The 72,089-nt window shown below is 44.6% G+C and overlaps 2 protein-coding genes and 2 non-coding genes across 4 annotated transcripts; 2 read left to right on the plus strand and 2 right to left on the minus strand.

Annotated features, from left to right (window-relative positions):
• Positions 1 to 24,242: 24,242 nt before the first annotated feature.
• LOC127304969 (U6 spliceosomal RNA) lies at positions 24,243 to 24,345 on the plus strand. Its single transcript, XR_007853632.1, has one exon. It is a non-coding gene; the product is annotated as a U6 spliceosomal RNA (small nuclear RNA).
• A 1,674-nt stretch (positions 24,346 to 26,019) lies between these two features.
• LOC127304968 (U6 spliceosomal RNA) lies at positions 26,020 to 26,122 on the plus strand. Its single transcript, XR_007853631.1, has one exon. It is a non-coding gene; the product is annotated as a U6 spliceosomal RNA (small nuclear RNA).
• Positions 26,123 to 26,737: 615 nt separating this feature from the next.
• On the minus strand, positions 26,738 to 31,298 carry LOC127300101 (uncharacterized). Its single transcript, XM_051330177.2, has 3 exons — positions 30,427 to 31,298; positions 27,541 to 27,619; positions 26,738 to 27,047 (listed from the first exon to the last, which is right to left on the minus strand). Exons 1-2 carry the CDS (start codon positions 31,237 to 31,239, stop codon positions 27,572 to 27,574), a joined length of 861 nt encoding a protein of 286 aa, XP_051186137.1. The 5' UTR covers positions 31,240 to 31,298; the 3' UTR covers positions 26,738 to 27,047; positions 27,541 to 27,571.
• Positions 31,299 to 32,766: 1,468 nt separating this feature from the next.
• Positions 32,767 to 39,937, minus strand: LOC127300102 (uncharacterized). Its single transcript, XM_051330178.2, has 11 exons — positions 39,773 to 39,937; positions 38,052 to 38,217; positions 37,696 to 37,877; positions 36,699 to 37,601; positions 36,541 to 36,597; positions 35,966 to 36,323; positions 35,679 to 35,878; positions 34,417 to 34,493; positions 33,766 to 33,867; positions 33,371 to 33,566; positions 32,767 to 33,145 (listed from the first exon to the last, which is right to left on the minus strand). The coding sequence occupies exons 2-11, from the start codon at positions 38,206 to 38,208 to the stop codon at positions 33,056 to 33,058; spliced, it is 2,322 nt and encodes a 773-aa protein (XP_051186138.1). The 5' UTR covers positions 38,209 to 38,217; positions 39,773 to 39,937; the 3' UTR covers positions 32,767 to 33,055.
• Positions 39,938 to 72,089: the final 32,152 nt, after the last annotated feature.

Here is a 72,089-nt window from a genome sequence, read left to right on the forward strand (position 1 = left end):
CCATTCCAACAGCCGGAAAAGCACTCGACAATATATTCTCAGAACGCCGAAGTTGCGATCAATTTCTGAATGCCGCAAATTTGCGAAGGTAAGACCCCAGATCCGTTCTGCTGGGCGTGGCATCGCCAAAGACTGCGCTCTGCTACCTTTATCCGTATCAACAGATACGAAGAAAAATCCTAACGGACGCGTTAGGTACCCGATAAATTTGACTGGGACTCGACAGAATGGTAAGACCTTAAGCGGCACCTGTCGAAGTTTACACCAGTATCCCGAGATCATGTCCAGGGACGTGATCTTGAAGTAGGTTTTTGCGGATTGCCACTAGAGCAGTTAACTAGTACCTGATCCGTCAGATGAACTAGCCCCAACTACCATTATCCCTGTACAATATAGAATTTTATGTGAAGAAATATAAAAAAGTTGAAGCTTTCGAATAAAAATAAACAGTGGAGATTTTCCCTGATTCTACGATTCAAGCAAAATCTCGGGGGCTACTGATATAGGCATCCCAAATGGGCCTGCCGAAGATAGTACCCGGGGTTTACTGAAGGCCTACTACCCGAAGAATAAGAAGATTCGGGAGCCCAAGATATATCAAGGAAAGTCAAGAGTTGTAATAGGAAGTGTTATTTGTAATCTGGCGGGATGAGTTAGAAACCGTCCCGGACTCTGTAACTTGTATAGCACGAATCCCTCGGCTCCACTTCCTATATAAAGGGGGAGTCGAGGGACGAAGAAAGGATCGAATCATTGTCTACAAACCCTAGTTTTCATAATCGTCGAGTACTTTCCGGCTGAAACCTTCGAGATCTACTTACCCTCTACTTCCAACTAAACCCTAGCCTACAATCCATAGGCATTGACAAGTCGATACCTTGTCAACACCCAATTAAGCATAGCATAAGATCACGTCATTAAGTTATTTGCTATAAGCTTTCGATATATAGTTACCTAGTCCTTATGACCATGAGATCATGTAAATCACTTATACCGGAAAGGTACTTTGATTACATCAAACGCCACTGCATAAATGGGTGGTTATAAAGGTGGGATTAAGTATCCGGAAAGTATGAGTTGAGGCATATGGATCAACAGTGGGATTTGTCCATCCCGATGACGGATAGATATACTCTGGGCCCTCTCGGTGGAATGTCGTCTAATGTCTTGCAAGCATATGAATAAGTTCATAAGAGACCACATACCACGGTACGAGTAAAGAGTACTTGTCAGAAGACGAGGTTGAACAAGGTATAGAGTGATACCGATGATCAAACCTCGGACAAGTAAAATATCGCGTGACAAAGGGAATTGGTATCGTATGTGAATGGTTCATTCGATCACTAAAGTCATCGTTGAATATGTGGGAGCCATTATGGATCTCCAGATCCCGCTATTGGTTATTGGTCGGAGTGAGTACTCAACCATGTCCGCATAGTTCGCGAACCGTAGGGTGACACACTTAAGGTTGGATGTTGAAATGGTAGAACTTGAATATGGAATGGAGTTCGAATATTTGTTCGGAGTCCCGTATGAGATCCCGGACATCACGAGGAGTTCCGGAATGGTCCGGAGAATAAGATTCATATATAGGAAGTCATTTTATGAGATTTAAAATGATCCGGAAGGTTCTATGGAAGGTTCTAGAAGGTTCTAGAAAAGTCCGGAAGAAACCACTATGGAAGGCGGAGTCCGGGAGGGACTCCACCTCCATGGCCGGCCAACCCTAGAGGGGGAGGAGTCCCAAGTGGACTCCCCCTATGGGGGCCGGCCACCCCCCACATGGAAGGGGGGAATCCCACCCCAAGTGGGATTCCCACCTTGGGTAGGTTTCCCTATCACATGGAAGGTTTTTGGTTCGGGTCTTATTCGGAGACTTGTAGTCCAACACTTGGGGCTTCCACCTATATAATGAGGGGCCAAGGGGAGGGGGCCGGCCACCCCAAGAACCACCAAGGTGGCCGCACCCCTAGTGGCCGGCGCCCCCCTCTCCCAAACCCTAGCGGCCCTCTCTCCTCCACCACATCCCGCACGCTTAGCGAAGCTTCGCCGGATTTCTCCACCACCACCGACACCACGCCGTCGTGCTGTCGGATTCAAGAGGAGCTACTACTTCCGCTGCCCGCTGGAACGGGAGGTGGACGTCGTCTTCATCAACAACCGAACGTGTGACCGAGTACGGAGGTGCTGCCCGTTCGTGGCGCCGTGATCAAGATCTTCTACGCGCTTTTGCAAGCGGCAAGTGAACGTCTACCGCAGCAACAAGAGCCTCATCTTGTAGGCTTTGGAATCTCTTCAAGGGTGAGACTCGATAATCCCCTCGTTGCTACCGTCTTCTAGATTGCATCTTGGCTTGGATTGCGTGTTCGCGGTAGGAAATTTTTTGTTTTCTATGCAACGTTATCCCTACAGTAATGTCATAATTTGAACAACTCATTGTTTTTATTTGACAAGAGCAAAATAACAATTATTAAGTTCTTTATTATAAATTCTAAGGGCTAGATAGAATGCCAATGATGAACATAATAACACTTTATTTTTGTTTCAGACGTGCATTCCTATCATATTCCTTATCAATCACTTAGGCCATTGTATTCTTGTATTGCGTTGTTTTGTATGACACTTCATACCAACCAATATGGTACAAATACCCAAGAATTTCATTCTGTGACCAAACGAGGAATACATCCATGACATGTATATCTTTTATATACACCTGAGCTAGACTTTCTAGTCTTTTCTTTCTTTCTGCCAATAATCTTTTGTAGTTTCTCTTTTAGCTTTCCTCATTATTCAGAAAGACACTTCAACATCAATAACTTCTAGGTTTGTTGGTCAAATACCAATAAATTTGAGGTTCTTACTTCGAAGTTGATCATCATATGACAAGTGTTCCGGATTTCACTATTAGTAACAATTTCACTCATAATTTTATCCATTGTATCATGATGACTTTCCGAGACCATGTCTGTACATGCTAGACTCGTAAAGTTTTAACCTCAGTATTCGCATGTGCAAATCTGGCTTGCACCCGTTGTATGCACACGTAGAATCTATAACACCCGATCATCACGTGATGCTTCGATACGACGAGTCTTAGCAACGGTGCATACTAAGGACGATTACTTCATGGATATGCGAATATTGTTAGTGCCCCAATAGTTGGAGGATTGGTACGCCTTGCGTCTTCAACCTTCGTACATTCCCATAAAACTTATGAGTTTATGTAGTCTCACCAAATTATATTCTATCATCTTGCAATAAGGTCTTAGATATCACATATATCTCATACCTTGATTATTTCTGAAAACTAAATTTTCAGCTCCTTACTTTTCAAACATATTTGAACTTCAAGTTTCACGGAGACAAGATAACTTTAGGTACTAATTGAAACCATAGCTCTTTGAATCAACAATGTGAGGTTTACTAAAAGTTTGCAAAAGGACTTAATCAATTCTTGATTCTTTAACAATACGGTACCAATCCGTAAAGTTTCTTATCAGATTTTAACAGTATTTCTATCTCAATTACAAGACTAACGCATAGTAGTAAACGGATGCCAATACTACAAAATTAATTCAAAATACTACTCATACTATGTTTATGATAATTAGTTCATGTTTTAATCTAATTACTAATGAACTCCCACTTAATACAACATCCCTCATAGTTGTTAAGTGGTACACGATCCAAATCCACTACACCAAAACCGATCATCACGTGAGATGATGTAGCTTCAATAGTGAACATCAACATGTTGATCATATCATCCATATGACTCGTGTTCAACCTTTCGGTTTCCGTTGTCCCGAGGCCATGTCTGTACATGCTAGGCTCGTCAAGCAAACCCAAGTATTCCGCGTGTGCAACATGGCTTACACCCGTTGTATATGAACGTTGAATCTATCACATCCGATCATCACGAGATGCTTTGAAACGACGAACTTTGGCAACGGCGCATACGAGGGGAGAACACTTTATTATCTTGATATTAATGTGAGGGATCATCTTATAATGCTACCGTCGCGATCTAAGCAAAATAAGATGCATAAAGGATTAACATCACATGCAATTCATATGTGATATGATATGGCCCTTTAGTCTTTGCGCCTTCGATCTTCATCTCCAAAGCACGGACATGATCTCCATCATCAACGGGCACGATCTCCATCATCGTTGGCGTAGCGTCAAAGTCCATGGCGCCGTCTTCATGGTTGTTCACCTCATGTAGTGACAAGGTATTAACTTGTCAATGCCTACAAGTTGTAGACTAGGGTTTAGTTGGAAGTAGAGGGCAAGTAGATCTCGAAGGTTTCAGCTGAAAAGTACTCGACGATTATGAAAACTAGGGTTTGAGAGACAATGATTCGATGCTTTCTTTGTCCCTCGACTCCCCCTTATATAGGAGGCGGAGCCGAGGGATTCGTATTGTACAAGTTACAGAGTCCGGGAAGGTTTCTAACTCATCCCGCAAGATTACAAATAATGCTTCCTATTACAACTCTAGCTTTCTTTAATAATATCTTGGGCTTCCGAATCTTCTTATTCTTCAGGTAGTGGGCCTTCAGTAAACCCCGGGTACTATCTTCGGCAGGCACATTGGGGATGCCTATGTCAGTAGCCCCCGAGATTTTGCTTGAATCGTAGAGTCGGGGAAAATCTCCACTGTTTATTTTTACTCGACAACTTAAAACTTTTCTATATTTCTTCACATAAATTTCTATATTGTACAGGGATAATGGTAGTTCGGGCTAGTTCATCTGACGGATCAGGTACTAGTTAACTGCTCTAGTGGCAATCCGCAACAACCTACTTCAAGATCACGTCCCTGGACATGATCTCGGGATACTGGTGTAAACTTCGACATGTGCCGCTTAAGGTCTTACCATTCTGTCGAGTCCCAGTCAAATTTATCGGGTACCTAACGCGTCCGTTAGGATTTTTCTTCGTATCTGTTGATACGGATAAAAGTAGCAAACGGACGTCAGAGACGGCGCCACGCCACACAGAACGGATCTGGGGTCTTACCTTCGCAAATTTGCGGCATTCAGAAATTGATCGCAACTTTGGCGTTCTGAGAATATATTATCGAGTGCTTATTCGGCTGTTGGAATGGCACATTTTATTGAGTCAACGGATGACTTATATTGCTCTCCCGATGGGAGTACATGCAGAGTTATTTATAACTCGAAATATACTCTTTTGCTCTTCTATCTTTCTTCTTCCCGTTCTTTCTTTCTTTTTTATAATTTCATCGGGCACGCGAACAGCGTTCCCGATGGGAGTAGCCCCCGAGGGTACAGCCAAGGACTTGTGCTTGGGTGTAGGCTCCACACCTTATGCTGCTATATTTTCTTTCTCTCCCGAAGTTTTATAATTTCTCGGGTGCGCGAACAGCGCTCGCGATGGGAGTAGCCCCCGAGGCTATGAGCAAATATTTGTATTTGATCATAGGCTCACGCCATTTCTATTTTGTCTTTCTTGATCTTTTCATTTTTTCAAAGTAGCCCCCGTGCATTTGATTATAAACTTGTATTTGATCAAAGGCTCTCCAATTTTTTTGCATGTCGCCTTTTTATGCAGCTGTTGAGTCGAATTTTTCTCCTGCCAAAGTGACGTTATTGCTGACGATAGCCACGATTGCAAGTCCGAAAATCGCGAGAAGTCTTCTCCCGCTGCCTTGCGGGCCCAATTTATCCATTATCTTGACACGTCGTGCAGGTGGGGGACACACGTCCTCCCTTTTCCTGGCGCACGTACCGTAACTTTTCCAATGTTAAAATACTTTTTTACCCCTGTTTCCACGTGGTTATCATCTGCCGCACACTTTTTCCATCCAACGGTCCGCCGCTTCGCCGCACCTCTATATAAGATCCCCTTCTTCTTCCTCGAGCACTTCCGCTCGCGCCGTTCTCCTGCTCTACTCTGCAAAACTTCCTCCTGCGCCCCACAACTCCCTGAGCTCATCTTCTCCAACCTGCATTCCTGCGCCATTGTTGATGCCACCGCGTCGGTTGATCAAACACAGCACGCCGGAATCATCAATGGCTGCCGTAGATCTGGGAAGCGCGGAGTGGGAAAGGTCTAAAATTTCCACCCAGGACATCAATCTCTTGAAGAAGCTGGGGATCAGCAAGAAGCCCAAGGCGTTGTGCTTCCCTAGTGAAGAAAGCTACCCAACCCCTCCAATGGGGTATCGGGTAAGTTTCATCGACCATCTCATCCGCGGTCTTTCCGCCCCCATTCATCCTTTCCTCCGCGGATTGCTTTTTGTTTATGGTCTGCAACTTCACCACCTCACGCCCAATTCTATCCTCCATATTTCCATTTTCATCACCCTCTGCGAGGCCTTCCTTGGCGTCCAGCCTAACTGGGCGCTATGGAAGCGCATTTTCTTTTGTCGCCGCAATGGCTCTCCCAATGTCGCCTATAATATAGGCGGCGTTGTTATCTCCGTTCGCCCCGCAGTCGATTACTTCGACGTCAAACTCCCTGACTCAGTTCAAGGGTGGCGCAAGAAGTGGCTGTACATTCAGGAGGAAAACCATGGATGTGCTGAAGACAACATCCCTCCTTTCGATGGTGCCGAGAAAATCCTTCGCCGCCGCTCCTGGGATGCAGAGGCTACTGAGGAAGAAAAAATATCGACAGAAGCCCTGATGACTCGCATCCATGAGTTGCAGAATACTCGTGGCAAAGAGTTGTCAGGTATCCAAATCACGGCGTATTTTCTTAGAACCAGAGTGCAGCCTCTTCAGGCTCGCAAATACCCTCTCTGGAAGTACGCTGGCGACAAGGACGTAGATCGGTTGTCGGCGGATTTAGAGATCAAGGACTTAGAGAAGCTTGTCCGAAAAATCTCCTCTCTTAGCAAAAAAGATCCTGTCCCTTCTTCTTGCCGTGTAAAACCATATAGCGCCACCAATGCGCTTCCCAAGGTAACCTTTATCGATTGATTTGTTATTGCCTTGCTATCTTTTTTGTAACTCCTTTTTTGACATCTTCCCCTGTTTTTTGTATAGAACCATCCAAATCTTGTCTCGCTTCCTCCCCTTCCTGAAGGTGGAGAAGTCGATGAAAGGGCCGTTGTCACCGACGACAACCAAGATGCCCCCTCTTTTGTGAATGAACCCGCAGATTCTCAAAAATCTGCGGGATCTTCTGAAAAGGAGGCTGCCTCTGAAGGTACTGCATCGGCACAATCTCCTCCTCCTGCTGTTTCTCCAAGGAACAAAAGGAAAAGGGATGATGTCGAAGATTCCGGCACCTCCAAAGCCGAAGAAGCTGTTCCTTCACGTCAGAAGGCAGCTTATGATCCATACCTTGAGGCCCTCATCAGCTCGTAAGTCACCTTTTATTTCCCTTTATTTTTGTACTCGAAGATTTTTGTCTATCTTGCTTTTTATGCTGCCGATATTTAATCGCAGTGATGATGAGGAAGAAGTACCAGCTTTTGATGTGGCTGCTCGAACGAGTACGTCACATACTCTAGTTGTTTCGGAGACGCCAATCGAAGGAGAGGAATCCTCGCCTCCTCAACAAAACGTTGGCGCTCCCACTCCTCCTGCAAGTCCTCTTGTCCCTTCACCAAAAAGGACAAGGGTTGAAACGATCATGGAGCCTACCCTGCAGTTGGGTAGCTCCTCGAGTCCTCTTTTGGACGATGTAAGTCCGTAATTTCTTTTTTGTTATTGTCTATCTTTTCTGTATTTGCTCCTTTGTGCCATCGTGTTTTTTTTTCTCATACCTATGCTTTTTTCCCTTCTTCTTTGATAGCCCATGATCAAAGAACTTATTCGCATTGGTGCCCAATTCATTGGGTATCGCGAATACGCCAGCAAAACCGAAGGTGATGATTCCCTGCTTGCTTTTGTTCATGGCTTCTTGCTCCTGTATTATCGATATGTTGACTATTTTTGACTATTTTGACAGAAAAACTTGCAGAGGCCAACAAACTTGCCGAAGCGCTTGCTCAGAAATTAGAGCAAAGTGAGACGGCTCGCAAGAAGGCCGAACTTGATGCTGGCAAAGCGAAAGCAGAAGCTGAAAAGGCTAAGGCAGAAGCTGCTGGTGTCGAAGATCTGCAGAAAAGGCTTCATGATGCCGAAACTTCGTTGAACGAGCATAAAGCCGCACAGGCTACTCGTGAAAAGGCAATCATCAAGCGCTTGAACTCGCAGAATCGACGCTTTGTCGGTAAGTTTATCGATCCATTCTATCTTTTTTAGACTTGCTTTTCTTTACTTGTTTGTCGACCAACATATATTTTTTGTGACAGGTAAAACCAACCAAGAATTTGAGCTTGAAGATCCCGACAACGATCCTCTTCTCGACGCACTCTCTGTCCTCGAGTTTCATGGAACCGAAGCTCGTGAAGGCATTGAACAGGCTGACGCAGGATTGTCACGGCTGTTCCCCTACTTCTTCCCGAAGAAAATGGAACCCAAGACTTTCCTTGCCCTTGCCAAGGACTTCAATCCACCAGAAGATCTTGGTCTGAAGATGCGCCAAGAAAACATGAAGATTGCTATCGAAAGTACTGTCGCCTTGGTTGCTGACATCCAGCAAACTATCGACTGGGCGAAAGTAGGCGACACAGAACAGATGGAGACCACAAAATGGTGATCGCTGATCAGGGCGGCAAAGCCCAACACGAAGAAAATCCTGGCCTATCTCGGAATCAAGCCATCTTCGACTCCTAGCTCATCAAAGCCGGAGGTCTAGTTGAATGCCTCTTCTTTTTTTTTCCCTGTTTCTTTTGCCGTTGTCGCCATAGTAGCTTTGACGACAATATTCGCAATAGCCCTTCTGAAGAACTTCTCCTGTAATATCTATGTAAATTTTCTGAAGATCAATGAAATTTTATCTTGCACTATCATTGATCCTGAGACTTTCTTTTCCAGTTGATATTTGATAACTACTCCACCAATCCTTGTTCTGCCGATACTTCGCCTGCTTCTTCATTTTCGAAGAAAACCCTTATCGAAGATTTTTCAAGTAAACATTTGTCGCAAGATTTGCACGAACTTCGCCTACAACTTCAATCCATGAAGAAACAAACTCTTGCGATGATGGAACAATCTCGAAAAGCATCTGAGAGAGAGAAAATTGCTCTTGAACACGCGAAAGAAGCCATTGCTGCAAAGGATGCTGCTGTTGCTGAGGCTATCGAAGCTTCTTCTCGAGAAAATTATATGCTTCAGCTAATGACTGATGCCAGCCTGGACATGACAGGTATGTTTCCTGTTCATAACTATGCTGGATATTGTTCTTGCTATTTTTCCTTCCTTGACAATTTATTTGCTGTACCAGGCTCATTTTTGGATACTGCTGCCGAAAATCAACGTGTTGAAGCTCGAGCCAATGTTCTGCTCAGACTGGCTGCACAACATGGTTCTAACTTTTGGGTTACTCCTGAGCGTACCCGTCAAATTGTCAGATTCCAAGATCGCGCGGCTCAGGTCCGTGACTTCCTTGACTTCTGTACGAAGACTTTGTTTTTAGTTTATGGAACCATGTTCCCTCACAACAAGATGCCAGAAACTCTTCCAGCTTTAATGGAAAAATTTCGAGATGCTCCTCGAATCCATGGCTTTGTGCGGGCTCAACTCTCTGCTGGCGCAAGATTTGCTATGATGATGATAAAGATTTGCTATCCAAAATTGCCCATGAATCAAATTGTTTCCAAGTGTCTGGCTAAGATGTCGAAGAAGAACAGAAACATGGGCAAGATTGATGATCTTGTGACTCCTGTAGCCGAAGATATGATGGATGAGCTTCTTGGGATGGATGCTGAGTTCTTTGTGAAGGGTAGCTATGCCGAGCATAGTACTCGTCCTTCCAATGAGCGAATAACCATAGACCATGTGCTAGGTATCCGCTGAGGGTTTTTTCCTTTTTCTTGCTGTAGTTTCATCATTGATACATCTTTGTGTATTTGTAAACATGATCTATATTGTAAAGCTGTTAACTCTGTAAATATATATTGTTTCTATTTTTGATCGTCAAGCCCCCGAGCCTTTAGCTGGAGTTTATACTGTTTTGCTATCTCGAAGATTTTTCTCTTGTTGCAAGAAGATATATTTATTTTTCTGTCGATGGGTTACGAGCCCCCGAGTGTCTTGGTGGCGAAGTTCTATATTTTTGTTGCGAGGTTTTCCGACCAAAGCAATAGGATTTTGATAAGTACACTATATGTATAGTTGTTAGCTCCCGATGTTCTATTTAGCGAGGTATTCTTGTACCAAGGCGAAATATTTCGGTGAGTCTAGTTTATATATATTGTGTATATTTTGCAACTTGAAGGCATTGAGCCCCCGAGCGTGTCGAAGAATAAGAAGTATATCTCCACTATCTTTATTATATTGCAGCACCGCGAGCCCGCCTCATTAAAAACCTTTCCGGCCCCACTCGGTGCCCCGAAAAGGAAAAGAGTGCGTCTAAAAACTCGCGGGTGTTTTAGTACATTGTATTTTTACAGAGGAGGACTATATTTCGACTCTAAGCGTAGAACCGCCTGAGCTGCGCCACGTTCCAGGGGTTTTTCTCGGGAACCCCTGTCTTCTTGTCCTTGATCCTGTATGCTCCTCCGTCGATGACTTCCGTGACGATGTAAGGTCCCAACCATGGTGACTCGAGCTTTTCAGTACTTTGCTGGTTAAACCGTAAGACCAAATCGCCGACCTGGAAAGATCTGGGCTGCAATCGTCGACTGTGGTAGTTTTTCAGGTCCTGCTGGTACTTGGTAACTCGTGATAGTACTTCATCTCGAGCTTCATCCAGTGCATCCATATCGTCCTCCCGAGCTTTTCGTGATGTTTCCTCGTCATACTCTGTTACTCTTGGAGAATCATGCTCTATTTCGATTGGTAGTACTGCTTCGGCTCCGTGGACGAGAAAAAACGGAGTTTCTTGTGTCGCCGTATTTGGTGTTGTTCGGATGCTCCACAAAACACTTGGCAATTCTTCTGGCCAAGTATGTCGAGCCTTTTCGAGCGGTCCTAGGAGGCGCTTTTTAATGCCGTTGCAGATGATACCATTGGCTTTTTCGACTTGGCCATTGGTTTGCGGGTGTCCAACTGACGCAAAGTGCAATTTGATGCCTACTTCTGCGCAGTATGCCTTGAACTCCTTAGCTGTAAAATCAGTGCCGTTGTCCGTGACAATGCTATGCGGCACTCCAAACCGAAAAACGAGGCCTTTCACGAACTTTATTGCCGACGCTGCATCTGGTGAGTTTATTGGCTTCGCTTCTACCCACTTGGTGAATTTATCGACAGCAACCAACAGGTACTCATATCCTCCTGGCAAAGCTTTGTGCAACTTGCCCACCATATCAAGTCCCCATTGGGCAAAGGGCCATGATAATGGTATTGGCATCAGCTCTGCCGCCGGAGAGTGAGGTTTTGCGGCAAATCTTTGGCACGCGTCGCAGGTTCGTACTATCTCTTTTGCATCCTCGATTGCTGTCAACCAGTAAAATCCTGCCCGAAAAACCTTGGCTGCAATAGCTCGACTGCTCGCGTGGTGACCACATATTCCTTCGTGCACATCCTTTAGGATTATCCTTCCTTCTTCGGGTGTGACGCACCTTTGTAGGACGCCTGAAATACTTCGCTTGTATAACTCCCCTTTGACCACTGTGAAAGCTTTGGATCGTCGAATAATTCGCCTTGCCACAACTGGATCGTCGGGTATTTCTTTTCTAAGGATATACGATATGTACGCTTGCATCCAAGGAACTTCTACCATCATCACAAGTTCTTGGTCTTCTTCGGCATCCACGGCTTCTCTGAGGGGCGCCGAAGTTTTTTCCTCTTTTGCTTTTTTTTGCGCCTTCTTCGGCTTTGTGGATCTCTCCGCTATTTCTTCCCAAAATACACCTGGCGGGATTGGAAGGCACTGCGACCCAATGTTTGCGAGAACGTCGGCTTCATCATTGCTCAACCTACTGATGTGATTTACCTCGAATCCATCAAACAGCTTCTCAAGCTCATTGTACACCTCCTTATATGCTATCATGCTATCATTGACTGCATCACATTGGTTCATAACTTGTTGAGCCACCAATTGTGAGTTGCCAAAGATTTTTAGTCGAGTTGCGCCGCAAGCTTTCGCCATCTTCATCCCGTGTATGAGGGCTTCGTATTCTGCTTCATTGTTGGATGCGTTTGGGAACGTCATCCGTAGGACATACTTTAACTTGTCGCCTTCGGGTGATATAAGTATCACTCCTGCGCTAGCTCCTTCTACTCTCTTGGATCCATCAAAGTTCATAGTCCAAGTTCTCGACAAATCTGGGGGTCCCGTGTTTTGCAGCTCCATCCACTCTGCAATGAAATCTGGCAAAACTTGCGACTTGATTGCCTTTCTTTTTTCATACGTGATGTCCCGAGGGGAAAGTTCTATTCCCCAAAGGGAGACACGCCCTGTAGCTTCTAGATTGTTCAGTATATTTGAAAGAGGTGCTTCATTGACTACTATTATCGGGTGTGCCGAAAAATAGTGGCGCAACTTTCTTTCCGTTGTAATCACTCCATACGCTAGTTTCTGGTACTGCGGGTACCGTTGTTCGGAAGGCGATAAAACTTCACTGATGAAATATACCGGCCTTTGCACTCCATGGAGTTTTCCTTCTTCTTCTCTTTCGACGACTAGCACCGTGCTAACCACCTGGGGTGTGGCTGCAATGTACAGCAGGAGAGGTTCCTTTTCCTTCGGCGCCACTAAGATTGGTGGTGTCGAGATTGTGCGTTTTAGATCCTCGAAAGCTCTATCGGCTTCTTCGTTCCACTGGAATTTCTCCCCTTGCTTTATTAAAGCGTAGAACGGTAACGCTTTTTCTCCCAGCCTGGCGACGAATCTGCTTAAAGCTGTAACTCGCCCAGTTAATTGATGTATTTCTTTCAATTTTGTTGGCTTCCTCATTGTTACGATGGCTTGTATTTTGTCGGGATTTGCTTCAATCCCTCTTGCTGAAACTAGAAACCCAAGAAGTTCTCCTGCTGGGACGCCGAAGGAGCACTTCGTCGGGTTCAGCTTGAGGCAGAATTTGTCGAGGTTGTCAAAGGTTTCCTTGAGATCCTCGATCAGCATCGCCCCCTTTTTTGACGTTATGACGACGTCGTCGATGTACACTTGCACATTTTTTCCAATCTGTGTCGCCAAACACTTCTGCATCATCCTCTGATATGTTGCTCCCGCGTTTTTCAGGCCAAAGGGCATTATTCTGTAGCAAAACACGCCGTAAGGTGTGATGAACGCTGTTTTGACTTCATCTTCTTCCTTCAATCTAATCTGGTTATAACCAGAATATGCGTCTAGGAAGGAAAGACTTTCACATCCTGCCGTGGAGTCGATAATTTGGTCGATCCTCGGGAGGGGAAAGTGATCCTTTGGACAATGTTTATTGAGACACGTAAAGTCGACGCACATGCGAAGGACTTTAGTGTTTTTCTTTGGCACCAACACTGGATTTTCTACCCATGTGGCCTCTGTATGCAGCTCCTTGATAAAACCAGCTTCTCTTAGTCGATCAATTTCTGACAACATAGCCTTGCGGTTTGGTTCCGAAAAACGCCGCAAAGGTTGTTTGATTGGTCTCGCTAATGGATCCAAGTTTAGGTGGTGCTCGGCAAGTTCCCTGGGTACTCCTGGCATGTCAGCTGGACACCATGCGAAGATTTTCCAGTTCTCACGGAGGAACTCGACGAGCGCGCTTTCCTATGCGAGGTCCATGTCGTTTGCGATGGATGTCGTCTTTTTTGGATCCGTTGGGTGAATCTGCACCTCCTTAGAATTTTTCTCAGTGTTGAAAGTTGATTCTTTATTTGGCCTTCCGACGTCTGGTAGCACGTCGTAGTCAGTCGTAAGCCTTGACGCCAAATACTCAGCTTGCATCCCGAAAGTTTCTGATATTCGATGAAAATCCTTATCACATTTATCGGCTAGGGCGAAGCTTCCTTTGACTGTGATTGGTTCCTTAGGTCCAGGCATCCTTCACAACAGGTACGTGTAATATGGTACCGCCATAAATCTAGCATATGCTGGTCGTCCCAACAGAGCGTGGTACTGTGACGGAAAATCTACGACTTCAAACTCCAAGTTCTCGATTCTATAATTTTCTCGGGTCCCAAACTGAACGTCGAGATTAATCTTCCCCAGCGGATAACTTGGCTTCTCCGGTGTGATACCGTGGAATCTCGTGTCTGTTGGCTTCAGGTTTGCTAGGGATATGTTCATCTTCCTCAATGTATCTGCGTACATAAGGTTTAAGCTGCTGCCGCCATCTATAAACACGCAAGATACGTCGAATCCTGCGATGACTGCTGGTAATATGAGTGCTGACTGCCCTGGTCGAGGAACTTGCTGTGGATGATCCGCTATGGTGAAGCCAATGTCTTGCCCTGACCAGTTAAGGTACTCGACTGTTGGTGGAGGCATTTTTTCTGCCATGAACACCTGCCGCGAGATTACTTTCTGAGCTCTATTGGATGGCCTTCCCTTCTGAATCATCGAGACCGCTCCGTTAGAGTTAGGATCAATGTAAGGCGGTGGTGCAGGTGCTGCCGCTATTCTGAGTTGATGTCGATTGTCGTCTGTAATCGCGGGAGGAGGTGGCAAGTGAATCTCACTCCTGGGTTCCCGAGGATTTCTCTGTGCTGCCTGAGCATTAGCATGCCCTGCCCACCTTAGCATTGCCTGGAAATTTCTACAATCCTTCTGCAGATGTCCTGACTGTCTTTTTCCGTTGCTGTCGAGAAAAAAATGCATCTGACACGGTCCATTCATCATCTCTTCGGGAGACACGAAAGGTCTCTGAAACCTTGGCCCGCTATTTTGCCTATTGTTTCGAGGGTCATCTCTATTGTCGCCTCGTTGCTCATTGCTTCTCTGGTAATCATCTCTGTTGTTTCCTCCGGTGCTTGCTCGGAAGCCAGCCGAGATTTGACCTGGAGCGTCATAGCTCGAGTAGTGCCGAGGAAATCGTCGCCTTGGTTGATAATTTCGACCGCGGTCTTCCTCTGGCGACCTATGCCGTTTGTTGTGAACAACATCTTCTCCATCTGCCCATCTGTTTGCTATTTCCATTAGTGCAGATACTGTCTTTGGATTGGTCCTCCCCAAGTCCTCGACAAAATCTCCACGCCTGATTCCTGCGACAAACGCATCTATTGCTCTCTCGTCAGATATATTTTCTGCCGAGTTTTTGATGATATTCCACCTTTGGATATACTTTCTCATTGGTTCGTCTGGCTTTTGTCGGCACGCTCTCAATTCCTCTAATGATGCAGGTTTTTTACATGTGGACCAGAAGTTCTTGACGAACACGTCCTCGAAGCTATCCCAGCTGTCGATAGATCCTGGAGGAAGTTTCTTTATCCAAGATCGTGCGGCTCCACTCAAATGCACCTGGATGCTTTGCATAGCTGTTGCTCTGGTTCCTCCTGTGAGCTTCACCGTCTCGAGATAATCAACTAGCCAATCCTCTGGATCTTGAAGGCCGTCGAATTTCTTGAAGTTATCGGGTAACTTGAATCCTGAAGGGACTCGAGTTTTTCGAACTCTCCTTGTGAAGCATGGCAAACCACACATATCCTCGTCGTTTAGCTCTGGGGATTGCCGATGTTCCCTTCTGCTTTGTCGCGCTCTGTCGACCCTTGCTTGTGCTGCCGTGTCCCTTGCTCCGCTTGGTCCTTCGGGAACTGCTGCTGTTGCTGCCACCGGTCGTGGGCTATTTTGCCTTGCTGCTCCTTCGGGAGGTGTTGACGCAAATGCCGTTCCCATGGCTCCAACTCCTGCCATCGCCATGTTGTACAGTGCCTCCCTTGGATCTCCTGGGGGTGGCCTGGATGCAAGGATGAAAGCTTGTGTCGCCATATACCCAGCTTCTGGTGTCTTGGGGATGATATTCCCTCTCGTGTCTATCGACATAAAAGACATGTCGAGGTTTTGAACCAAGTGCTCTCTTTCCCCTTCAGGTACGTTTTGTAACCTTGATCTTGCTCTGTTCCGAGCCTCCCTGTGGCTATCACCCGAAGTTCTAGATTGTCGACTCAGCTCTGCCCTTCGCCTACTTGATGCAGAGGCTGCCTCCTTTCTTCTGTTTAACTCAGCTCTCTGTTTTTCCAATTCCCTTGCAGCTCGTGCGAGCCTATATTGATATGCTTGTAACTCTTCTGGCGTAGCTGTGGTGGCCATTGGTTCTGAGCCATCCATAGCTCTTGCGGCTCTATCCCATGCTGCTTGCGGAAGTTGGACTCTATCTCGCGGCTGTGGTCCGATATATTTATTGCCTAGGCCTCGTCGCAAATCAGAGGGATCGACGTATGGATTTCCCAAATCGTCGAAAGCCTCAGATGTGTCCTCCTGGTCACGGCTTGGCTCTCCGATGACATAAATCTGATGATACTTTGTATTCAGATCTATGCTGGGTTTGGTGACGCCATCATGAAGATTGGCGAAGACCTTACCCACTGTAGTGGATTTGTCGATGAAGTTGAAACTGTCGACACTGCTTGAGTCATCGCTTATATAGGAGTCCGCAGATGACTCAAACGACATGTCGCTGAAGATCTTGGCAAGTTTTTCTCTTGCCCTGGTGCTGCTGAAGCGTGACGTCGAAGTTTCTTCTTCTCCTGATTCGGTTGACGATGTATAGCTTGAAAAATCGGAATCGACCGCCGACGATCCCGACGAAATCGGAATTTCGACACGATACGATCCCTCTTTCTCGACGCGAAAGTGAAATCTTCCAAACGTCATCTCCATAGGCTCCTCCAGATACGCATATGCATCCAAACGGGAGGGCGGGTGAGGAACAAAATCGACAAGACCAGTTGCGATCTGTTTACCTCGATCCATCGCGTTGCTTGCGGTTGATGAAGTCGATGATTTTGAACGTGCCATCGAGATTGGATCCTTGACGCCTCTAGTTCCCACAGACGGCGCCAATTGACAAGGTATTAACTTGTCAATGCCTACGAGTTGTAGACTAGGGTTTAGTTGGAAGTAGAGAGCAAGTAGATCTCGAAGGTTTCAGCCGAAAAGTACTCGACGATTATGAAAACTAGGGTTTGAGAGACAATGATTCGATGCTTTCTTTGTCCCTCGACTCCCCCTTATATAGGAGGCGGAGCCGAGGGATTCGTATTGTACAAGTTACAGAGTCCGGGAAGGTTTCTAACTCATCCCGCAAGATTACAAATAATGCTTCCTATTACAACTCTAGATTTCCTTAATAATATCTTGGGCTTCCGAATCTTCTTATTCTTCAGGTAATGGGCCTTCAGTAAACCCCGTGTACTATCTTCGGCAGGCCCATTGGGGATGCCTATGTCATGTAGCAACTATTACAACTATTTTGAAATACTACTCAACATGAAATTTAAAGACAACCATAAGGCTCCTGCCGGTTGCCACAATACAATAATGATCATCTCATACATATTCATTATCACATCATGGCCATATCACATCACCAAACCCTTCAAAAACAAGTTAGACGTCTCTAATTTGGTTTGCATATTTTACGTGGTTTAGGGTTTTCGAGAGAGATCTAATCTACCTACGAACATGAACCACAACGGTGATACTAGTGTTGTCAATAGAAGAGTAAATTGAATCTTCACTATAGTAGGAGAGATAGACACCCGCAAAGCCTCTTATGCAATACAAGTTGCATGTCGAACGAGGAACAAGTCTCATGAACGCGGTCATGTAAAGTTAGTCCGAGCCGCTTCATCCCACTATGCCACAAAGATGCAAAGTACTCAAACTAAAGACAACAAGAGCATCAACGCCCACAAAACCATTGTGTTCTACTCGTGCAACCATCTATGCATAGACACGGCTCTGATACCACTGTAGGGATCCGTTGCATAGAAAACAAAAAAATTCCTACCGCGAGAACGCAATCCAAGCCAAGATGCAATCTAGAAGATGGGAGCAACGAGGGGATGATCAAGACTCACCCTTGAAGATTTCCAAAGCCTATAAGAGTAGGCTCTTATTGCTGCGGTAGACGATCACTTGCCGCTTGCAAAAGCGCGTAGAAGATCTTGATCACGGTGCCACGATCGGGCAGCACCTCCGTACTCGGTCACACGTTCGGTGTTGATGAAGACGATGTCCTTCTCCCCGTTCCAGCGGGCAGCGGAAGTAGTAGATCCTCCTTGGAATCCCGATAGCACGACAGCGTGGTGGCGGTGTCGATGGAGATCTCCGGCGGAGCTTCGCTAAGCATATGCGGGAGAGGTGGTGGAGGAGAGGTAGCTAGGGTTTGGGGAGAGGGGGCTTGGGCGCCGGCCCTCAAAGGGGTGCGGCCAAGGCTGAGCTAAGAGTGGCCGGCCACCCTCCCCTTGCCCCTCATTATATAGGTGGAAGCCCCAAGAGTTGTGGTCCAAGTCTTCGAATAAGACCCCAACACCAAAACTTCCCAAAAGGTGGGAAACCTACTCAAGGGGGGAGTCCTACCCAAGGTGGGACTCCCACCTTTCCTTGAGGTGGGGCTGGCCGGCCACCAAGGTGGAGCCCACCTGGGACTCCTCCCCTTTAGGGTTTGGCCGGCCATGCTAGTGGAGTCCCTCCGGGACTCCACCTTCCATAGTGCCGTTCTTCCGGACTTTTCTAGAACTTTCTAGAACCTGCCGTAAATGCACCGGATCATTTCCAAACTTGGAATATGACTTCCTATATATGAATCTTATTCTCCGGACCATTCTGGAACTCCTCGTGATGTCCTGGATCCCATCCGAGACTCCGAACAAAACTTCGAACTCCATTCCATATTCCATATCTACTTAAAACGACATCAAACCTTAAGTGTGTCACCCTACGGTTCGCGAACTATGTAGACATGGTTGAGACTTCTCTCCGACCAATAACCAATAGCGGGATCTGGAGATCCATAATGGCTCCCACATATTCAACGATGACTTAGTGATCGAATGAACCATACACATACGATACCAATTCCCTTTGTCACGCGATATTTTACTTGTCCGAGGTTTGATCATCGGTATCACTCTATACCTTGTTCAACCTCGTCTCCTGGCAAGTACTCTTTACTCGTACCGTGGTATGTGGTCTCTTATGAACTTATTCATATGCTTGCAAGACATTAGACGACATTCCACCGAGAGGGCCCAGAGTATATCTATCCGTCATCGGGATGGACAAATCCCACTGTTGATCCATATGCCTCAACTCATACTTTCCGGATACTTAATCCCACCTTTATAACCACCCATTTACGCAGTGGCGTTTGATGTAATCAAAGTACCTTTCCGGTATAAGTGATTTACATGATCTCATGGTCATAAGGACTAGGTAACTATGTATCGAAAGCTTATAGCAAATAACTTAATGACGTGATCTTATGCTACGCTTAATTGGGTGTGTCCATTATATCATTCACATAATGACATAACCTTGTTATTAATAACATCCAATGTTCATGATCATGAAACGATGATCATCTATTAATCAACAAGCTAGTTATACAAGAGGCTTACTAGGGACTCCTTGTTGTTCACATAACACACATGTATCAATGTTTCGGTTAATACAATTATAGCATGGTATGTAAACATTATCATAAACTCAAAGATATTATAATAACCATTTTATTATTGCCTCTTGGGCATATCTCCAACACTTGGATCTCTCCCACTCGGCGCTTCCCAGATCCGCCGTCGCCATCTTCGACTCTGGAGTGCTGTGCCTAGTCAAACGGATGCGAGGCGGCATCAATGAGCTTGGCGGCGAAGGGTGTGAGCGTGGTGGAGCGCTTGAAGCAATGGGAGCAATGGGGGATTTTGCAGAGGAGAAGCAGAGGTGCGGCGCGAGCGAAAAGACTAGAGGAGGAAGACGATGCCTTTATATAGAGGTGCGGTGAATCGACGCGCCGTTGGATTGAGAGATTGCGGAACAGATGGTGTACACGTGGTCAAGGGGTAAAAAGTAATTTCATACAGGCGCGAAAGCACAGGAGCTACAGTAAGTGCGCCAGGAAAAGCGGAGGACGTGTGTCCCCCACTTGCACGACGTGTCAATACGATGCGTAATTTGGGCCCGCAAGGCAGCGAGAGAGAACTTCTCGCGTTTTCCAGGAACATCGGTCGTGGCTATCGTCAGCAATGATGTCATCTTAACAAGAGAAAATTTTGACTCAACAGCTTCATAAAAAGGCGACAGCAGAAGATTATGGATCATTTTGAGAGCCTTTGATCAAATACAAGTTTTTGATCAAATGCTCGGGGGCTACTTTGGACAAATGAAAAATTCGAGAAAGACAAAATAGAAATGGCGAGAGTCTATGATCAAATACAAGTATTTACTCATAGCCTCGGGGGCTACTCCCATCGGGAGCGCTGTTCGCGCACCCGAGAGATTTGAAAAACTATGCGACAGGTGAAAAATATAGCGACATAAGGCGTGGAGCCTACACCCAAGCACAAGTCCTTGGCTGTAGCCTCGGGGGCTACTCCCATCGGGAACGCTGTTCGCGTGCCCGATGAAATTATAAAAAAAAAGAGAAAAAAAAAGAGAGAAAAAGAAGAAGAAAAAGTGAGCATATTTCGAGTTATATAAATAACTCGACATATACTCCCATCGGGACAGCAATATAAGTCATCCGTTGACTCAATAAAATATGCTACTCCAACAGCCGAAAAAGCACTCGACAATATATTCTCAGAACGCCAAAGTTGCGAACAATTTCTGAATGCCGCAAAACTTTGCGAAGGTAAGACCCCAGATCCGTTCTGTGTGGCGTGGCGCCGTCTCTGACGTCGGTTTGCTACTTTTCTTCGTATCAACAGATATGAAGAAAAACCCTAACGGACGCGTTAGGTACCCGATAAATATGACTGGGACTCGACAGAATGGTAAGACCTTAAGCGGCACCTGTCGAAGTTTACACCAGTATCCCGAGATCATGTCCACGGACGTGATCTTGAAGTAGGTTTTTGCGGATTGCCACTAGAGCAGTTAACTAGTACCTGATCCGTCAGATGAAGTAGCCCCAACTACCATTATCCCTGTACAATATAGAAATTCGTATGCAAAGATATGTGGTGAAAATCAGAGTTATCAAATAAATATAAAGGTGGAGATTTTCCCTGACTCTACGATTCAAGCAAAATCTCGGGGGCTACTGACATAGGCATCCCCAATGGGCCTGCCGAAGATGGTACCCGGGGTTTACTAGAAGGCCCACGACCCGAAGAATAAGGAGAATTCGGAAGCCCAACTTGCTAGTTAAGGAAAGCTAGAGTTGTATTAGGGGAGAACACTTGTAATATTACGGGAGGAGTTGGAAACCTTTCCGGACTCTGTAACTTGTACATCACGAATCCCTCGGCTCCACCTCTTATATAAGGGGGAGTCGAGGGACAAAGAAAGAATCGATTCATTGTCTCACAAACCCTAGTTTTCATATCGTCGAGTACTTTTCGGCTGAAACCTTCGAGATCTACTTGCCCTCTACTTCTAACTAAACCCTAGTCTACAACCCGTAGGCATTGACAAGTTAATCCCTTGTCACCGGGTGAGGAAGAACCTGACACTGCAGCTTGTCTATGGTCCAACATCTATTCTTCGACACAACCCAAGCGAAAAACTTACAGCTGCATGGCCGCCTTGATCTCCAGATTTGGTCAGCAACCGTACCAGTGTAGAGCCTGCAAAGAAGGCATTGTACGCTGACTTGGCTCAGTACAAACCGTCGCTCTTCCACCTCCACACTAGCACATCGGCCTGGTCTAGAATAAGATGTATGTTGGTCGGGGTTAGCCAAAGAGTAAAAAACTTGGCCAGCTCTATATCTCCTAGTTCCATGCCATAATCAAGAAGCCACACCCTAGAGAGTCCTTCCTTCACCATCTTAGTGTTGGCCCGGCACATCAGAACCTTGTCTAATAGGTGAGGCGCAATATCAGACATACATCCCTCCAAAGCGCACCCTTTCGCCATTAACCAATGTGTAGCAAGTGGGTACTTCGAGAATAACATGGGAGAGGTGAGGAATCTAGGAGTTAAAACCAGACTAAGAGCATCTCTAACAGAGCCCGTAAACGGGCCAAAACCGAAAAATAACCGCCAGTTTACGGGTTCGGGCTAAAAATTGGCGCCGATCAGTGACCGTAAAAGGGGCAAAACCGAAAAACTTTTTTCGGGCCGAGACCGAAAACTCATAACGGCCTGTATTTGTAGGGGTCGATCGAGCGAACCGAACGCTCGATCCCTATCTAGGGCGCGGTGAAGTTTCAGCTGGCGCAACTGCTCGCTTGCTCCTTCCCCACACTCCCTGCGCCGCCACCACACTCCACCGCTGCCGCCCCGCCCGATTCGCCCGAGCCCCGCATCCCGGAGGTAGCGCCGGTCGCCCCGCACCCCGCCCGCTGTTCCTCGCCCAACTCCGGCTGCCGCCCCCACGGCCGCCGCCGCCGCTCCATCCGAATCGAGGATGAGCTCGGGCGACGAGTTCGATCTATCGGATTCGTCGAGCTCCGACGATTCCGACCTCAAAGAGCTGCTCCAGGATGACGAGATGGAGGCCACCATGCTCCTCCTCTCTGTCAAGGACCTGGAGGACCGCGCGAAGCTGCTGAACGGAGGCGCGGCTCCGTGTTCGGCCGGAACCACATCCAGCGGAATCGACTCCTCGGCCACGAGCAGCTGATGGAGGACTACTTCGCCGAGGTACCTACCTATCCTCCCCATCTGTTCCGTACGAGGTATCGCATGCGGCGGAGCTTGTTCGTCCGAATCGTCAAGACCTGCGAATTGCATTCGAATTACTTCAAGCAACATAGGAATGCCGCCGGGGTGATGGGTTTCAGTGCTTTCCAAAAGATCTCTGCTGCCATGAGGGTCATTGCGTATGGTTTGCTCGCATGATTATCAAGTTGTATGGGCCTACGTATCTCCGAGCTCCCAACGAGGATGACACCAAACGGTTGATGGAGATAAATGAGAAAAGAGGTTGGCCTGGCATGCTTGGTAGTCTTGATTGTATGCATTGGACATGGAAGAATTGTCCAAAGACATGGCATGGACAGTACTGTGGCAAGATCAAAGATGCAATCATTGTACTTGAGGCCGTTGCATCACAAGATTTGTGGATTTGACACTGTTTTTTTGGTTTGCCGGGGACACTCAATGACATCAACATCCTGCAAAGGTCTCCTTTGTTTGCTAAATTAGCAAATGGGGAAGCACCCACTTGCAACTACAAGGTCACGAACAATGAGTACACAATGGGATATTACCTAGCCGATGGCATCTATCCGGATTGGGCAACTTTTGTTAAGTCTGTCAAGGATCCCCAAGATAGAATAGAAGCTGAATTTGCCAAGGCTCAAGAAGCAGCTCGCAAGAACATTGAGAGAGCTTTTGGTGTTTTGCAAGCAAGGTTTGCTATTGTTCTTGGCCCAGCCCGATTTTGGGACAAGAAAACCCTTGTCAACATCATGACATGCTGTGTGATTTTTCACAACATGATCATCGAGGATGAAAGAGACTTGAGCTTGCCCTGCTTCTATGACAATGTTGGCACCCGAGTGGAACCCCAACGCAATCCGGATCACATTGAAGCTTTCCTTGAAACACATCGGCAGATTGAGAATGCCAATACCCATGCCCAACTCGTCTATGATCTGAAGATGCACCACTGGCAGCGACATGGCCGTCGCACTTGATCCTACCATTCCATTCATTTGTTTATCACATGTATCATTGTTGAGACATTTGTGCATTTATCCAATTTTCCCGAAGTTGTTGTAATTTGGTTGAGACATTTTACATTTGTTCAATTTTCCCAAAACTGTTGTAATAATTTGGTTCAGATCATTATTTATGTATTGTAATAATTTGAATAATTATTTGATTAATTATGATACATTGTTGTATGTGTTGCATATCAATTTTCCCAAAAGCCTGCCTTTTACGGGTTCGGAACCCGCATGCGCAGAACAGAGCCCGTAAACCAAAACTCTGTTTTTCAGTTTTCGTTGCGGGCTATGTTCTGCGCCTGCCATTTTCCGGCCCGTAAACACAAGTTCGGTGCACTGAACTCGTATTTTTCGGTTTGCGTTTTTACGGACTTCGCTAGAGATGCTCTAAGGTTGTTGGATTAACATGCTGCAACCATGCACAGTGACATCAAAGGGCAAGGTTTAGAAGGCAAAGATTAGGCACACCAAAGCCACCAAAGCACTGAGAGTGGGGAGCAGGTAGCTGTCCCTTCGGGGGCATTCGATAAAATTGGAACGATACAGAGAAGATTAGCATGACCCTTGCGCAAGAATGACACGCACAAATCGAGAAATGGCACAATTTTTTTTTGAGATTTTGCACGGTGGTCCCTGCCGTAAAGATACGCCCCTGGAGCTCGTTGCAGTCTTTACACATGCACCCTCAGGTTATCCCATCAAAGCCCTTCGCTGTAGTGTTTTCCTATAAACAACCCCTAGCTCTTCGGTTGCTTCAGTGCCTCTCCTGTTCGTTTTATTCCCTTGTATATTTTTCACACCACTGCAGATATATTCGGTTGGTTGCGCAGATTTTTGTACAGTCACCATTGTGTTTTGTAAACTATCCGTTTGCAATGCCAAACTAGCTGTAGCTTGACCATGGTACAATCATCCTGTATGGATAAATCTTTTTGGTATTTGCTAATTCGTTATTACTGTATCTAATACTGACAAACTGGAGTTATTTTTCTTCCATTAAGCCTATTGTTTCCACTTCGGCTCCCCCCTCAGACTACTCATAGTGCAAGTACCGAGCCCCGAGCGTGTGTTACACATGTACGTGTGGGAGACTCTGTAATACCGCCACGCAATGCTTATATACAATAACGGTACGAAGACTGCCGTACTTATGCAGGGCGTACGCTAGCCAGATCCTAGATAGGATCGACAAAATATATGCTACTGGTACACTGAAAATAATTTCCGAATCTTAATCATTGAGCCCCAGCCGCAGGAGGTAGAAGAACTGAAGTCTCAAGTCCTTGTGGTCCTTGCATCACCACCTCCCCCGTTATCTTATTCACCATTCTCTCCATTTCTTTCTTGCTAGTCAGGGGAGGTCGTATATGCTATCTTGGGATTGCTATACCTGGGCTCTCCTGTCTCTCTATCTCTCCGATAAGGAAAGTCAAAGAGAAAATGACAAGCAAGACCGGAATATGCCAAGTGGGTTCAGTTCAGTTGTGTTTAGGGGGAGGCACTACCTATCTTGAGCATATTTGTAGTTTTATACTACATGGTGGATGGTGCTAGTGTATAACTGGCTTAATCTGATCTGATTTTTGGTTACTATTGAGTCACTGATCACCGCAGTCTAGCACGACCCGAGCAATCGCGGGGAGCTCGCACGCTTATGTGGAACACCACATCATTTTCGCCTAATCTGCATCACTATGAGGTGCATATGCAGCGCAGCACCTAACCCCTCAGAATCATGCGATGCAAATGCAGCAGTACCGCCGCACTTCAATTTTCCCAGGGGATGCAAATGTACTATATGCGATGCAAATGCAGTAGTGCCTTACTGGAAAAGGATGCCTGCACGTGCAAAATACATATAGTGCTAACCTTATTACGCGAGTCGAGCAGTTCCTGTCGATTCCACGGTATTTTCGTACAGTATCTTCTTGAGAAACACAATTGGTTTCCAAGCCCATTCCAGTAAATCCTTTGTTCGCTCGCAACGCATTCAGCTCAGTTTTCCCTTTTGATACTCGTCATTCAGGCAGAGTGAATGCAGGGGTTTTCTTGTGTTTTTTGTTGACAGGGAAAACCGATACATATAAGGGTAGAAGTGGTAAGGCCCGCTTCGTTCGGTATCATTCGTTTCCCAGCCAACACACGGCCCGCCAACGAGCACGCGGCCCAGTAGCGTCTGAACCGTAAACAAGCAGTGTAGCGCGGAGCCTAGCGTTTTAGTCCCACCTCGCCAATCCAAGAGCTCCCAGACCGGTTTATAAGTGAGCGCGCGGGGCATGTTGCTGTCCCTTCGGGGACATCCGATAAAATTGGAACGATACAGAGAAGATTAGCATGGCCCCTGCGCAAGGATGACACGCACAAATCGAGAAATGGTCCAAATTTTTTTGAGATTTTGCGCGCCGGTCCCTGCTACGTTACAGATATGCCCCTGGCGCTTGCTGGTGTTTTTACAAATACGCCCTTTGCTTATTCTATCGCACCCCTTCCCTCTTGTACCGTTTTCTTAAAGACGGCTCCTGCTAGGCTCTTTCACGTCCATCAATCTGTCATTGCTAAAATCTTATAATTGCACTTATACCCCTCTACTGTTACTTCTGTCTCCTTGTATATTTTCTTGCCCCCGCAGAAAGGTGCAGTTGGTTGCCCGGATTTTTGCAGTCACCATTGTGTTCTGTAAACCATTCGGCTTGCAATTGCCATAGTTTCACCACAATATCATCTTGTGTAGATAATTTCTTTTTGCAGCTAATACCTGGAATTAGATCTACTGTAGTTTTATTCCATCCATGTAGCCTATAGTTCCAATTCAATTCCAGAGCATGGGTTATACCTACGTTGTGTATATGTGGATGCTGCGTGGCTTGGTTTCTGTAGCTTTCAGTAGTTATTTTGAGGAAGAATCCTTTGCAAGCAATTTTACCAACCTAAAGTTGATCAACTGGGGAGGTGGGAGCCAGGATTAGGAAACATCTGTGGAGAGACAAACCACACAGCCCAGCTTCTCAACAAAGAATCATCGCAATGTCAATAGAGTATCATGTTATACAAGACGAAAAAGATGCAACCCCAGTCTGTTCAATCATATGCTAGATTACGAGGAGGATGACAGCAATGACTCGACAATGAAATTTGCCAGCGCCATCAATTTCCAAATCTGAAGCGGCAAGAACTTCATCTCATCTCATCTCCATCCACGGAGCACATCATCTTTCACCCTTGAGAGCCTATCCGATGGCCCAATAACTCTTGTGCAATGCACCAAGTCCTAACTGGAGACGTTTTGCTCCATTATTCCAGACCATATACACACTGCAAGCAGAGTTAAATTAAATACAAGTCAATACAGGTTGGTTGGTATATACACATAATACACAAGTCATGGCACAACTTGAGGTTCAGGTGTTTCAGGACCAAAGCTCCCATTTCTCACAGCAAGTAGGAAGTGAACTAGTTTAGTTGCAGAACCAGCACAATGCATAAGAGCTTGGAACCTCAATAGTTCCCACAATCCAAAATGCCCCTGGATCTAATTTAGCAAGCCCCACAATGCATAAGAACTTCCCATAGGAAGATGCTTTGAATGGAAGCAAAAAACATATCAAGCAAGTAACTGTGGAAGGTAGATAAGCAGTGTAATCAAGATCATGCAGTCATCCCAGAGTACGGATGTCTCCAGGGCAGAATGAGTCAGCTAACGTAACAAAAGAGTGAACTAAGCAGTAGCAAAAATAGAAGAAACACTTGTAACTAATAAATGAAACCTCAGGATAGACACTGAGACGACTTTTACAAGATTCCCCACCTTGCTGAGTCCGGAAGAAGCTTTGGTCTGTTCATTCCAGTCCCGCTGACCTGTGCCTCAGCAGCATGTTCCGCTTTTCCTAGAAAATAACATGGACAAACGACAAGAGAATCAATTTTAAGATCAGTTGGACAAAGAACAAGAGAATCAAATTAAAAAGCAGTTGAGTAATGGGATGATAGAAAGCACGCATCCAGTAATCCCAAAACTGCCCTGTTACCGAGGCTTAAACTTTTTGATGCAACGGCAGAATAATCTTTCTGGAAAAGCCATTCTAATAACACCATATATGAGAGTGCATGCACTTAACGTTTAAGACCTCAAACGACACAAGACTGCCACCTAAGGCCACGTTTGGTTAATCTGCTTGCCAAGTGGATTGGAGTGGGTTGGAGGGGATTAGGGGGACTTTGACTTAGATGGGATTTAATCCCTTCCAATCCATGTCAATCTCAATCAATCCCAAGGAAACCAGACAGGGACTAAGCTGAGCAAAACTACCACTTTTCTTCCCGATGTTTAACCTGCCTGCACCTCTAGAAGTGGCTCCCACCAATAAGAACACTAGTATTTTTTTCCAGATCGACACACCATGTGTTGACAGTCCCATCATCACCTCTTGCACTCATACATATTTTTCTCTCCTAATTTGTTCATTCAGTTGGCTACTTGGACTGAGGCCTGAAGTAGCTCTGGGTCAAGAAAGAAATGCTGACTTATCCCTCTCTAACGTTTAGGTCCAGATGTAGAGAGCCCAAGGGCTCGACTCATTCGGAACACTGATCATGCCTTTGCAAACCCCAGCTTACCTAGGCTCAAATTCAAATCGGAACTGCCTTACCAATAAATTCTATGGTGCCACCTCACTAGTGCATCGTCAAAAACTGGGTTGCAATTAATATTGGACCTGTTATTTCCCCCACTATTCTTGTCACTTGATGATTTGCCTTGCCATCTTTAGGTGAAAAACTGTGGTGAATGTTGAATAGAAGTTCCACACTTGAACACTAAATAACTACTTTGGAGATGAATATCTTCAATCCAGCAGACAGTACGTGTTCCCCTCCCATGTAAAGCGAAAACATAATTCACATACAGTAATTTACAGAAATATTGTCAGTAGTTAATTTACAAGCCCATACCATGTCTTCCCCTCCAATGTAAAGCTAAACACAATATGGATACATTAAGTTTTTGAAATATTACCGTTACTACAATATTTACAAACCTTAATTCTTGCAAAGGTTTGCCTACCGATGCTGATTCAAATGGATAAAAGTGGAGGCAAATTAGTTGCATATAGAAGAGGGGGGTAGATTAATGAAGCGATGGCGATACTATTTTTGGGTTTGGGACTACACATGTAGCAATTCTGTAAGCCTTATATGAGTGTGGCATTTTGTAGCTTGAGCTAAATGGATCCTGTTTTTTCCAAAATCCGAAAATGGCATTTCAAAGGTTCGAAAAATTAGGACCAAAAATTCTATAGGTAGACAATGATGTACTATACGACTGTGAAAAAAAAGCAATACAAAAGCCTCAGTATTCTGGGCTGTGCAAAATTCACAAATCCATGGATCTGAAAACGTGAACAGTGTAGATTTTGAAACCTCCAACATTTGTCAGAATTTGTCTTTTTTTGTGTAGCCTCTAATATAACGTATTTCATCCTGAAATTTTGCACAGTGGTAAAGTACATCATTGGCTACATTCAGGTTCTTTTTTAGATTTTTTTTAAACTTTAAATGTTGAATTCGAATTTTGTAAAAAATCAGGATATGTGTGTTGCTCGGGCTACACTTTGAGTTTCACTGGCTATGATTACATGGAATTTACTCTAGGCTATGAGTGAACCTTCGATGTTCTCCTAGAAATGCAGTTAGTGTCTAAGTTTGATACTATACTTGATTTGTTTTGCTACCACGATAACACATATATCAAATATGATCTTCAGCCAAAAAATCTAAGATGCAACAAAGAAAGCAGGAAGGATTTGCCACCTTAACCATTCTCACGTCATAAGCCAACACAGATGTTGCATGATTTGTGTCAACTGATCGAGCATAGACAATGCAGACTTGAAAGAAAAAACTTTATATCCCATACAAAATCTACACGGGTGAACCAGTTCCGACACAGTAGATTCCAATTTCGAGGCTCAAAAAAATGACAAGTTCTAAAAAGAAACTCTGACCAACAAGGGACTAGCCCCTGGTTGCATTTTTTCGGGGAATCTATAGCGTGAACGGTGCGCTGAATCTTCCCACGCGGTGTTGCCACTGGCCATCTGATCAGTTGACATGCTGCGCTACGACCTGGCTCAAGGGATGGCTCCTCATGCGTCGCGCATCAGCGCCACCGCACAAACATTCCCGATGTATTCCTGTTCTTTTTCTAAAGAAGAAATTAGCACCCACCTTGCTGAGGCGTGCCCATTTGTATAAGGAAGTTGTTTCTTGCAAATCCATGCAACCCATTTGTATCGATTATAGTCAACATTGGTCTGAACTGACCATTTTCAAGCAAACTTTTACGAGACGTAGCTAAAAACTTGCAATATACTGGCCAGCATGCAAGAACCCCTCCACCTATAATCACAATTTATTCCAAAAATTACTTGTCCACCCATGCATAATTCTTCCATTAGCTGGTCCACACAACAACTCGTAAACGCATTCAATCATGCAATCACTGTATTAACAGCATCATAAACAGGAAATGCAGGATGAGAGAACAACCTGATCGAGCACAACATGTATCTGACTGAACCGTGCAGAATTCTACCACTAGATGATTTATGCAATAACTCTTAAACACATTCAAGCATGGAATCACTTCACTGTGTAAACAGAATCGTAAACATGAAATGCAGGATGAGAAGACAACCTGATCGAGCACGCGGTGATTACTCTTCTCCACCTCCCTTGCTAGCTTCTCCAGGCTCCGGAGCATCCCGGCATACATGCCATCCATCTCCGCCGCCTGCCCGGCCGCAGCGCCAACGAGCTCTTGCAGCCTCCCCAGCCCAAACCCCTCAACCATCGCGTCTGCTGCCTTCTGCTCTCCGATGCTGTGACCATCCCCTCCTTGGGGCGCTTGTGGCGGCAGCAAAGGGAAGGGTGACTGAGGAGCGAAGGTGTGGTACTGGTCCCGGAACCCGGGGCCGACGTTGACGACGGTGAGGGAGGCCGGGACGAGCCGGGATCCGAGGAGGAGGTAGGCGCGGTAGTCGAAGGAGTGGGTGGAGAGGTCGCGGGAGGCGGAGGGGGAGACGAGGATGAAGACGAGCGGGTGGGCGAGGGGCTGTAGGGTTTTGGAGAGGGAGCACGCGAGCGACAGCTCGCGCATGGAGGGGCGGAGAGGGGCGCGGCGGCGGGAGGAGAAGAAACCGAGCGGGGGCGGCGAGGAGGGGGGTAGTGGGTGGTGGCGGCCGAGGGGGCTGGTGAGGGAGGAGGGTTGGGAGAGGGAGGAGTGGCCGGAGACGGTGATGGACATGGGCGGGGCTGAGAGCTCGGCGGCGTGGTCGTCGTAGTCGGAGAGGGAGGGGGGAGGGGCCGGCGGGCGAGCGGCGCGGCCGAATAGGAGGCCGTCGCAGTCGCCCGTGGCAGCCCCGCAGCGGTGGAGGAGCGCCGCAAGGGCGGCGCCGGAGATTGAGAGCTTGACCTCCTCTGCCGCCGGAGCGGTCTCGCCGACGGCCATCGGTGGCGCGGTGAGATCGATGGGGATGTGTAAAGGTCAGTATCCCTAGACTGCACGTCCTCTTCTTCTAGTAGTACCCAACAACTGCATTCAACACCGTATTATTTTACTTTTACTGTTCTACTATTTTACCACGTAAATGTAGTAAAAAAATATGTAATGCGGTAAAAAAAACTTCGATACTCTCATTTTTTTAGGAAACGATGAGAGATTTATTGGAACAGAGAAACATAGAAGGATTATGTTAGGGTTCCAAACTGGTCTAAGAGCATCTCTAGTAGAGCCCTTATTTTTCCGAACCGAAAAAACTGAGTTCAGTCTCCCAAAAAACCAAAAGCGAGCAATTTTTAGCGTGGCGCAGAACAGTACCTGTATTCGGAACCGAAAAACGTCGATTTCAAAAATTGCCGGCAAAGTGATCATCGCAAACAAGCAGTAGAACTGAAATTCAAACATATTTAAGCATAGTTCGGGTTGCTACGATCGATAGATACATTGCATTTGAGGTGGTCGTCGGGCGACCACCTCCAAAACTAACTAATTTCGCCGGCGGCGAGCTACTATACGCGCCGCGGCAGACTACGCCGTCGGCGGCCTACTCAGAGTCGAGGTCGACGACCTCCTGCTTCACGCGGCGGACGGCCGCCTCGTTCTGCGCGGCCTCGTACTCCCGCACAGCACGGACGGCTTCCTCGCGGCGGAAGCGCGCGCGCCTCGGCGGCGGAGATGACGGACACCTGCTGCACCGCCGTCGCCTCCTCCTCGTCGTTGAGGACGAAGTCCCCGTACTGCAGCTGGAGGGTGTGCACCGGAGGCACCTCCTCCTCCTCCTCCTCGTCGCTGCTGTCGGAGGCGGGCCGCCACAGCGCACGGCCGGACGCGGCCGAGGACGACCCCTCGCCGCTATTTGCATAGCGCGCGAGCTTCCCCGATGGCGTCAGACCCCAATTGGTCCAGCGCTCCGCTTCCGAGCGCCTTCGTTGCGGTTCCATTTGCGCCGCTCGGCCTCCGACTGGAAGACGGGGGGGGGGGGGGGGGCGGAGAGTTGCTCCCGCCAATCCGCCCGCGTCCCTTGCCTCCGCTGTTCGCCCCGGCCATGCGGTCGCGGTGGTGGTGGAAAGAGAGGAGAAGCGGCGGCGGCAGCTCGCGATTGCTCGCCGGAATTCCAACCATGCGCGCGACGGAGGGGGCTTTGGCGGCGGAGGGAGTAGGGTTTTGGAACGCAACTCCCCTCCGCGGCCTGTATATATACGGGTCGACGATCCAGTTTCTCGGGCCCCGAACTCCCGATACGGGCCGGCCCACCGATTCGGGTACTGTTCTGCGCCACTTTCGGTCCGAACCCATAAATCCGCCGGAAAAATTCAATTCCGACGAGATTTACGGGCTCTGTTAGAGATGCTCTAAGTCTGAAAACTCTGGTGTAAGAAACAAGCACATCACATCTATTGTTCAGACAAGTGACCTGAAGCTGCTTCAGATGAAAACAAACGAGAAACGACATAGAAAAATGACCATAGGCACACGAGATAAATCAAATATTCTTCCGTAAAGTTGGTATCGCTTCACATTTCAGTTTGGTTTCGAGCAGTATGTTGATGCATTGTCAATTCAGATCCAGAAAGACAAAAGAAAACTAGGCAGATGATGGTTTCTCGATTCAGGAGACAAGGGCTTCTCAATTCAGACAGAAGAGGACCCTCCAAGGTCTCAACAGTTCGATTGCTGGTCACTCATAATCAGCACTTCGGCAGCCTAGATACTAGTATAGATAGTAAGTTCACGGTGTCAATGGAGATTGGAGAAAGCGAGTCGATCAGAGAACAATGGCAGAACAGTAGCATCTCTGTCCAATTGACTTCATCCCAGTATTCACCCAGCCACAGCCTTCCTTGTAGCGCTCCACCTACAATCCATCCCACAAGAAAAAGGTTTTAACCGTCGATCAGCACCAAATTTTGGGAATTACCACACATCAAACAGGGCGAAATCGGGTGATAGAATGACTGAAATCGACGGGTAAACTAGGCAGTAAGTGTGATTCAGATGTATGGTGGTTGGTAGAATCACCCATGCAACATAAGCTGTACCAGCACAACATAATAAGAATATTGCAACTGGGTGGACCTACCACATCCAAGATTGTATCTGCTTCACCTTTGACCCCACCGAAAGTGAATATAGAGCCACCAAGCACAGCTGAAGCATGGTACCCTCGAGTGTAGTTCATTGGTTCGACCACCACCCAAGATGGCATTCTTGGCTCGTAGAACTCAACGGTGGCCGTCATTGCTCCAGCATCACCATCATAACCACCAATTGTGTATCTGGAACAAAAGGCAACATTATTATGCATCATGATGGGCATCAATGCTGCTTTGGGTTCAAATATGACACGATAAAACAGAAGTAAGATTAGATGGGCTGAAACCGTACAAAATTTAAGTTGATCATTGTATTAGATGTCCATATTCTACAACTTTTCTTGGACCATCCTGATCTGTTAAGAAAAAGCTATATACTTACATCTTCTCATCAAGCACTGCTACCGTATGGCAACCTCTTCCTGTACTCATTGCTGGGAGCATTTTCCAATTAGGCTCCCTAGGATCAAGTCTCTCCGCAGAGCTGGTAACAAATACTATAATATTAGCAACAACAGAAAAACCTACATTCTCACTTTGAAGAAATAGTAAGTTCATCTGTTGGCTCAGACCGTGCATCATGTATACTACTCGGTGACTAACTCTAGTACTACTCGGTTACATCATGTATACTCTGAACCGTGCAACACACGTAGTGTTCCTACCCGGAACGTGTACGTATACATACTCGTATACGGAGACGTACGACGTTGTGCCAGACTCGGAGTGCTTATTTCTAACATCATCACCATGAAAGCCAAAAAAGATATAGCCCAATGAATACGGTGAAATGACTCAGTTGATTATAGAATAATTACATAGTGCTTCAGTGTATTAAGGAAAGTGTTTATCTGCTTCCTTAAACTGGGGCCGACAGAGTGATTTGCAATATGCTATGAATTTTCATAATTGCTCTAAGATTTTTGCAGGTTTTGTTGATGTGCTGAACTACATACTTTTGATGTATCGACAGTGCCTACATTATTAAGTAACTGAAACTTGTCAAGAAGCACAAGCAGCAATAGGACATCACCTCAGATACTGAATGCCATTGAAACCTCCAACTGCATAAATAGCACCATTAAGTTCTGCACCTGCTAGAGCAAAGCGCTGAACACCAAGCAACACAAGTTGTTCAGACAAAAGCAATTATCACGATATACAGAAGTCTATAGGCTGGAAGCACATCTTTCCCTGGGGTGACATTATATCATTATATGGACATAAGAAACCATAAAACAAGAATAATTTTTCAGAGTACTACAAAATCATTATCTTCCCAAGAATGGTCCTCAGCTCCTCATTTAGGCAAGCTTTAGATACATCTTATAAAGTAAAACATTATAGAGAAAATCTCTAGTCAGAAGCAAGGAAGTTCTACAAAAATTTAATGCAAATAAACGGTGGAGACAAAGACCTAACAGTTATTTCATAATCCAAGAAGCTAAGTTCTTCATTTTTTTTCTCATGTATAAAAGACTGGCTCTCTGATTAAGCAATGTAAACTTCCTAATTTTGTAAGTCTGTAAGTGCCATGTACAATGGGGAGTGCTTAGAGAGATGCTTATAGAAAAATAAACCTTAGGTGAAAACCGGTTTATTTTTCTAAGCATCTTCCCGAAGCACTTGCATTGTGCGTGCCCTAATGAATTAACAGATATCCTGCTTCTTTCCTTATAAATACTCTGTACCCGAACCCTTTTCAGTTAAGCCAAAACCAACTTAGTGTTTCTGCTAATCCTCACAGGAGATGGAGCGATGGAGTTTGTCAGATTACAATAACAAAGCCTTTAGTCTCAAACAAGTTTTTGCATAGAAAAGGGTGTGCAGATTATGGCAACACATACACACCGAAAAAAGGTGTGGCTTCCCAGAAGCTGGCTGACTAGTACTAGTAAAATTGATAGCTACAAACGGAGGAGATCATCGCATATAGATCAGACTTGTTGTTTTCATATCCTACAGGACTACTCTCTACCATGAAAGTTTTTTATCTGTAACTGCATAGGGTTTTTCAAATATATGCTTGGAATGAGGCTGAAAGATAAATGTCAGTGTTTATGTGCTCTTTGGATTGAAAATTGAGTTACTAACATACTAATTTATCGGTACGCATCCTACGCATTTACTCATACTTGTTCGCAACTATTATTCTCTTTCATATGACATGCTGTCAAATAGCTAGTACGATCCTACTCTGCAGTGTATACAGCAAATAAAATACTAAATTAAACTATTCTGCAATGAAGTTGAATTAAATCAAGGATGATATGTTTAGAAAGTATGTATATGTACCTTTTCTAGCATAGGCTGACTCTTTATCCACTTTCCCTGAGCTGGATCAAACACCTCAACCTCAGAAAAACAGCCAATACCATCTCCACCACCAAATGCATAAATTTTCCCATACAAGCTAACTCCAGCGAGGCTGCCCTTTTCACTAGTCAGCGCTGGGCATGGGATCCAATCATCACGTGTTGGGTCATAACAATCAACTTCAGAGAAAGAATAGATGTGTATATTAGGACATAAATTTCAACCAAGGAGCCCAATGGAAAACAAACACAGAAACAATTGAGTACCTGTATCAAACCAGGAAGCGCCATCACCACCACCAAGAACAAATATTTTGCCATCTAATGCAACAGTGGAGGTATAGGACTTCCCAACAGTCATTTGTTTAAGAGGTGTTAGTATGTCCAAGGAGGGTGAGAAGGAGTCTAATGATGGCAGAAATGAAATGCCATCAAAACCACCAATGAGATAAATGACATCTTCTGAACCCAGACATTCTTCAACAAACTGGTTTAGTGAATCATCTAGAGATAAAGGATCTATTTTCGAGTTCAAATTCTTCACCGTGTTCTTTAGCTCAACAACTCTTTTCAGTAACCTGTCATTCACTCCTTGTAGGTCTTTTACTTCTTTATTGGACTTAACCTGCACTTGAGCAGGTCAACACATTAGGAACCGAATACCAACAAAGCTGAAAGCTGAAAGAGTTCCACATTTCATCTGATCATGATACATAGGCCACTCGTATACACAGGTCACCATGAATTAAAAGCTCTAAGATCATCCTATTATTTCATAAACTTTAATATCCAAAGAACTAGTATAAGATATATAAGGCATTCAAAGATGTTTCAAGATAGACCTGTTTCTTCTCCATCGCCTCTATTCGGTCAGATAGCTCTTTGACCACATCTATCAACTGTAAAAACAAAGTAATATTGAGAAATTTTGAACACAACTAATATCAAACATACAAGAAATAAGGATGGTAGTAACACGTGTTTATATGCCATAACTAACCTTAGCTTCTGAACATGATTCATAGTCCAATCCTTGGAGTAGCAAACATGAATGCCCCCAAGCAAGTTGATCCACTTCGGTATCTAAGTTTTCTGGCAAAGTAGAGTATCCCTCAAGAAATGCACCTTTAATTTCTTGCATGTCCTTGCAGCTATATGGATCGATGACTTCAGTTCCAGCTCCATTGGCATACGAATCAGAACTAAGCTGCTGGACTGATAGAGCCTTGAGTTTCTCTAATACCAACGTGAAGCTAAGCTCAGTATCCAGCTGGGCAGATTGTTGTTGCTGTTGCACTTCAACCTCCTTATTGAACAGTGCATGATCCTCCCACTCTGGGGGTGTCTCTTTGCAATCAAGATCATCGAAGCCATTAGAAGATTCTTTGCTTGAGTTGGCATGCCCGTTGTCAACATCTCCCATTCCAACTCTCTCTACCTCAAACTTGTTCTGCTTTACCATATCTGCATATGACACAAAACCCTTTTCTGTTTTGAGCTGATTGTTCCATCCATCGTCCACATCTCCTGTTCCAACTCCCTCAGTCTCAAACTTGTTCTGCTTTACCATATCTGCATATGACACTAAAACCTTTTCTGATTTGAGCTCATTGTCACCCTCAACTTTTTGCACCCACACAGGAGGTGGTGTTGGTTCCCTCACATGGTCACCACCTGTTTGTGCAACAGGAGGCGTCCAGAACTTGATGGGAGAAGATGAAGGAGTAAACATGGCCATTAAAGCACGTGTTTGCGCATGATCCAATTCAAACCGGAAAAAGTGAGGCTTCTGGGTCTTCTGGCCATAGATACTGGTCAACTTCTGGTAATAATTGCCTATAATAGCATCCCTGAATTTGCTTTCTTCTAGTGGAACACACCACGTTCTGACCCGCATTGCAACCTAGATGAATAGAAGTGTATAATGTGGCTTTTTAGTCATTTTATCAAGGTTGAGCAAGAAGGCGGCATACAATATACAAGAATTAAGGATATACCTGAGCAGGATAGTTTGTCTTCTCGTTTCCATTATGTGTCCATGCATTTGATTCAGGACAGTATTTTCCATTGGCTGCAGCTTCATAGATACCATGCAATCTGCGATCATCATAATTGAACAAGAACAGAGGTAACCCTTCCTTGATGTTCTGTACATAAGAGAGATGTGATCTTGGCAAGCCTGACAAGCAAGTTACATAAGTTAGTGGATGATAACAACAAACTGATTTAGTATCGAAATTATAAGCAGAGAAATAGTGTAGATGCATCAAATGGACAGGTAGGAGTTGCCTCTAAAAAATGATAGGTTGGGCTTATAACAACAACACTATGATCAAGAAATATCTGAACGTACCAAAAAGTTGGCGTGCGTGGCACTCAGCAATGGTACTGTTTGTGCAGCCGAATATTACAGCTCCAAGATCCTGCAGTTGGAGATTTCTTGAAGCAACAGAGAGGTTTGTTGGCCTGCCACTGACAACCTGGCTCCATGAAGATGTCTTCTTGACCATAGTATCAAGCTGAGACCAAAAAGGAGAAATATTAAACAGAGTGCAGTGTGATATGAAGCGATAAAATAAAGCTGTTTAGGCATGAGCATTTTGTAAAGATGAAAGCACCAATCAACTAACACTGTCCCATCTTTTTACTATGCTTCATTAGTTCCAGTAAGGTTCGCCGTGCTGAATATTGTTTAGGTACTATTTGATATATCAAGCGATAATATAAAGTTGCTTAGGCATGACTACTAGTTATGATTCGCAAGAATGAAACATAAGTAAATGCCCTGTCTGCATGCATTAATTTCCTGGGAAGATGGCATATTAAGAGTCGGTAGTTACATGATGAGAAATTGCAGTTACATTTATACGATCAGGTATAATCAAGCATGTAGGTAACTAGCGAAACTTGGTGCGATTCGACATCTCGGTACACACGATTGGTGCAAGTCTCAGTGCTCTCCTACCCCTAAACTGACACAGTAATTATCGAGGCAAAGTAGATTCGTACGATCAGGACACGCAAATATCAAATGGAAGTGAATCCCCTAGCTGCGTGCAGTACTTTCCATGGAAGATGGCATGTTAAGAGCGACTAGTTACATGATGAGAAACTGCAAAAATGAATTTATACGATGAGGATACGCAATCACTCACATAAAATGCATGCTATTTGGCCTTTTACTAGTTGGAATCCCCAAATCTACAACAAAGATAGAGGAATAAATGGAACTGAGCACACATTTGATGCATGCAGCTACGAAAATTTTGATGCGATTCAACATGAAGTAGACACATTTGGTGTAAGCCTCGGAGTCCTGAAAAAGTCACTCCATACTTATATATCCAGGCAAAGCACATGTGTAGGACCAGGTCACGCAATAATTCCAAGGAAATGCATGCGATTTGGGCTTCCACTTCAAATCCCCCGAATTTACAACAAAGATATTGGTAATAAATGGAACTGAACTGTTCATCGAGCATGTATCTACCGAAATTCTACGGAATTCAACATCTCAGTACACACAGTTGCTCCAGGACCCAGTCGTCCCCTCCACCCCTAAACTAACCCCACTTAAACCTGAGACCGCGTGGCGGAATTAATGGCGGAAGCAGACAAGTAGTAGTAGCAGCAGGGGAAGTAACCTGGAACAGGGCAAGAACAGTAATAATGGGAGAGAGAGAGAGATACGGCGACTTTTGCGGTCCGCACCCTGCAGTACCTGCTAATCGAAGGTAACTAACCCCATATTCACACACGCCGAAAATCTAGGGTATCGTTTGCGGGAGGCTAATCCACGAACCGAACGTGGCAGGAAAGTCGCAATTTGGCGGCTCGAATCCTACCTACATTGCGCTGTTGTTGAGTTCAGTGCGCGGAAAACCGGAAACCCTCGCTTGGAGCCGGTACCGAGCGGTAGCAGGAGCAGGCGAGGGCAGCGCGTGTACGGTGGGAGCCGGTTCGGGTGGGAAGACGCGCGATCGGAAGTGGTTCGAGCACGGGAAGATGTTGGTTCCGGGCGAGATTAAAAGTGGGTGATTGAGGGAAGAGAAGGGGGTGACGGTGTTTAATTACCCGGGAGTCGCCAGGACCTGGCGCTGGTTGTTCGAGCCCGGAGCAGCGGAGCGAGGCCCCGTCGCTGTCTGGGCGGCGGCGGCGGCGGCGGTGATCGGCGACGGTGGAGTTGGTTTTCTTGCGGAGGAGGAGGGAGGGGATTGTGGGAAGGAAGGGGGGAGGGTTTATTGAGGGGATGGGGGAAGTGAAATGGAGCGAGCAATGGTGGCTGGTGGGTAGAAAAAGCGGATTCCTTTTTACTCCGCTCCGCTCCGTCCTCGCCGGCCTCCTGTCTCTCTCTCTCTCTCCTTCGCATTCGCCTTTGCATTTACAGGGCGAGCTCTGTCTGGCGACACTCCGCTGCACACGCAAACGCAGTTCCCGTTCCGGGCAAAGAGAGGGAGCGTCCGTCCATGGACCACGTCCGTGTACACCGTATGAGCTACTACTTGGTAGCGGGCCTCAAAAAAAAAAAAAGCTACTACTTGGTAGCTAAGCATCTACTAGTCTACTACTCCCTCCTTCACAGTTTATTAGGCGCGCGCGTACCCCTAGGTCATCAATTTAACCTATATAATTTAAATTATATAATACAAAAATTATATCATTAGAAAATAGAACATCTGAACTTTCTAATGATATAATTTTTATAACATATAACTAATGCTAACTTGACCAAATTTGCAACCTAGGGGTACGCGCGTGCCTTATAAACTGTGAGAGAGGGCCGATGATCGATGTGCTGGACGCGCACACATTTCTGGCTCCTCTTGCTCTTCTCGTGTCTGCTACTCTCACGCGGTTCACTTGGCACGACACGCTCTGCCTATGATTTCGAACGGTAACGTGCCCAGGCTATAGAACAACGAGTGTGTGTGTTGGGTCATCCAGGGAATCTGATCTAGCATGTTTCCCTTCTTCTAGTACTACATGTTTTTCACATGAATGTCACGATATCTACGTCGGAATTTAACGACCAGATTAAGGCTACGTCTACCATTACGGCGGTGGAGATCGATGCTCCCACTTGCGGCCGGCTACAACGTCAGCGCCCATGGCTATACCTCGTGGACGCGCAGTGCCTGACCCAGGAATTGACAAGAGGGGGACCGAACATATAAGATCTATAAAAAAAACTATAATACAAAAATAAGACCCGCAAGATTCAGTTTTCGTGATTCATGAAGAAACATTAGAAACGACTTGAAAAAAAGCTACTAGCATGGACTCCTACCACTTGGCTTGCTCGATTGGGTAAATCTTCCATGAATTTATGAGTGTAAATCTTAGAACAAGTATAACAATGGTTCTAGCTTTGGATAAGATGGTATCATACCATTGAGTTGTGTTTGTGCTAGGAAGACGGGAATGTCGAGCTTGTGCATGCAAATATCTCTTTCTCAACACAGAAAATCATTCGGCCAATCATCGCCTATCTTGTTTCCAAGATCTGTCTTTACGATATTCTTGACCGAGAAAACCGTCTCAACTATGTTGTTGCCAGGGGTAATGTCAATGCTCAAGTGTAATGGGGTGATAAACCAATGAAAAGATATGTCAATGCACAAGTGTAATGGGGTGATAAACCAATGAAAAGATATGTCAATGCGCTAGTGTAATGGGGTGATAAACCAATGAAAAGATGAGATGATGTCTAGTTTGAACCAACTTGAGAGAAGAACTCCGGACTTCTCTTCGTTACATCAATGTATATGTTGAGTTGGTCACTTATTAGATAGCAATCGTGCGAATAGAAATCAACAAAGTACATGCTTGCAAGCTCAACTAGCCAGCGGCGGAGCCACGCTTCGGCCGTGTAGTCATTTGACTACCCAGCGTTTTGGCAATACAAGCTTGAAGTATGTAAAAAAATAATTAAAATTTTAGATAAATACATGTTTTTGACTACACAACTTTAACATGACTACACAAGGTAGGGTTGATGTTCTAGCTCCGCCACTGCAACTAGCTTGTCACGATAATATTTGCTAAATGAGTCTCTAGAATCAAGGCATGCAGTGCACTTTAATAGACAGACATGTTGAATTTTCACCAAATCTATTGTCCATCTCAAGTTCTCAACTATGTTTCTATTAAGCACCTCATTAAAGATTTGAACCTTCTAATGATGCAAACAACCATCTTACCTGAGCTCTTTGGATAACCATTGGCATAAATTTTATCATCCATATTTGGCACTATGACATTTCTTCAACCACAAAGGTTAGTAGCGGCCAGCAAGAGAGACTCCCGTCCATCATCTCTCAATATAGGCTGGGTGTAATTGGTATCTTTATCGAAAAAATACCTTAATTTATGCAATAGACTTTTAACTCGGCCAGCATGGGAGGATGAAACCATCCTTACCGTATGAGCTAGTACTTCGTAGCTAAGAGCGTGTTTGGTAGCTTGCAGACGGTCTGGCCTAGCTGGGGGAGAAGAAATCGACGCATTAGGATTCTTGCATGACCCCCCCCCCCCCAAGTTGGATTCTTGCCCGACCCCCAAGTTGTAGGTAGCGCGAAGCCTAAAGCATCCATGGGCCAAGCCCAACAACAAAATGGGCTCCAATCGTCCAATTCTGCATGCGTGGTGACAAAGGGTTAACTTCGTCAATGCCCATTATGATAGAAATGGTGTTACTGAAAGGAAGAACCAGACTATTATTGAGATGGCAAGAACTATGTTGAGTGAATTCAATTCACCCCATAACTTTTGGGGAGAAGCCATCTCTACAGTTGTCCACTGCTCCAACCGCCTCTTCCTTCGTCCCTACACAATAAAACTCCATACGAGCTTCTCACAGGTAACAAACCTAATGTCATGTACATTCGTGTCTTTGGATGCAAATGTCTTATTAAGAACAATAAAGGGAAGCTCGGTAAATTTGAAACTAGAACTATAGCAGACACATTTGTTGGATATGCGGAGAACTCCCACGCCTATAGATACTACAACAAGTCCACTGGGGCTATTGAAGTATCTTGTGACGTGGTGTTTGATACGTCTCAAACGTATCTATAATGTCTTATGTTCCATGCTACTTTTATGATGATACCCACATGTTTTATACACACTTTATGTCATTATTATGCATTTTCCGGCACTAACCTATTGACGAGATGCCGAAGAGCCAGTTGTTGTTTTCTGCTGTTTTTGGTTTCAGAAATCCTACAAAGGAAATATTCTCGGAATCGGACGAAATCAACGCCCAATATCTTATTTTTCCCGGAAGCTTCCAGAGCACCGAAGAGGGACCAGAGGGGAGCCAAGGGGGCCCCACCCCACATGGCGGCGCGGCCAAGGGGGGGCGCGCCCCCCTAGTGTGTGGGTCCCCCAGGACCCCTCCGACTCCGCCCTTCCGCCTACTTAAAGCCTCCGTCGCGAAAACCCTAAACCAATAAGCCACGATACGGAAAACCTTCCAGAGCCGCCGCCATCGCGAAGCCAAGATTCGGGGGACAGAAGTCTCTGTTCCGACACGCCGCCGGGATGGGGAATTGCCCCCGGAAGCCACCTCCACCGCCATCTTCACCGCCATCGCTGTCTCCATGATGAGGAGGGAGTAGTTCTCCCCCGAGGCTGAGGGCTCTACCGGTAGCTATGTGGTTCATCTCTCTCCCATGTGATCTTTATGTGATCATGAGCTTTGTATCACTATTAATCTATGTGCTACTCTAGTGATGTTATTAAAGTAGTCTGTTCCTCCTCCATGATGTAATGTTGACAGTGTGTGCATCATGTAGTACTTGGCGTAGGTTATGATTGTAATCTCTTGTAGATTATGAAGTTAACTATTACTATTATAGTATTGATGCGATCTATTCCCCCTTTCATAGCTATTGTTGACAGTGTGTATGCTATGTTAGTACTCGGTCTAAATTGCAACGGTCTATTATGCACTCTCGAGGTTACTTTAATATGAACTCCGGATGTTGTGGAGCTTGTTTACTCCGGCTTGAGGTGTGCTTTTGTAGCCCTACACAATGAATGGTGTTTGTTATCCAACAAGAGAGTGTGAGAAAGTAGCATCTATTTATTCAGTTATGTGATCATTGTTGAGAGTGTCCACTAGTGAAAGTATGATCCCTAGGCCTTGTTTCTAAGCATAGAAACACCGTTTCCAACAAGTTATGTTACATGTTTGCTTGCTGCCATCTTTATTTCAGATTGCATTTACTACTTACAATCATCCATATTACTTGCATTTTACTATCTCTTCGCCGAACTAGTGCACCTATACATCTGACAAGTGTATTAGGTGTGTTGGGGACACAAGAGACTTCTTGTATCGTAATTGCAGGGTTGCTTGAGAGGGATATCTCCGACCTCTACCTCCCTGAGTTCAATAAACCTTGGGTGATTCACTTAAGGGAAACTTGCAGCTGTTCTACAAACCTCTGCTCTTGGAGGCCCAACACTGTCTACATGAATAGAAGCGTGCGTAGACATCAAGCTATTTTCTGGCGCCGTTGCCGGGGAAGTAAGGTAAAAGGTATTCACATCCTCCGACTACTAAGCTATTTCCTAGCACTGTTGCCGGTATGTGAGTGCTTGAAGCTATTTCCTTTAGATCCTGCAATTGCATCTTTTTGTTTCTTGTTTTTATTTTTTCACTAGTTAGGCTTAATGGAAAACAACAACAAAATTAGAGATCTTTATGAACTTTATATTGAATTAGGACATGATGTGTTTGAAGAGAGAATTAAAAAACCCATGGAACTTTGTTTGCAAAATAGTTGTAGCAATGTTATTAGCATGAACTCTTTGAACACTATTATTGCTATGGTTCAAAAAAGCGTACGCCTAGGCGCGCTTAAGCGCGCTTAAGCGTTGAGCGACGGCCTTCCGCTTCGCTTCTGGCCTGAGCGTTCAATTAAGCGAGCCTGGGAATCTGGTCGTGCTATTGTTGGAATCTGGTAGAGGAAACAGAGTAGGGAAGGAGGGGTGGTTGTAGGGAAGGAGGGGGTGAGGGCAGGGAAGGAGGGGCGGAGGCATGGAATCCATGGAAGAGGAGGCAGCAACAATGCCATTGCGGCTGTCGATGAGTGCCTGAAGGGAGCAGGTGAGAGAAAAAGAGATTGAAGAGAGTGGATGGACAATGAAGATTAGAGAATATGGATGGTTCAGATTGAGCTAGGTAGGCTAGGGTTTCATATGGGCCTTACTGGGCCAACATTGCCTTCCTAGGCTAATATTGAAGGAATATTAGACCTTATATGCGCTGAAAAATGCAACCGGCTGCCCCTTCTGTGTGTCCGTACAAAACGCTTAAGCGCGCCTAAGCACCGCTTAAGCGGTGATTGCTCTAGGCAGTGGCCTACCGCTCGCTTAGCGCTTACCGCTTTTTTGAACCTTGATTATTGCTAATGCTATGGAAGAATTTAAGCTTGGGGAAGCTGGTTGTGATATTTTTAGTCCCCCAAGCATGGAGGAGAAAATTTACTTTGATGATACTTTGCCTCCCATTTATGATGATTATAATGATAGTGGTATTTTGGTGCCACCTACTATGGAGGATAAAGTTTATTATGATTACAATATGCCTCCTACATTTGATGATTATGGTGATGAGAATAATAATGATAGCTACTTTGTTGAATTTGCTCCCACTACAATTAATAAGAATGACTATGCTTATGTTGGGAGTAGTAATTATTTTATGCATGCGAATAAGAATGCTTTATGTGATAGTTATATTGTTGAGTTTGTTCATGATGCTACTGGAAATTATTATGAGAGAGGAAAATATGGTTGTAGAAATTTTCATGGTACTAAAACACCTCTCTATATGTTCAAAATTTTGAAGTTACTCGTGTTTTATCTTCCTATGCTTGTCACTTTGTTCTTCATGAATTTATTTGTGTACAAGATTCCTATGCATAGGAAGTGGGTTAGGCTTAAATTTGTTTCATACTTGCTTTTTGATGCTCTCTTTGTTTCAACTCTCATCTTTATGTGAGCATCATTGAAATTACTGAGCCCATCTTAATGGTTTTTAAGAAAGCACTTCTTGGGAGATAACACATGTTTTTATTTTGCTACTGTTTTATTGTGTCTTGGAAGTTATTATTACTGTAGCAACCTCTCCTTATCTTTATTTTATTGCATTGTTGTGCCAAGTAAAGTCTTTGATAGTAAGGTTGATACTAGATTTGGATTACTGCGCAGAAACAGATTTCTTGCTGTCACGAATTTGAGTAGGATTCTTTGTAGGTAACTCAGAAAAATCTGCCAATTTACGTGCGTGATCCTCAGATATGTACGCAACTTTCATTCAATTTGAGCTTTTTCATCTGGGCAAGTTAAGTGCCCCAGAAAAATTCGTCAGTCTTTGATAGTAAGGTTGATACTAGATTTGGATTACTGCGCAGAAACAGATTTCTTGCTATCACGAATTTGAGTAGGATTCTTTGCAGGTAACTCAGAAAAATCTGCCAATTTACGTGCGTGATCCTCAGATATGTACGCAACTTTCATTCAATTTGAGCTTTTTCATCTGAGCAAGTTAAGTGCCCCAGAAAAATTCGTCTTTACGGACTGTTCTGTTTTGATAGATTCTGCCTTTTATTTCGCATTGCCTGTTTTGCTATGTTTGATGGATTTCTTTGTTCCATTAACTTTCAGTAGCTTTGTGCAATGTCCAGAAGTGTTAAGAATGATTATGTCACCTCTGAATATGTGAATTTTTTATTGAGTACTAACCCCTTGATGTCTACTCACACTTCTTTTCCTGTAGACAGTGTTGGGCCTCCAAGAGCAGAGGTTTGTAGAACAGCAGCAAGTTTTCCTTAAGTGAATCACCCAAGGTTTATCGAACTCAGGGAGGAAGAGGTCAAAGATATCCCTCTCAAGCAACCCTGCAATCACGATACAAGAAGTCTCTTGTGTCCCCAACACACCTAATACACTTGTCAGATGTATAGGTGCACTAGTTCGGCGAAGAGATAGTGAAATACAAGTGGTATGAATGAATATGAGCAGTAGTAACGGCGCCAGAAAATAGCTTGCTGGCGTGCAGTTGATGGTAGTAATATTGCAGGAAGTAAAGATGCAGTGGAACAGTAAATAACCGATGATTGCAGTATTTGGAAACAAGGCCTAGGGATCATACTTTCACTGGTGGACACTCTCAACATTGATCACATAATAAAACCACTCTACACTCTCTTGTTGGATGATGAACACCATTAATTGTGTAGGGCTACAAGAGCACCTCAATGCCGGAGTTAACAAGCTCCACAACATTCGATGTTCATATTTAATTAACCTTAGAGTGCTTGATAGACCAACGCAATTATACCGAGTACTAACATAGCATGCACATTGTCACCTTCAAGCTATGAAAGGAAGAATAGATCACATCAATACCATCATAGTAATAGTTAACTCCATAATCTACAAGATATTACAATCATAAACTACGCCAAGTACTACATGATGCACACACTGTCACCATTACATCATGGAGGAGGAATAGAGTACTTTAATAACATCACTAGAGTAGCACATAGATTAATAGTGATACAAAGCTCATATGAATCTCAATCATGTAAGGCAGCTCATGAGATCATTGTATTGAAGTACATAGGAGAGAGATTAACCACATAGCTACCGGTACAGCCCTTAGCCTCGAGGGAGAACTACTCCCTCCTCATCATGGGAAGCAGCAGTGGCGATGAAGATGGCGGTGGTGTCGATGGAGATGCCTTCCGGGGGCACTTCCCCATCCCGGCGGCGTGCCGGAACAGAGACTCCTGTCCCCCAGATCTTGGCTTCGCGATGGCGGCGGCTCTGGAAGGTTTCTCGTACCGTGGCTTATTCGTCTAGGGTTTTCGCGACGGAGTCCTTAAGTAGGCGGAAGGGCAGCCTCGGAGGGGCCCTGGTGGGGCCAGACAATAGGGGGCGCCCCCCCCCCTTGGGCCGCGCCGCCACCATGTGTGGTGGCCCTGGGCCTCCCCTCTGGTCCCTCTCTGGCTCTCTGGAAGCTTCCGGGAAAAATAAGGTTCTGGGCGTTGATTTCGTCCAATTCCGAGAATATTTCCTTACTAGGATTTCTGAAACCAAAAACAGCAGAAAACAGCAACTGGCACTTCGGCATCTCGTTAATAGGTTAGTTCCGGAAAATGCATCAAAACGATGTAAAGTGTGAACAAAACATGTAGGTATTGTTATAAAACAAGCATGGAACATAAGAAATTATCGATACGTTGGAGACGTATCAGCATCCCCAAGCTTAGTTCCTACTCGTCCTCGAGTAGGTAAACGATAACAAAGATAATTTCTGAAGTGACATGCTACCAACATAATCTTGATCCAATAATGATGTAAAGCATATGAACTGAGATCAAATCACTCAAAGCAAATGTCTATATTGATATAAGAGATGATAATGCAAGAGTTAAACAAGCTAGAAGTTTTCATGAACTATTGCTTTAAAGACATGAAACCGTACAAAGTTCATTAAAGATGTGTTAAGTATTCAGCGTAGAAGTCCTATCCTTCATTCCAAGCATCAAGTAAATTTTCACAACATAAGAAGGATTCAGTCAAGTAAACATAAACATGAACGTCATGAATCAACTGTTTCGAAGTCTACTCAACCGGTGAGCGCAAGCATTTGGTATTAGCACCAGGATGTTATGGCATAAAGAACGTTAATGGGGGTTTGGAAGGCCAAATGGAAGAAAGTCTTACAAAGCTATAAGTGATCATTAGACAAGAGGAAGTCTTATGATCGAAGCTATGCAAGGAGTAGTGTAAGAGCAAAATTCACACCCCAAGTTTTGTGTGTTTGATGACAACACTTGAGTAATCTCACCGTGTGCCTTGAGTATCATTGTTAGATTTGCAAGTACACGGTGACCTCGCCGGACGCGTCAAGATCAGAAGACTGAAGCGTAGTTGATAGGTTTTCTGGTTTTGTGTGTGTTTAGCGAGGTAACAAAGTTGGAGAGAAAAAGGGAAGAAAACCAGATTTAGCCAGGCCGGTACTACCGGTACCTGTAGCGGTAGTACCGCTACCCCTATAGGTACCGCTGTCGGTACCACTCTGAGTCTGCGCTGATTCGCCGTCCAGAAACACGCTGCGGTACCCCTGCAGTACCTGGAGCGGTAGTACCGCTCAAGGTACCGCTTAGGTACCGTAACCGAGTAACGGTCGTACCGCTCCGGTACCGCCCTGGTACCGCTCTGGATCCAGTAAGGTCTGGACCCTATTGCGGTACCTCGAGCGGTACCCCGGGCGGTAGTACCGCTCTGCGTCCTTTGACCAGATCTGGATCGAATTTGAACTCAGAGCGGTAGTAACGCTTACCCCAAAGCGGTAGTACCGCTTAGGCCAAATCTGGACATAACGGTTGGATTTGGAGGAGCCTATTTAAGGGCCCCTTCTTCCCCAACACAATTTTATCTCTTCCCCCTCTCTCTCCTCCATTGTTGCTGAGCTTAATCCTTGAGGATCTCCTTCCCCCTCCAATCAATCTTGCCCAAACTTTGAGGATAGGTGGAGGAGACCCCGATCTATAGTTCTACCAAGAGAGATTTCACAAATACTAGCTATTCCTTAGTGGATCTTGGTGGTAGGGTTCCTTTGGTGGATCTTGGAGAAGAGTTCCTTTGGTGGAGCATTGGTAGGGTTCCTTTGGTGGATCTTGGAGAAGAGTTCCTTTGGTGGAGCATTGGAAGAGTTCCTATGGTGGAGCATTGGTGATGGGTTCCTATGGTGGAGCATTGGAGATGTGCAGCTATGGAGTCTAGCTTGGTGATGTACTAGATCCATAGGGTGTTGGGAGCATCCTTGTGTGTGGAGCTCGCCCCAACCTTGTGAAGGAATCACCGCCTCGACCGGTGCCTTAGTGAAAGAGGGAGAGCACCTCCGTGGAGCTCTCTTGAGGAAGAGGGTGAGGCCTTCCTTTGTGGTGTGGCCGCCTAGTTTCTTGTGTGAGACTAGCACCTCCTCAACGCAGACGTACTTCCTTTAGTGGAAGGAACTGCGGGAAACAAACCTAGACTCGCCTCGCGCCCCCACCCCCCCCCCCCCGGTTGTCTCGCTCCTTACTCTCGTTATCTTGTTGATTCCTTTACTTGTTGCACTCGTCCGATATTCATTGTAGGATCACTCCCATTGCTAAAAGTCACACCTTTACCTTCTGTTGCATAAAACTTGAAAAGACTAAAACTTGCCATAGCGCCATTCACCCCCCTCTTGTTCGCTACGATCCATTCAAGTGGTATCAGAGCAAGGTTTTCTTACTCGGGCTTTACCGCCTAAGAAATGGCCGAACAAGAGGCGGATAAGAATGGGTCACCTTCCCTTGTGCCACCCGCTCCATCATCGCCCATCGATTTCGCGACGGCTACGTTGGATGACCTCAAGAAATTGGAGTCATCCATCGTTGCCCAAATGAAGGCGATGATGATGGAGTTGGTGGTAAAAAAAACCAAACCCTCCACCAAAAGCAAGTGCCGAGGATCCACCACCAAAAGCCAACACCCATCCTCTTGTTGATTTTGTCGCGGAAGCGACAAAAGATCCACAAAAGGAAGGGCTTGGGGATACCGGCACTTCAACAAAAGGGAAGGATGATGACACACCGGTTGAGGAACGTCAAGGGAGTTATCATGCGGTGCCACCACCAAATGATTACGCCATCAACGTTCCAATACCGATGCCGCATATCTTGTCGCGTGGTTCACCACCGTCTCTTGAGTCAAACAACTTTGAGAATTGGCAATTCTTAATGCGTTCACATGTGCGCAGCGCTTCTACCGAGCTTTGGCGTATCATTGAGGAGGGCTATTCACCACGAGATCCCAAGAAATTGACAAGAAGAGATGTGGTGGATGACCAACTCAACGCCACCGCCATCAACATGATTCATATGGCCATCTCCCCCAAGGACCGCGCTCATATCCGCTCGCTCAAGACCGCCAAGGAAGCATGGGACAAACTTGAGAAGCTCTTCCTCGGCAATGCAAGCATCCAAAGCTCTCGTTTTGATGAAGTGAACAACATGGCCGACAACTTCGTCATGATTGAAGGAGAGACCCCCGAAGAAATGTACCGACGCCTCATCGCTCTTGCCGTGCAAATGCAAGATCTTGGAGCAACGTTCGTGGATGACCATTGGATCAAGCGCAAGTTCTACAATGCTCTCCTCCCTTATGAGGAAGTGAAGTTGACGGCCATCCGCCAAAACGCCTCCTTCCGTGCTATGACATCCGATGAAGTCCTTAGCGAAGTCATCGCTTTGGACATCTCCAAGAAGAATGCGGAGGATCTTGTTGCTCGCGCCCACAACTCCCGCAAGCCCAATCTTGCATTGAAGATGAAGGTGCATGAAGCTAGTGAAAGTGATGAGGATCCCGTTGAGTGGGGTTCGGATGATCTCAAGCTCAACTACCATGAGCACATGGCTCTCGCCGCCAAGAAGTTTTGGGATGGAAACATGTCCCGAAACACAAGACCAAGAAGATCACGTGATTCTCCAAGAAGACCCTCCAAGAGCCCAAGAGAAGGGACAAGGGGAAGAACATGCTACAATTGCGGTGACAAGAATCATTTTGTCGCGGATTGTATGTTTGAGAGAAGAGAAGATCATGGTGGAAAGCTTATCCCAAAGGATAGGTACAAGCCACTCTCCAAAGGATTCTCCAAGTTTTCCCCAAGGTCCGATGACGACAAGGTCTCCTCCAACAAGAAGCCTAGAGCCTTCATCATCCGTGAAGAGTACACCTCCGATGAAGATGGGGAGCATGAGGACAAGCGCTCCAACAAGGAAGGAGAGGGAGTGGCCGCCATCGCCATCTCCACTCCCTCTACCTCCCTCTTCGACTCTCCAAATGAGAACCTCGTCACCAACAATGCACGGTGCCTCATGGCAAAGGTATCCACGGAGGTAAAATCCCCTTCCAAACCATCATCTTCGACTAATGCCTCATATATTGATGATGCCACTAGTCTCACCGTTAAACGTGAGATTATGGGTTTGGATTCCTTGGATTCTTTTCTCACTAACATGAAGGGGGACACCAAGATTCATGTTGGGGCTCTCTTAGCCCAACTTGGTGCGGCACAAGACCTTATCGAGAAGAGGGAGAAGTTGGAAAGGGAAGCAGCCTTTGAGCTTGCCAATATCAAGGAGGAGCTTGATGATGAAAGGAATCTTCGCATGTCTCTTGATGCTAGTGTCATTGTTCTTGAAGACAAGAATGAAGCTATTGTTTCACGTCTCACCAAGGATCGAGACCATGCTCTTGAGTTGGTTGGTGACCTCAAGAAGAAGATGCTCTCGCTCGAGGAAGCCAACAAAGCAAAAGACGATGAAGACCCCGATTCTTCCCATGATGAGCTTGTGGATCAAGTTACTTCCTTTAGGAGGCACAATGCTCTCCTCTTGGAAGTCAATGCTCTTCAAGAAGAAGCCTTGGATGAGTACTACCGCTTGTTCAAAGAGAAGACCTCATGTTGCAACCATGAGGAAGAAATTGCCGCTCTTGAGATCACCAAGGCCAAGCTATTGAGTTTGAGTAGCAAGCAAGAAGAGTCGTTGGTGGAGTGTCTCCGCATGAGAAAGGAGAAGGATACGTGTTGTGATCATGAGGAGCAAATAGCCGCCTTGAAGAGAATGGAAGCCAAGCTCATGGAGATCAACTCCATGCAAGAAGAAACATTGAAGGAGTACTTTCCTTTGAGCAAGGACCGTGCATGTTGCACTCATGAAAGCGACATTGCCAAGATGGAAAATGACAAGCGCTTGCTCATGAAGTTGAACGCTCTCCAAGAAGAAGCTTTGATGGAACATTTCCGGGTGAACAAGGCAAAGGAGGTCCAAGTGTTTGATATTTGCCATCCACACCCGGAGCATGAAGATGAAGTCAATCGCTTGAAGGCCAAGGTTGATAGACTCCAAGTTCAAGCCAAGTACTTGGAAGGAGTCATTGAAGCTAAAGATGGAGCCAAAGAGGGCTCGTGCAATGAAGGAGGAGTGGCTACCAAGCCAAAGAGAAAGAGGAAGAGGAGGACCAAGAAGAAGATGAACAAGAAGAACATGGAGACCAACCGTGAAGGGAGCAATGCTAGCTCAAGAAGGGATGGAGTACCCAACTCCGCCTCGACGGGTTTCGCCGGCTCTAACAACCCTTCTCATGTTCTTTTTGTTTATTACTATGGACATATTCGTGCTCGCTTTATTGGTCCTCGAAAGGACAATGTTGATTGGACTATTTGGGTTCCCAAACCCCTTGTTACTAACATGCTAGGACCCATTGAAAAATGGGTACCTAAATCCAAGACTTGATTCCTTGTAGGACTATGCTTCCGGTGGCGCTAAATGGGTGGTTGATAGTGGAGCCACAAGTCATATGACCGGAAGCAAGGATATTGTTGTCGACCTCGTGCCTTCTCTCTCTACCGTTTCATATGGCGACAACACGTGCTCTAAGGTATTGGGTCTTGGCAAGGTGGTGGTAACACCCGACATCTCACTTGTGAATGTCCTCCTTGTCGAGACCCTTGGTTACAACTTACTCTCCGTTCATCAAATTGCTCGTATGGGTCTATGCACATTCTTTGATGAACATATGGTGGTCCTCTTGTGGAGCAAGACACTCAATGTAGCTTTTGTTGGATATGTAGAGAACGGTTTGTATGTTGTCGATTTCTCCGGAAAGACAACATCTTCCGCTCTTTGCTTATTCGCCAAAGGTGACAAGGGTTGGTTATGGCATCGCCGACTAGCCCATGTCAACATGAGGACTTTGCAAAGTCTCCACAAGGGTGGCCACATTCTCGGACTAAAAGAAGATGTCTCTTTTTGCAAAGATCATGTTTGTAGGGCTTGCGTACAAGGGAAAATGCATGGAGCTCCTCACAAGGCCAAGACCATCATCTCTACCACAAGATGCTTGGAGCTCCTACATGTTGATCTCTTTGGTCCACCATCTCATGAAAGTCTTGGAGGAAAGAATTATTGCCTCGTCATCGTTGATGACTATTCTCGCTATTGTTGGGTATTCTTCTTCAAGTACAAGAGTGAGACTCAACGGACCATGATGGAGTTTGCCAACCAAGTTCAACGCAAGTACGACAACAAGATTCTCGCAATAAGGAGCGACAATGGAACGGAGTTCAAGAACTACACATTGGATGACTTCCTCGGCGAGGAAGGAATCGAACACCAATACTCCACGCCATATACTCCCCAACAAAATGGGGTTGCCGAAAGGAAGAATCGAACCTTGATCGAAGCCGCTCGAACCATGATGATGGAATACAAGTCCAACTACAATTTTTGGGCGGAAGCTATCTCTACCGCTTGCCATGCTACTAATCGCCTCTACCTTAGCAAAGGTCTTGAGAAGACACCATATGAGATCCTCACCGGCAACAAGCCTAATGTGTCATACTTCAAGGTCTTCGGATGCAAATGCTACATACTTGTCAAGGACACGCGCCTATCCAAGTTTGATTCAAGAGCTTAAGAAGGAATTTTCGTTGGCTATGCTACGGATTCTCACGCCTATAGAGTCTTCAACAAGTCAAGTGGACATGTTGTAGAATCTTGTGATGTGACGTTCGATGAAGATGATAGATCTTTGGAGGAGCGAAGTGCTTCTTGTGGGAAAGGAGATGCAATTCCCCCGGATACCATAGGAAGGATGGGTGTTGGCATTCGCCTACCTCAAACGCTACCTTCTATGAGTACCGGGGAAGGACCAAGTTCCACCCAAGTGGAGCCATCTACACCACAAGGCCAAGCTTCTTCCGTTGATCTAACAAATGCAAGTCAACCTCTACAACAACCTCAAGTTCAACCTCAACCTCAAGATCAACCTCGACATCTACAACAACAATCAAGTCCAAGTTCACCTCAACAAGCTCAAGAACAACATACACCGCAAGCTCGTCTACCTCAACACCCAACATCAAGTGACCAAGGTCAAGCTTCAAGTTCTTCTCCGAGTGGTTCGGGGATAGTCTTCATGGACAATAATATTCCATATACCCCCGAGCCATCCGGATCTCATGACAAAGTTGCCTCTTTCAATGACAATGGAGGTCAAGGCGAGGACCTAAACCGTGATGAAGGCCAAGAGGACTCACAAGAACCATCTCCTCAAGCCGACACTCGCCGTGAAGATCCTACTACAAGACACTTGCGTCTGAAGTCTCATTCCTTACAAAACATCATTGGTGATCTAAAGAGAAATGTCACCACTCGGAGGCAACTTGCAAACTTTTGTGCGCACCATGCCTTTGTCTCTAGGGTGGAACCACTCAAAGTTGATGATGCTCTCAACGATCCCGATTGGTTGAATGCAATGCAAGAGGAACTCAACAACTTCAAGAGGAATGATGTATGGACACTCATGAAGCGACCCGATCATTGCCGCAATGTTATCGGCACCAAGTGGATCTTCAAGAACAAGCAATATGAAAGTGGCACGGTCATCCGCAACAAAGCAAGATTGGTGGCACAAGGCTATTCTCAAGTCGAAGGCGTGGACTTTGGTGAAACCTTTGCACCCGTTGCAAGGCTTGAGTCCATCAGTATCCTTTTTTGCCTTTGCCTCACATCATGGCTTTAAGTTGCAACAAATGGATGTTAAGAGTGCTTTTCTTAATGGTCCTCTACATGAGGAAGTATATGTGAAGCAACCCCCGGGTTCGAGGACCCCCATTTCCCGGACCATGTCTTCAAGCTCAAAAAGTCCCTATATGGTCTCAAACAAGCTCCTAGAGCTTGGAATGAGCATCTCAAGGAGTTGCTTGAAGACCGTGGTTTCGAAGTGGGGAAAATCTATCCCACTCTTTTTACTAAGAAGTTCAATGGGGAGCTTTTCGTATGCCAACTCTATGTAGATGACATCATATTTGGCTCTACTAACACAAAATTCAATGATGAGTTTGCTATGTTGATGACAAATAGGTTTGAGATGTCGATGATGGGTGAACTCAAGTACTTTCTTTGGTTCGAGATCAAGCAAATGCGACAAGGCACCTTCATCAATCAAGCGAAGTACCTCCAAGACATGCTCAAGCGCTTTGATATGAAGGATGCCAAGGGGATTGGAACTCCAATGCAACTCAAGTGTCAACTCACTCTTGACGAGGGCGGCAAGGCGGTGGATACCAAGCTCTACCGTTCGATGATAGGTTCGCTTCTCTACCTTTGTGCCTCTCGCCCGGATATAATGTTGAGCGTTGGTATGTGTGCACGGTTTCAAGCAAGTCCGAAGGAAAGCCACCTTGTGGCGGTCAAGAGGATCTTTCGATATTTAGTTGATACCCCACACTTCGGACTATGGTACCCAAGGGACACGGACTTTGCTTTGGTTGGTTTCACCGACTCCGATTGGGCGGGCGACAAGATTGATAGGAAGTCTACCTCCGGAGCATGTCACTTTCTTGGAAGATCTTTGGTGTGTTGGTCTTCGAAGAAGCAAAATTGTGTCTCAGTCTCCACCGCGGAAGCCGAGTATATTGCCGCGGCAAGTAGTTGTGCTCAAATCCTATGGATGAAGCAAACCTTGCGGGATTATGGACTCGAGTATAGCAAGGTGCCTCTTTTGTGTGACAATGAGAGCGCAATCAAGATCGCCTACAATCCGGTTCTTCATGGCAAGACGAAGCACATTGAGATACGGAACCACTTCATCCGGGACCACATTGCTCGCGGAGATATTGTACTATCCTATATTGGCACCAAGGAGCAATTGGCGGACATCTTCACGAAGCCCTTGGATGAGAAGTGCTTTATTGAGTTGAGGCATGAGCTAAATATCATTGATCCGTCGAACTTTGCTTGACCGTCGTGCGCACATACCAATCTTACCGTCATATCTAGATGAAAGGCACGCATGGACATAGGGGGAGTGCGGCTTAAATCCATTGAGCTATCACTCCCCCCATAATGCATAAAGAAATCCAAAACATTTGCTATTTGTCAATTAAGTGACTTATGAGCTTCATGTTGAGTTGTAGTCTGTGAGTCCTAGATATATCTACGCGACCTCACAACTACTTTACTCTTACACGGTGGCTTCGGCCACCAACACCCCCTCTTTGAGGGTTTTTCGGTTCTTCATGACCTTGTTTTGTCTTTCTTCTTTGCTTTCTTCTTCTTGTTTTAAGAACCTCCATCAAGCTTGTTTTCTCGTGTTTTTTGCAAGCTTGGTTGTATGTTCTTTTTCTCCATCTCTCTAGTTTCGGTACCCTCCTTTTTGGTGTTCCGATGCCAAAGGGGGAGAAGTTCCTAGGTGGATGGAGACCTTTGTTGTTTGTAGCCGTTTGGTTCTAGTGGCTTATCTTGTCTTATGGCTACATCAACAACCCTATGGAGGCATCCTATTGTGAGTTTGGGTATTCTCGAGGCTATGGTATGATAACTTCACCCAAATCTCCGTATATGATCTTATGTTGCCTCCATATTGTGCATATGCCTCTTGAACATGTCATCTATCTATGTTGCATATGTGCTTGGTTTGTAAAAACTAGGGGGAGTGATGTCTCTATGTGCATTTGTATTCAAATACATATTCATGATATGCACATGTGTAGGGGGAGCTCCGTCGAGTTTTTGCAAATCTAATGTTCTCATCATAATATCATTTGTTATTGTCAACTCTTGTGTTGTCATCAAACACCAAAAAGGGGGAGATTGTAAGAGCAAAATTCACACCCCAAGTTTTGTGTGTTTGATGACAACACTTGAGTAATCTCACCGTGTGCCTTGAGTATCATTGTTAGATTTGCAAGTACACGGTGACCTCGCCGGACGCGTCAAGATCAGAAGACTGAAGCGTAGTTGATAGGTTTTCTGGTTTTGTGTGTGTTTAGCGAGGTAACAAAGTTGGAGAGAAAAAGGGAAGAAAACCAGATTTAGCCAGGCCGGTACTACCGGTACCTGTAGCGGTAGTACCGCTACCCCTATAGGTACCGCTGTCGGTACCGCTCTGAGTCTGCGCTGATTCGACGTCCAGAAACACGCTGCGGTACCCCTGCAGTACCTGGAGCGGTAGTACCGCTCACGAGCGGTAGTACCGCTCAAGGTACCGCTTAGGTACCGTAACCGAGTTACGGTCGTACCGCTCCGGTACTGCCCTGGTACCGCTCATGATCCAGTAAGGTCTGGACCCTATTGCGGTACCTCGAGCGGTACCCCGGGCGGTAGTACCGCTCTGCGTCCTTTGACCAGATCTGGATCGAATTTGAACTCAGAGCGGTAGTACCGCTTAGGCCAAATCTGGACATAACGGTTGGATTTGGAGGAGCCTATTTAAGGGCCCCTTCTTCCCCAACACGATTTTATCTCTTCCCCCTCTCTCTCCTCCATTGTTGCTGAGCTTAATCCTTGAGGATCTCCTTCCCCCTCCAATCAATCTTGCCCAAACTTTGAGGATAGGTGGAGGAGACCCCGATCTATAGTTCTACCAAGAGAGATTTCACAAATACTAGCTATTCCTTAGTGGATCTTGGTGGTAGGGTTCCTTTGGTGGATCTTGGAGAAGAGTTCCTTTGGTGGAGCATTGGTAGGGTTCCTTTGGTGGATCTTGGAGAAGAGTTCCTTTGGTGGAGCATTGGAAGAGTTCCTATGGTGGAGCATTGGTGATGGGTTCCTATGGTGGAGCATTGGAGATGTGCAGCTATGGAGTCTAGCTTGGTGATGTACTAGATCCATAGGGTGTTGGGAGCATCCTTGTGTGTGGAGCTCGCCCCAACCTTGTGAAGGAATCACCGCCTCGACCGGTGCCTTAGTGGAAGAGGGAGAGCACCTCCGTGGAGCTCTCTCGAGGAAGAGGGTGAGGCCTTCCTTCGTGGTGTGGCCGCCTAGTCTCTTGTGTGAGACTAGCACCTCCTCAACGCAGACGTACTTCCTTTAGTGGAAGGAACTGCGGGAAACAAACCTCGACTCGCCTCGCGCCCCCCCCCCGGTTGTCTCGCTCCTTACTCTCGTTATCTTGTTGATTCCTTTACTTGTTGCACTCGTCCGATATTCATTATAGGATCACTCCCATTGCTAAAAGTCACACCTTTACCTTCCGTTGCATAAAACTTGAAAAAGACTAAAACTTGCCGTAGCGCCATTCACCCCCCCTCTTGTTCGCTACAATCCATTCAAGTAGTGATTGCCATGCAACGGATGCACATATGTGTATGAAAGCTCTCCAATGGAACTAGTGGGGGTGCATCCAACTTGGTTGCTCACGAAGACCTAGAGCACTTTTGAGGAAGCTCATCATTGGAATATACAACCCAAGTTCTATAGTGTAAATTCCCCACATAGTTATACTAGTAAAACATGAAAACTCTCTCATATGGAGTGTAGGTGCTAAACATGAGCACAAATGATGACTATGAATAATGCAGGTGCTAAAACATGAACACAAGTGTGGATAAAAGATAGTAATGCTGCCCCCTTTTTCTTTATTCTCTTTTTTTCTTTTTCTTTTTCTTTTCTATTTTTTTTTTCTTTCTTTTCTTTTTCTCTTTTTGATGGCCTCCATGGCTCTTTTCACTTTTAGGGGCAACATCCTAATATGACAACACACTTTTTGGTACAAATAACTCATAATGAATAAAACATGATGTATGAAACTGTATGCCTCTGCCAGTGTAGCAGGATGTGCAATGATCTAGCGTAACATGGGTAACCACACATCAGCTGTATAGGATCATGCAAAGCAATATATAAATAATAAATGACAACATGTAATGTAAAATGGAAGTTGCATGGCAATATATCTCGGAACAACTATGGAAATGCTGTGGTAGGTATGTATGGTGGCTGTTTTGAGGAAGATGTATGGCTTATGTGTAGGAGGACAAGAGAAAGTCCTCCCACGGGTTTGGATGTACTGGCGAAGTATGCACAATTCTCAATGTGAGCAAAAGGCAATGCACAATACCGAAGAGGCTAGTAAATTTGGATGGTGGAAGTGCCAAAAACCGTATCTTAACATTAGTCAAAAAGAACTCACAAGCTTATTGCAAACAACTAGCAGGTTCATCATTAAGAGCATGATTAAAATTTACTCAAGGAGGACCGTTCACGGTGGCACAAGTACCCCGCTAGCTCCCTCGACCTTCAGCACAACTTAGTTATTACGATGAATGTAACACCCAAACTTTTGCAAACTTGTTTAGTTGTCCTTATTGCAAAAATTAGGGGGAACAAAAACTTTTTCTATAGACTAATTAAGATGAATTGCCTTGATCTGTTTGTTATGATGAATTGCCTTGATCTATTGGTAGATGTGTTGTCTTGATTTCCTGTTGAGTTTTGTCTTGAGCCACCTCTTAGAACAACACCTCTAGTGGTAAAACAAACAACTCACCTAATAAAACACATGTGTGTCCTAGGAAAAGTTGTTTTCCTTTTTACTACCTCAAACTCTTCCCCTGATGGCAACCTGAGTGTGCCTTCTTAATTTTTCTCCTTGTGGTACAACCTAGCTCAATCATCCTAAATTTAAAACTTGGGATCATCTTCCCCTAGCTACATCCCTCTCTTATACCCACTCATCCTTGTTGGTTTTGAGGCCATGTCGACCATCTGTGTTGACCGACTTATAATGTCCAGACTTTGGCAATTGATCCTTAAGCACTCACAACTGTTATTGTTGACCTCAATGCATTAATCTCATCTGTGCATTACCATCTGTAACTTCCACATCTTGCATGTCTCATTCTACTCTTGCAACTCTTATACTCCATTGATCTTGTACCCTATCCAATGTTTAACCTCAAGATCACTTTCTGCACTTTTGCCTCTTGTGTTTATTCAAGTTTAATCTTCCCAAAACCAAGAGTGGAATGATGGGTACATTTTGTAGCCACCATCTACCCTTGAGAACACTCCTCCCTAAATTAGTTTCCTCTCTCAAAAACCCTATTGTTTTTCCTTCTCTAGTTTTGATCACAAAACTACTTCTAGTTTTATTAAATCTTTTCAACATAAGTCTTCAAGGAAAACAAGGAGCTGAAATGGGTTTTGTTTTTCTTCCCATTTCTACCAAGTACTGATTTCTAAAAACATTACTCTCTATTTGGCTTTCTTTTTAATAAAAAGCTTGTTTATGGTACCTACACCATTTCTTGTTTCCTCTTGCTTATTTTACATTTGAGAAAAACTCTACTTTACTTGAGAAAGTAAGTAGAATATTTTGAACTCCTATGTTCCAACTAGTTTCCTCTCAACATTTTCAAATTCCATTCCACTTGAGTTCATTCCCAATTGTCCCTAGACAATTGAGGTGTTCCATATACCTTTCAAATAAATCCTTCTCAAATGACAACTCTTGCACATCTTGTGTATCTCTCTGATCTACCACATTGTATCCCCTCATCCTCCAATTTTTGATCATGTAGATGATCATTTGATATTTTCAAATCACTCCCAATTGACCCCTTATTTGAAGAGCAACTTATATTTCATCATACCCATCCCAATCCTCTATTCTTTTCCATCATCACCTTGACCTCATGAATTGATGATTTATGTCAATATATTCATCCTTGTGAGTATATGAATACTTCACTCACCATCTCTCTTAACCTTGCTCTATCATTGACTAAACCACCATCACCACCATCACATCTTAGACACCTCTTTTATCAGGTTAGAATACCACCACCATCTACTTTAGCACCCTTGTGCATTGTTATCACTTTACCTAAAATTCTATATCTCCATTTTTGAAAAAATGTGAGGCACTCAACCTTGGGTGTCATGCATGTGTGGCAATACTCTCTTGATGATCACTTGTGCTTGGCCACAATCTTGGCCGGCCATGCCATGCATGGCACACAAGCATCATGTTTCTCCATCTCTCTCTCCCTCACATAGTTATTCCACCTTGGGAAGCCTCTCCTCCTTTGTCCCTTCCCTATGCCACAAATAAATTCAGCTTGGGTCAAATATCTCTTCCCCAAGCCAGCCACCCACCTCCACCAATCAAAGAGGAGGCAGCCACCCCTCTCCCTCTATAAAAGGGGCTTGGCCGGCCACCTCCCCATCTTTTGCTTCTCATTTTTGGACACTCCACTCCTTCCTCCACTCTCTCACACCCTTCTCCTACCTCTTCCCCACGAGCTGAAGCTCCACCAAGGCTCCATGGCCGGCCATGGCCATGAGAGCACACCAAACCGTAGCTCTCCTTCTCTCTCAAGCTCCCCTCCCCATGAGAGCATTCCTCTCACTCTCTTCTCCCCCAACCCTAGCTGGTTTCCTCTCCTCTTCTTCTTCCTCCATTGCTAAGATTGGATCTTGATGCAGGTGCATGTTGGTCCAAGCATGGAGAAGGTTGAGCAATCCTCAGATCTGAAGCTCTTGACCAAAGTTCGTCCAAAAACTTGCTGTAATTTCTGCTATCTTGCTGTTCCAGATTCTGGTACGAACTTGTAAAATCCGCCAAATCTCGTGTGCAGATCCAAATCAAGTGATTCAAAGTTCCACAGGTAGGTATTGAAAAGATCTACAACTTGGAGTTGGTCTCATCCTCAAATTCGTTACGGATTTGCCTTGGTAAATAAAGTTCTGTAAACATGCAGAATCACTGTTTGTTAGACTTATCCCGTTTTACAAAACCTTTTTGAGAAAACTCAACTGTGGGTGAAACCCCTTCTCAATACCTTCATTTTGGCGGTGGTTTCACTTCGATTGACCTCCTGAAACTGAAATGGTTCACAGATCAAGATCTGGTCAGATCTGGCTTTGTCGAATTAAACCAGAAGCTTGGAAACGAATTTTGGAGTGAAACAAGTTGGGTAAGAACCAACTATTAATTACCTTTCAGATGCAGCTGACCTCATATTTTTTTGATTTGTGTATGATTTTTGGTGAATTAAACTTGTTCTGTGTGTTCTGCAGACATGGCTGTTAGCTTTTAAATCACCAAAAATCCATTTTTGAACCTAATTGAGTGATTCCAATTTTGTAGGACTCCTGAATGTTTTCTTAATCATCTCAAACAAGTTTCAAAACTTTATCTGTTCTGTAACTCCAGAGAGAAAGCAAATGGTACAGACATGCAGTAAACTTGTCAATCCATTTGTGAGAGTTTCAGAAACAATTTGAACCCAAATCCAATTGTGTAGGCATCTCTGTTTAAATACCTTTCAAATGCCAGTGGCCTCATATTTTTAGGATTTTTCTACGATTTATGGATTACAGATCTTGTTTTCTGTACAGTCAGATTCAAAGAAATTCCTAAAATTGTAGGATTAATATTTTTGGGTGATTCTAATTGGGTTAGTCTTGTATTAGTACTGGCCATCTAGGAAAAATATTATTAGTCTCTGTTCATGCATATTTGTTGCTGTTAGTAATGTGTATGTGTGACATGCATTGTTGAAGCAAAACTTTTCGGTTTATTTAAAACTCTTGACCAACTCTTTTAGTAGAGATGGGCGACCCTTGTTTTATGATTGCAAAACAAAACCCCTGCAACTTAACATTAGCTCTTTTTTTTAGTTTGAAATGGGTTTTGTTTTTCTTCCCATTTCTACCAAGTACTGATTTCTAAAAACATTACTCTCTATTTGGCTTTCTTTTTAATAAAAAGCTTGTTTATGGTACCTACACCATTTCTTGTTTCCTCTTGCTTATTTTACATTTGAGAAAAACTCTACTTTACTTGAGAAAGTAAGTAGAATATTTTGAACTCCTATGTTCCAACTAGTTTCCTCTCAACATTTTCAAATTCCATTCCACTTGAGTTCATTCCCAATTGTCCCTAGACAATTGAGGTGTTCCATATACCTTTCAAATAAATCCTTCTCAAATGACAACTCTTGCACATCTTGTGTATCTCTCTGATCTACCACATTGTATCCCCTCATCCTCCAATTTTTGATCATGTAGATGATCATTTGATATTTTCAAATCACTCCCAATTGACCCCTTATTTGAAGAGCAACTTATATTTCATCATACCCATCCCAATCCTCTATTCTTTTCCATCATCACCTTGACCTCATGAATTGATGATTTATGTCAATATATTCATCCTTGTGAGTATATGAATACTTCACTCACCATCTCTCTTAACCTTGCTCTATCATTGACTAAACCACCATCACCACCATCACATCTTAGACACCTCTTTTATCAGGTTAGAATACCACCACCATCTACTTTAGCACCCCTGTGCATTGTTATCACTTTACCTAAAATTCTATATCTCCATTTTTGAAAAAATGTGAGGCACTCAACCTTGGGTGTCATGCATGTGTGGCAATACTCTCTTGATGATCACTTGTGCTTGGCCACAATCTTGGCCGGCCATGCCATGCATGGCACACAAGCATCATGTTTCTCCATCTCTCTCTCCCTCACATAGTTATTCCACCTTGGGAAGCCTCTCCTCCTTTGTCCCTTCCCTATGCCACAAATAAATTCAGCTTGGGTCAAATATCTCTTCCCCAAGCCAGCCACCCACCTCCACCAATCAAAGAGGAGGCAGCCACCCCTCTCCCTCTATAAAAGGGGCTTGGCAGCCACCTCCCCATCTTTTGCTTCTCATTTTTGGACACTCCACTCCTTCCTCCACTCTCTCACACCCTTCTCCTACCTCTTCCCCACGAGCTGAAGCTCCACCAAGGCTCCATGGCCGGCCATGGCCATGAGAGCACACCAAACCGTAGCTCTCCTTCTCTCTCAAGCTCCCCCTCCCCATGAGAGCATTCCTCTCACTCTCTTCTCCCCCAACCCTAGCTGGTTTCCTCTCCTCTTCTTCTTCCTCCATTGCTAAGATTGGATCTTGATGCAGGTGCATGTTGGTCCAAGCATGGAGAAGGTTGAGCAATCCTCAGATCTGAAGCTCTTGACCAAAGTTCGTCCAAAAACTTGCTGTAATTTCTGCTATCTTGCTGTTCCAGATTCTGGTACGAACTTGTAAAATCCGCCAAATCTCGTGTGCAGATCCAAATCAAGTGATTCAAAGTTCCACAGGTAGGTATTGAAAAGATCTACAACTTGGAGTTGGTCTCATCCTCAAATTCGTTACGGATTTGCCTTGGTAAATAAAGTTCTGTAAACATGCAGAATCACTGTTTGTTAGACTTATCCCGTTTTACAAAACCTTTTTGAGAAAACTCAACTGTGGGTGAAACCCCTTCTCAATACCTTCATTTTGGCGGTGGTTTCACTTCGATTGACCTCCTGAAACTGAAATGGTTCACAGATCAAGATCTGGTCAGATCTGGCTTTGTCGAATTAAACCAGAAGCTTGGAAACGAATTTTGGAGTGAAACAAGTTGGGTAAGAACCAACTATTAATTACCTTTCAGATGCAGCTGACCTCATATTTTTTTGATTTGTGTATGATTTTTGGTGAATTAAACTTGTTCTGTGTGTTCTGCAGACATGGCTGTTAGCTTTTAAATCACCAAAAATCCATTTTTGAACCTAATTGAGTGATTCCAATTTTGTAGGACTCCTGAATGTTTTCTTAATCATCTCAAACAAGTTTCAAAACTTTATCTGTTCTGTAACTCCAGAGAGAAAGCAAATGGTACAGACATGCAGTAAACTTGTCAATCCATTTATGAGAGTTTCAGAAACAATTTGAACCCAAATCCAATTGTGTAGGCATCTCTGTTTAAATACCTTTCAAATGCCAGTGGCCTCATATTTTTAGGATTTTTCTACGATTTATGGATTACAGATCTTGTTTTCTGTACAGTCAGATTCAAAGAAATTCCTAAAATTGTAGGATTAATATTTTTGGGTGATTCTAATTGGGTTAGTCTTGTATTAGTACTGGCCATCTAGGAAAAATATTATTAGTCTCTGTTCATGCATATTTGTTGCTGTTAGTAATGTGTATGTGTGACATGCATTGTTGAAGCAAAACTTTTCGGTTTATTTAAAACTCTTGACCAACTCTTTTAGTAGAGATGGGCGACCCTTGTTTTATGATTGCAAAACAAAACCCCTGCAACTTAACATTAGCACTTTTTTTTAGTAGAGGTGTGGTATCTTGCTTGCTTCCTATTATTGTATAGTGTTAGGTGAGCAAATTTAATTAGGAAAACTGATTTCTACTTTTCCAAAAATGTTTGAAATTATGTTGTGGATGTTTGTAATGTCCAACTAATGCTCTTGTCCTCTTTATGATGTTATCTACCAGGGGGTACCTAGCTTCTGCCATGGTGATACCGAGAGAGGCAATTGCTAAGTTGTGATACTCTCATACCTTTACTAGGTAAATGAAATGGGTTCTCTTTTAGTTGCTTGGTAGTATATATAAGTACTTAATATGTTAGACTTAGTAGAGTGATTAGCTTTTGATTGTTGATTGTTGCATGCTTGTTATGATTGGTGCAATGTGTTGATTGTGTTCTTTTATATTTTCCGGCGTTAGATGCGAACAATTCGGAGAAGAAGGAGAAGTGGTTCGGGCGAGGATTTTATTTTTATTGTTGGGATTCTTATATTGATGGAGTTGAAGAAGTCCAGGGACAAATAAGCTAAGGCAAGCCATCTCTTGATCTCTGAATGTTTAATCACATATTGTGGTTACTTTGTTGTTATTCTTGTCTCTCGATCTATCTTGTGTTGTTTCTACTTATGTTGATGGAGCATGCTCACCATGAGCATGTTTATTCTCTTTGACACCTCACCTACAACCCCCTTTAGTGAAATGGTGGTCTTCATCATCATGTTCTTGGTGTACCCCTCTAAGTGTGATGGGTACGCCCACTTGTCTTGTGTGTGTCGACCTCTTGACACCCTTTTTGCACCCCATAGTGGTATGATGATTAACATCATGACCCTTGTTGAATCATGCTATTTATGATGTCCCTATGCATGCTTATCCTAAGTATGTATGATCCCCTTGACACCTCAATTATCATCTCCTTAGTGGTATGATGGCTAGCATCACGCCATTGTTGTCTCTTAGTTCTTACATGAAACTATAGGTTGGGAACCCCTTGGAAAAATACCTTGTTGAAAAGAACTTCTGAAAAACCTTGGGTGAGTTGGACTTACCTAAGTGTGTGTTTATGAAAGAAAAGGATCTTGGCAAAGATGGTTGGAAAGAGAATCTTGTTTATGAAAACTTTGGCGTCTAAGTATTCACCCGTGACAATTAACCCGCGCAACCACAGCTACTCCAACGTGGGCACGGAGCTTAGCTTGACGTTTGTTCTTCTTAGCATGAGGCACCGCACAACTATACAAGGGTACGGTTACCCCCGAGTCCGGGTTGTCATTGTTGGGACAATAGTATAACAGGAGGCCTTCGGGGCTGACCCGTCCGGAAGACACTATGGGTCTCCTGGCTTGGCGGTGGAGCCACGCTCAAGAGGAGGTGAGCTGCCACGGTGCCGGGGAGGTACATACTCCATAGGGTAGGACCTCTTGCTAAGTCGAATGGGCGAAAGGCTATGTTCGGGTATCCGTCGTGGCATATGTTGTTATGCGGGGATGATGCCCACACGATAGGTATCTGGATAGAGGTGGGGAAAGTGTGCAAACTCTGCAGAGTAAAATCTATTCGAATAGCCACGTCCGCGGTCATGGACGGTTGGAATGGTTGTTGCTTAGCCTGATGAGTTTTGTTTTACAAAATTGTTTGACAAAGGAAAGGAAAGAACTTGTTTTGAAGTACCGGAAGGGTACGGAAAAGGATGTGTCGACCATATGGAGATGGTCGGAAAGGAAATAAACTGGGTTACTCCCTTCCTAGTGTTTTATGTTGTAGAATTCTTTTGAAGTATCTTCTTCAATAATGATATCGAGATGTCATAGGATCTTCTTAGTGTCCCCTTCAACTGTGATGATGGGATGCTACATCCACAAGAGAAACTACTTCTCTTCTACATGCTACATCCACATGAGAAACTACTTCTCTTCTACATTCTATTTCACAAGAGAAATTAGCTCTTCCCTCTTGTCATCTAGATTAGCACGTGTTATCTTGCACTCTTGCAAAATACCTTCTTGATGGTTTGCGAGTACAATTCCAAATGTACTCACGGCTTTGTCCCTGGCTATTTACTTGACCAGACTTGGAGGATTTTCAACAGGCGAAGAAGGAGATGGATGACGTCTATGCGAGCTAGGAACGTTCTCCCAGTCAGTTGCTTGTAGGGTTATGGCAGATGACTTGGGTACTGCGCTGCTGAAGTGATGATGCTACTCTGATGTTTAGTTAGGCCCTTCGAGGCTATTATGTAAGTATTGGTCATGTGACCATGTTGTAATTTCCTTATTCCGCTTTGTAATAGATGGTGTAATTTGATATCAGTTCAATTATGTGTTCACGGCGCACTGATCATGGGATCGTGAACTGTATACATAACAGGGAATTTCGGACAGCTAGTCCGGGGTCCCCACAGAGCTGGTATCAGAGCTATCCTGACTGTAGGAGACCTTAGTTAGCATGGACGTTAGTTAGGAAAAACAATTACTTGGGAAAAACTATTTATGAAACAAATTGTTTCTTTAGTCAGAAGTATAGCTTCTACTCCCCTTATTTATTCAAAGCTTCTAAATTCTTATCTCTCCGCTTTATAAAAAGGTTTGAAAATTCTTGCTCTATTGTCTCAACCACTTCAAACCTGCATGTTGGACGATGTCCCCAACTCAGACCGGAGACTCGAAGTCGAAGATGGATCAACCTTTTATGAAGTCTCACGTATCTCCAACGACAACTATTGAAGATCGGACGCCGAGTTAGTCCTGCACATAAAGGGATAATAAGATCATGCCTTTGGTTGTCACCAAAGTCTGTCAAGGAGCTGACCTTCTTCCTCCATGGGCTCGCACTTTTTGCAGTCGTCAGGGATCAAGTCATCAGTTTCTAGACTAGTAATTTTTAGGCCAGCCACGAGAAGATCTCGACTTCGGGAGCACCTCAACAGCTACCCCTTCAAAGACCTCATATTTCCGGGATGTCGAGACTAGAAGTTCTACGCAGTTTTTGCCTCCACCTCAACATCGACGAGACAACCCCAGGCCTGCTTTGCCACCAACTGCTACAAGAATCCTTATTGAAGACGATGCCAACAAGATGAAGACGCCAACATATGTGACCAGCCCCAAATCCAATAGGATGGATAGGACAAACTCAATCGCTTCGATTGAGCTACCCCGCGCATTAGGAATTTTTGGGTACTTAGAGTACCATGTCTGGTTTGATGATTGCTTGTAGTTCCCTAGTGTGCTGCCTTGAGTATTTGTATCTGTTTGCTGTGTGCATGTATATCTTGCTAATTAGACGTTCCCGCCCTTTTTAATTGTTTGAAATTTGTAAAACCGAAATTAAAAATGGAAATCTGCCAGTGTACTGTTTTGCTAATAAAAATAGTTTGGTAGCTCCGATTGATGTGATTCCAATTGCACTAGAACCAGTATGAAATTATCTTTCAGATGCCACTGACCTTGTATTTTTAGGATTTTTGTACGATTTTTAATAAATAAAACTTGATCACTGTTTCTGGTTAGTATTTTGAGTCTCAAAAATTGAAAAATAAATATTTTTGAATGATTCCAATTGTGTTGATCTTGTTTTGTTAATGTGCATCTAGGAAAAATACCAGTAGCCTCTGTTAGTGGTATTTTGTCTCTGGTTATGATTGTATGGGTGTCACATGCTATGATAGGATTAAAGTTTGCCTCGCCGATGTATTGCTAACTGCTAGTTAGTTGGGTAGATTAACGAAAGACTCTAACTCTAAACCCGTTAGAAGTAGTTTTTCAACCGTCGGAAAAACTAACCCAGACCCCTGTCTGCGCTAACAAATTTCAAGGTCAGCCGAAGCATCTCTACTACGCCAAGAAAGCAGAAGCCCCTACCTTCAAGAGTGACTGCACCGCCGCGAGAAGACATACTAACTTGGTCTAACCTTGGAGTATAATCGCACTAACCTCATGGATATCTTCTTGAAACCAACCCCTAACACACCGTCTAACCCGTTGAGTGAACGATAGCATCAAAACCAAGCGACATCACATGGTTCATCTGGTCCTTATCAAGGGAAGACTCCTAAAGATACCTCAAGAACTCAAGACTAGGTGCAACTTATCCGCTCACCAACTTCTGTAAGTCAGCACCAACCCGCAAGATGAAGATTGTCTTCAACGACTTTGGTTGCTGCTTCATGTGGATACCAACCAGGACTTTCATCAACTTGCTAACTCGCCGCGCATCCCACATGGTTTAGTTAACACCGTGAGTGCCTCTTGAAGTGGTGGTCTGCACGTCACCCCCGAAGATTCTTCAGCTGAGAAAGGAAGACCGATGACTTCTTCAGAAGCCCCAGACAGAACTACAAGGCAGAAGCTCTGAGTTTTTCCGAGAACACGATGAAAAATCTTAAGGGTGGAAGACTTCGTCTTCCACTATAAATTGGAGCTAACCCTAACATTTTTAACCTTTCTAACACACCGTTGGAAACGTAGGATGCACTAACCCCTCTTGAAGCCGTGGACTACACAATGCCCTCTGAAGATGTTTTCAACTCAAGACAGGAGATCAATGACTTCTCCAAGGAGCGCCCGACAAGACCCGTGGTGGAAGCTTAGAGTTTTCAAAGACCCCCGGTGAACAATTTTCTTCCACTAAAACTTAAAGCTAACTCTAAAAAGTTTTCAACCCTGCTAAAGCACCGTTGGAGTACACTAACTCTCCTAGAAATCATGAACCCCTGCTAGGATCGTTAAGAAAATGCAGATCCAACACCTTCATGGAGTAGTCAACCTCCTCATGAAGCTTGCTCTCGGCCAGAAGTTACCATGTCTCTCAGAAGCTCAAGTTGCAACCCTTTCAACAATGGCACATCTACAGAAGAATGGAGTCTAACTTTCGTTAAGTTTTACAACCCCTCTAGTTCTACGCTCAGTAATCTCGGGACGAGATTATTTTAAGGGTGGAAGATCTGTAACACCCCAACTTTTGCAAACTTGTTTAGTTGTCCTTATTGCAAAAATTAGGGGGAACAAAAACTTTTTCTATAGACTAATTAAGATGAATTGTCTTGATCTGTTTGTTATGATGAATTGCCTTGATCTGTTGGTAGATGTGTTGTCTTGATTTCCTGTTGAGTTTTGTCTTGAGCCACCTCTTAGAACAACACCTCTAGTGGTAAAACAAACAACTCACCTAATAAAACACATGTGTGTCCTAGGAAAAGTTGTTTTCCTTTTTACTACCTCAAACTCTTCCCCTGATGGCAACCTGAGTGTGCCTTCTTAATTTTTCTCCTTGTGGTACAACCTAGCTCAATCATCCTAAATTTAAAACTTGGGATCATCTTCCCCTAGCTACATCCCTCTCTTATACCCACTCATCCTTGTTGGTTTTGAGGCCATGTCGACCATCTGTGTTGACCGGCTTATAATGTCCAGACTTTGGCAATTGATCCTTAAGCACTCACAACTCTTATTGTTGACCTCAATGCATTAATCTCATCTGTGCATTACCATCTGTAACTTCCACGTCTTGCATGTCTCATTCTACTCTTGCAACTCTTATACTCCATTGATCTTGTACCCTATCCAATGTTTAACCTCAAGATCACTTTCTGCACTTTTGCCTCTTGTGTTTATTCAAGTTTAATCTTCCCAAAACCAAGAGTGGAATGATGGGTACATTTTGTAGCCACCATCTACCCTTGAGAACACTCCTCCCTAAATTAGTTTCCTCTCTCAAAAACCCTATTGTTTTTCCTTCTCTAGTTTTGATCACAAAACTACTTCTAGTTTTATTAAATCTTTTCAAGATAAGTCTTCAAGGAAAACAAGGAGCTGAAATGGGTTTTGTTTTTCTTCCCATTTCTACCAAGTACTGATTTCTAAAAACATTACTCTCTATTTGGCTTTCTTTTTAATAAAAAAAGCTTGTTTATGGTACCTACACCATTTCTTGTTTCCTCTTGCTTATTTTACATTTGAGAAAAACTCTACTTTACTTGAGAAAGTAAGTAGAATATTTTGAACTCCTATGTTCCAACTAGTTTCCTCTCAACATTTTCAAATTCCATTCCACTTGAGTTCATTCCCAATTGTCCCTAGACAATTGAGGTGTTCCATATACCTTTCAAATAAATCCTTCTCAAATGACAACTCTTGCACATCTTGTGTATCTCTCTGATCTACCACATTGTATCCCCTCATCCTCCAATTTTTGATCATGTAGATGATCATTTGATATTTTCAAATCACTCCCAATTGACCCCTTATTTGAAGAGCAACTTATATTTCATCATACCCATCCCAATCCTCTATTCTTTTCCATCATCACCTTGACCTCATGAATTGATGATTTATGTCAATATATTCATCCTTGTGAGTATATGAATACTTCACTCACCATCTCTCTTAAC

Source organism: Lolium perenne, chromosome 5 (assembly GCF_019359855.2).
Source record: "Lolium perenne isolate Kyuss_39 chromosome 5, Kyuss_2.0, whole genome shotgun sequence".
NCBI classification, from domain to species: domain Eukaryota; kingdom Viridiplantae; phylum Streptophyta; class Magnoliopsida; order Poales; family Poaceae; genus Lolium; species Lolium perenne.

What these genes read in the sequence shown, in the direction of transcription:
- LOC127300101 (XM_051330177.2), bottom strand. Translation starts at nt 31,239, where the DNA reads ATGGCCGTCGGCGAGACCGCTCCGGCGGCAGAGGAGGTCAAGCTCTCA. An exon ending in ATCACCGCGTGCTCGATCAG is followed by an intron (nt 27,620 to 30,426) that starts GTTGTCTTCTCA and finishes GTTATTTTCTAG; the next exon opens with GAAAAGCGGAACATGCTGCT.
- LOC127300102 (XM_051330178.2), bottom strand. Translation starts at nt 38,208, where the DNA reads ATGGTCAAGAAGACATCTTCATGGAGCCAGGTTGTCAGTGGCAGGCCA. An exon ending in AGACAAACTATCCTGCTCAG is followed by an intron (nt 37,602 to 37,695) that starts GTATATCCTTAA and finishes CTATTCATCTAG; the next exon opens with GTTGCAATGCGGGTCAGAAC. An exon ending in CGCTTCCTGGTTTGATACAG is followed by an intron (nt 35,879 to 35,965) that starts GTACTCAATTGT and finishes CTTTCTCTGAAG; the next exon opens with TTGATTGTTATGACCCAACA.